At 39.7% G+C, this 72,089-nt stretch overlaps 2 protein-coding genes and 1 long non-coding RNA gene across 4 annotated transcripts in view; 2 read left to right on the top strand and 1 right to left on the bottom strand.

The window, feature by feature from the left end:
* Nucleotides 1-37,900: 37,900 nt before the first annotated feature.
* Nucleotides 37,901-60,687, bottom strand: LOC130429645 (uncharacterized). The gene is made up of 7 exons (XM_056758318.1): nucleotides 60,645-60,687; nucleotides 60,345-60,535; nucleotides 39,945-40,078; nucleotides 39,498-39,821; nucleotides 39,246-39,335; nucleotides 38,453-38,565; nucleotides 37,901-38,283 (listed from the first exon to the last, which is right to left on the bottom strand). Exons 3-7 carry the CDS (start codon nucleotides 39,967-39,969, stop codon nucleotides 38,176-38,178), a joined length of 660 nt encoding a protein of 219 aa, XP_056614296.1. The 5' UTR covers nucleotides 39,970-40,078; nucleotides 60,345-60,535; nucleotides 60,645-60,687; the 3' UTR covers nucleotides 37,901-38,175.
* LOC130429644 (matrix remodeling-associated protein 8-like) lies at nucleotides 46,175-53,444 on the top strand. Of its 2 annotated transcripts, XM_056758316.1 has the most exons (5): nucleotides 46,175-46,311; nucleotides 47,297-47,346; nucleotides 48,827-49,153; nucleotides 49,373-49,699; nucleotides 51,798-53,444. In XM_056758316.1, exons 1-5 carry the CDS (start codon nucleotides 46,301-46,303, stop codon nucleotides 52,004-52,006), a joined length of 924 nt encoding a protein of 307 aa, XP_056614294.1. In that variant the 5' UTR covers nucleotides 46,175-46,300; the 3' UTR covers nucleotides 52,007-53,444. The 2 variants fall into 2 exon arrangements, with proteins under 2 accessions (XP_056614294.1, XP_056614295.1); XM_056758317.1 differs by lacking the exons at nucleotides 46,175-46,311; nucleotides 47,297-47,346 and adding an exon at nucleotides 47,354-47,535.
* An 8,475-nt stretch (nucleotides 60,688-69,162) lies between the features above and the next one.
* The window catches only part of LOC130430562 (uncharacterized), a 5,335-nt gene continuing 2,408 nt past the window's right edge, over nucleotides 69,163-72,089 (top strand). The window contains exons 1-2 of the long non-coding RNA XR_008907857.1: nucleotides 69,163-69,296; nucleotides 69,661-69,731. This is a non-coding gene — a long non-coding RNA (uncharacterized LOC130430562). The remainder of the gene's footprint in view (nucleotides 69,297-69,660; nucleotides 69,732-72,089) is intronic.

Here is a 72,089-nt window from a genome sequence, read left to right as displayed (position 1 = left end):
GTCCTGTCATGACCGCATTCGGGAGAGAGAACCGCGTCGCGTGTTTACAAATCATACACACAGTTTTCTGAAGTGAAGATACCCAAGACAAACGCTTCGCTACTTCTCTAAGTCAAATTAACGTTAGACAGGACCATCCCAACGCATGTTTACAAGCCACAGACATTGCTTTCTAATAGTGAACAGACAAACGTGTTACAGTGACATTTTATCTACTTTTCAGTTGCCGCAGGGACTGGAGGGGATTCATAGCGCTTCTTTCAATGATTCCGACCATTTGGCTTATGCCAAATTCTCCACAGACTCCCCTCTTTCGTTTGATGATGTTGGAATGTAAATTTCAGCTGACGATGGATAGTTGGATCATGCTGGCAGGAGGACTTGTCATAGGGCATGACAAGGTTGGGGTCTCTTGGCTGGCTCTTACGCCTCTTACCTCAGGCTGTGGTAAGAGCCGTGTTCTGCTGGTGCTTGGCTACCCCCCTTTCGTTCTGGTCACGCTGTCAGTGTAGACCAGTGTTAAGGCAGTGTTTGACAAGTCCAGCTTTCAGATGGAAGTCCATTCAGCAAGGGTGAATCAGGTATGTGGTGAAGTGCAGGAGCCATTTGGTGTGGACATGGCACCTTCTTGAGCGCTCATTTACATGAGTAGGCAGTGTTCTGTATAGCCCGGGATGCAGCTATCTTAAGATGTAATGTTGTCACGGTTCTGCCTATCATGTTTGGCTAATTCTTGGTCTTGAGGCAGAACCAAAACAGAATTCCCTGTTTTATGTGGGGAGAAAAGTTTTTGCTTACCCCTGTTTCATGTTACCCTGAGTCCTAGTAAGTGTCAGTTTTGTGTTTATACCTAGTGTTTGTTTTATTAGTTTAGTCAGTCCGTGTTCTTGTTTTTGTTTTTAGTACCCTATCTTGTTTTCCCCATTGTGGGTTTTGTTTTGCCTTTTGTGTAGTCTTGTTATTATAGATATTGTTAATCCCTTCATCCACCGTCTCTGCCTGCAATTGGGTTCTCCTGCATTTTCTCCCTTGAATTTCATGACAAATGTCATGTTGTTCTGTGAGTGGGGCTCTGAAGAGCTCTGGGTTGTTTCTTCACAAGAACCCGGAAGTAGCAGGTTCAGCATTGGATATTCCATTACAAGTTCAAGAAAAAGGTGTCCTGGGCCATTGCCGTGGTTGACAGGCATGATTACAATGGAAACTGCGCGCACTTGACAGAAGAGGAAATGTCTGATGCTGGTGTTGTTGTGGAGAGCGTGTGAACAGTGTAAAGCTAATGTCTGAGATATCAGCCCATAGGTCCTGAATGGTGCCTGCTATCATCATGTCACTTGGAGATGTGCCTTTGGCATGTAATGGCAGGAAAAGTTTGGGTCGTTGGCTGGATCGACATTAAGACTGAGTTCTCGCGACCACCTGAGATGTCATGCTTCATTCGTGACCTGGCTATGCATTTCAGACGAGTTGGCTGACTGGAAAGCGGAAGCTCCCGCACTTGAGCCCAATTCCAATGTAATGCTTAAAGTCTCTTAGAGTGTCAAAAACAATAACGCAGTTCTTCGCTGGTGAAGAGAGGGCGTGTGTCCATCTGTGATATGTACATGGGGTGTACATGCTTGTGGAGCTGCTGGTCAGGTGTGTAGGAACTTTCAGTCATACCTCAGTTGATGCCTGCGAGTTTGTGTTTCGGATTGTTCTGGGCAGTCAGCCGTCTGCTGAGATGTGGTCTGGGTTCCATACTCATCTTTTGTTAGTATGACTGTCTCTGTGGTCGACAAGCATGTTGCAAAGATCTGGACGTTTTCTCAGTGGGAGGGCATTCAAGAGGGTTATTCGTTTCTCTTGCCACTCGTGGTCAAAAAGAGTCTGAATTGGATTTTTACATCTTCCTGTTGAGGTTTCTTGTGGAATCAGCTCCTTTGATGTCCTCAGGATGTGTGCTGGCTCGGACAAAGTTGCACTGTTTTGCTCTCTGGACAGGTGTCATCCATGCTGTTTAGATGAATTCCTCTGACTGTTCGGCCGGAACGTGTCAGTGGCTCCTATTTTGCCAACTGAGTTTCCACAGGGGCCGTCTTTGAGGTCTGCCAAGAGTGGTCACTTCACAATTTTATAAATCTATGTGTTGTATTCTTGTTTGTTTTTTGTTGTAGATTTATTCATGTAGTTTAAAGCTGTAGAGATCTTCGATCTACTAACAATTAAATGTACAAAAATAACTATGGCTGTAAAAAAATTGTATTAAGTTGTTATTCAGGAGAAAGATTAAAACTTCATGATGTTGATCTACTGTAGACTAAATATTTATATCAAAAACAACATGAAGAGTTGAACCAAGCACAGGTACATATGTCAAACTGTCATTAATGCATTAAGGAGTGTTTTGCCTTTTTTTGGATCATAATGTTACTGTAATGAGCTTGTATGCTTATATTGTTTCTTTTGTAAGTCTTTCAGTACACAGAGGTGAACTTTTCCATGCTGTGAGTGTGAAGTGTCAGCCAAAGTCAACTTCACTGCTGCTTTTCCACCTTCATCACTGAAATAGTTTAATAACGAGTAATTTTTGTCATTCCACATGTTTAAAAACATTTTATCATGAATAAACTTTGACATTTATAAAGTCTACCGTGACTTCCTGTGGCAAGCCTTTTATTTTTAACAACAGGAACATGAAGGTTAGACTCAAGACTTACCAGCTTTGTCGGTTTATACAAAGTCTAAATAAAGGTTGTAGTTGATATTTAACAGGGACTCCATTAATATATTTGTATGTTATATATTTGATATATTTGAATGACCATTATTTGGGTCTTATGATGTGTTTGAGCATCACTACTCTGTCTGTTTCAGTCTCTGATTGAAATCTTTGTGCTTTTGTGCGCTTTGGGGAAAGTATACCGTATGAAGAATTGTACCAATGTGTGTTGTTTCCTATGCTGAGTGTCTTCTAAACACCTATTTTACAATTATTGCTCCATAGTTCCCACTTTAAGACATCTGCCCTTTGCAGTAGGGTATAGGGATGTTCACTTCTGTTTGGAGATTTCACCATGTGTTGCTTGAAAACATGCAACGCTTGAGACTTTGGTTTCCTTTGCAGTATTTTCATTCACCATTACTCATACTAGTACGTCTATGTAAAAGTATTTAAGGTTATTCCATGTTACAAAAGTGTGATATCAAATGTGCATAACCTGTGAATTATAAAGCAAACATATAAACCCTAGTAACCATACTACAATATTTCTTTGTTTCCATTAGTGGTTAAGAAAACCATGAGCTGATACATTAAAGTTAATTGTTCTGAGAAAGGTGAGACTATATTAGTCATGGGCATAGTATTTTTATTCAAGAATTTACTAAAAAATAAAAATACACAACACATAATTTGACGTGATGTTAAAATAAAAATGCCAGGATAAACTATTGGATATATTTGGTATTTGAAACACTTTTGTTTATACATCAAGGTAAAACAAAGTTATTAACTAGTTGTTAAATAGTCAGTATTATCAACTAGTGATATTTAAACGTAGGCTGTTTCTTATTCAGAATTTGCATCTTTATGCAAATAGATACTGATTTAAACATTTTAAACAAACATTAGCCTACTACTTTCAACAAAATCTTTCAAAAGTTTTGCATATCAAAATTCTTAAATCAGAAAACATTGATAAGAAACTGTATTGTTACTAAGGCATTTTCATTATTTACAGGCATGTTACTATAAAAAAAATGTTATTTCAAATTGAATAATAAAAAAAACAAGTCAGATTATTAAGTCTTATACCATGAATTGAACAGTGTCCTGTATTGTACAAAATAAATACAGATTTACTTTGACAGCTTTTTTGCAACATACAGTAGGTGCTGTTGATCTGGCTGGTCTTAATATTTTAAACATCTCGGAAAACCACTGTCACATACTGAAAGATGAAAAGGAAATCATTATCAACTAATAAACTACAGTAATCTAGTTCTTGGTTTATTGTTTTCAGTGAATCATTAATGATATTAATAATCTTACCTGTAATTGATTTGTGTCTTGAGGCTCTTTTAAATGTTGCGTCTGCTGCAGTTCAGTGTTATAAAGTTGTGAACTGTTTCCAAATCTGTTCCAACATCCATTTTCAACAGTAACAACATTTAAGAATCCTAATGACAATGAATTTAGAGTCAATATTTGAGGTAATTAATCATTTTTCCCAGATCTTTTGTCTTTATTCTTTATTCTTATCTCACCTTTCTGTTGTAGAGCCACATTGTGAGAAGCATTATCTTAAAATCAAACTTACTGTTTAGCTGAAAGATCTCACCTGTAATGATCAGAACAGCATTCAGAAGACCTGATATGAGAGTAAAAGTCTTCAATTGTGTTGAGTTTTGCTCTGTTACATTTGTGTGATTCTTGCACTCAGTTGTATTGAACTCGCTCAGTTGAGTTGTTTCTGAAAATAAAGATGTGAATTGAATTCTGTTACAGTATTGACTGTCAGTCTTCTCAAACACATTAAGTCAATGTAAACAGACTTTTGTTATACTGAAAAATATTTCCCTTTGAATAGATCAACCAAGACTGTTGTGCCTGATGCCGATCCTTCCAAAAATTAAACGAAAGAACTTAAATCTCCCCGATGTAACCTGTGTTTTATTGTGTTATCCACCTTGAAAAGACTGGAGTTATGTTATGTTCGTCGGTTGTGCATTGAAAAAGATAATAATAACGCATTTCAGTGTCAAAATTACATTGTAAACTAAGTTAAGTCATTCAAATGTGTCTGCTCGGTGAATGCAACTATTGAAGATATTAGAAGAGATGATTTTGCAGTATTCAAAACGTATTTATGCCGATTTCATCAGGCTTCGAAAATTCTTCGAAAAAGAACACAAAGAATGGCCTTCTCAGCTGCCATATTTCAACTCTTGCTTCATCACAACAGTGTGTTAAACCGCACCACCGTTTCCGTTTAAAAAACACTTTGCAACGTTTTGTCAGGCTGAACGCAGCTCTGCTCACGGCAGCACATGTGTATTGTAAACCTGTTTCTTGTAAATCCGATTTTTCAAAATCGAAATTATACATGTATCTAACTTCTTTGTGTGCAAGATAAAAGGCTCGCAGTCCATACATGTCATAAATGCTGCGTCCATTAGAGTTATCCTCTGTGGATCATTAGGACTGATGCGCATTCTCTTCACGCTGTATTGCTTTGGAGCATCTTTTTATGCTGTTTTTTTCTCAATGGTATGTCTGATGTAAAACAGGAAGGGAAGATTAAAATCAAAAAGAACATTGTATTAAAATCAAAACGTCTTGGTTACGGATGTTACCTCAGTTCCCTGATGGAGGGAACGAGACGTTGTGTCGAACCGACAGATGGGGTTCGCCCTTGATAACCATTCAATTCGACTGTTTTTGAATCAGCCCAATGAAATTGGCGAAAGAAATGTGCATGCCGGACTCCGCCCCGGATACCCGGGTATAAAAGGGAGACAGCCTACTGCATTCATTCACGTTTTGTTCTGAGGAGCCTGAGAGCCTCTCACGACTGCTGCAGTGGTCGGCACGTGTTTGTGGCAAGAAGGACTCAGCGTTTCGTTCCCTCCATCAGGGAAGTGAGGTTACATCCGTAACCAAGACGTTCCCTTTCTGTCGGTCTCTCAACATTGTGTTGAACCGACAGATGGGGTTCCAATTAAAACTCGCCATAACGTTGTGCCATATTACAATCTCATCGTAATGACGGTGAAAAGCCTGGGCATGTCAGACGTGAGCACTTTCGTGAAATTTGTAACCTTCCAGTGGATAGGTGGGTAGAGGGTCCCAGAGCTTTTAGAAAAGGTGAGAAGCCTCTACCTTCGGTCCTCACGGTGCTGCAAGGCCACTGGGGAAGTGCACTCCTCAAATGGGCAACGCACTACAGAGACCACTTCCTACCATCTGGAGGAGTTGTAGTGGAGAAAGCCTCATGGTCTCACCATCGGGGGAGAGTACATGGGAAAAAATATGTGGACTGAGGTAGTTAGCCGCTAGGTGGAGGTCCACCTAAGGAGGTCATGGCTTTCCAAGGTGGAAACCAATCATGAGGATACATCATACGGAACTTTCCCCGAGTGGGGGAGTTACAACGTCTTGTAGCACTAGGTCCGGTTAGAGCGATTTGTGGCTAATTCAAATGGTACCCGGCCTAAGGGGAAGGGCTGCTCTGCCCAGTGCAGAGGGACTGACTGCACTGCTCTGCGTGTCCCTCACGTGTTTCGCCCCCTGGTGAAAGTGAAGATGACGAAATGAACACTACAGCTCGTAATGCAGTAAACGCTGCTTCTGCTAATCACAATGACAAAACAAAATTGCAGCACTTAAAAGTTGATCTTCCACCGTGTTATCATGTTGACGGTAAGGATTAAGACCGTTTTTCATTATGGAAAGCCCGATTAGAGCTGGCTGTTAAGGCTTTTACGGATGCACAAACACAAGATCTGGCTACCATTTTGCCTACGAGGTTGAGTGAATATGCTTTAGCTTACTGGCTCTCCAATTAGGAACTGCATTAAATTGTTACATATTTTTTTTTTTCATTTTCAGACGTTTGTGAACGCCAGACCACGCATGTCCAAAGAACCTTTGGAAGTATTTTGAACAAAGATAACAAGGCTTGTTTTTAAAGCATTTCCAAGTTATGGTGAGTCTGCCAATGCCATGGAAAGATTTCTATGGTTTGTAGCAGGTCTAGACCCTGTTCTTGAAGCAAAATGTCATGACTGTGGCGATGCCTGGAAGAAGCTTTAGCTGTTGCTTGTAAGTGGGAACGAGCACAGAAGGTTCTCAGGCTTGCATCTCTTCCCCCAGCCAAAAGACCATTCTGTCACTATCTCCAATTTACCCAGTGAATCATCTTCTGCTATTGTCTCCACAAAGACCACTTCACATGAGGATGTCTCTTCTGAACTCATGACTGCGGTAAAGCAACTAAGTGCTGATGTTAAGAGTCTTAGTCTAGAAGTAATTCACTTAAAAAGACAGCGGGAGCAGAGTTTTCAACATTCTTCCTCTATGAAAGACACCAACAATTACTAATAGATCTTGTGTTCAAAGTGATCAATGTAGAGAAAAGTAACAATCCAAGAGGATATGCTAAACAATGGGCAGAGCAAATGGCAGAAGCTTACCGAATTGCTTCAGAGAACAGTAAGAACTCGTGCCAGAGGAAAACTATATTATGAAAAGAAGTCCAGAGGTGTTGTTTTTCAGCCTGGTGACAGAGTACAAGTGAAAAACCTAAGTAAGAGAGGTGGACAAGGAAAATTTAGATCGTATTGGGAGCAAACCGTGTATGTTGTCATGAAGCGAATAAATTATGGACCAGTCTATCGCATGGAAGAAAAGCTCAATGTAAAGAATTCTACACAGGAATCTTCTGCATCAGGTTAATGACTTACCAATAGAGATGCCAGAGGGAGAATCTAAACAGAAGACAAAGAAAAACCATACAAGACCACCAGATGAGACAGGATCTCCCTGTAAGACCGACAGTTATGAGTAGGGGGATGGCGAGAATTACTATTGGCTAAGAGAACAAATCAAAGACTGATCCAATCCGCCAAGCCGACGATCCTATGAACAAAGGGAAAGACACAAGATAGAACAACCTACAGAAAATAAAAAACTTACCCTAAATGAGATGAAATTACCTGTGATTCTCCATAACAGCAACCCTTCTAACAACCTGGAAAAGAAAATCAAATGTCATGGACAGAGACACTGGCAGAGCAACCTGGGGCAAATGATGAAGAAAATGAAGCATTTGAGCATGAAAGTGTCGATGTACCTACTATGAATCCAGATAACAAGGACCAAAACACCGACCAGCAGCAAGGTTCACTTATGATAGATTAGGTCAGCCTACAAGTCGGTCACACCCAACAGTAAACAGCTTAGAGTGTTATGATACAAAACCGATGCCATATTGGAGGCTGTCACCCTACTACATTCAACCCTACATCAATACTCGGTAATATAACACACCTTACATTAATACATCGTATCCTATTTTAACATCAGTACCTACATTTCCACAATGGGTAACTACAATGACAATGGGGTATTAATATAAAGATATTTTTTTTCTTTATGTTGGCAGGAGCCATTTTTCTTTGATAGGGAGTGTGTGGGATACATACATGTATCCACATTCTACTGTGTATTTGTAAATATATATGTTGTATTAATGTGTTTTCTGAGCCTGTTTATCACTGTAGCACACTGAGTCTTAAAAAAGTGCAATGGCGATCTTTGCCAAAAGGGGGCTCCTAGGGGTTGTCATGGTGACATGCGTGTGTTAGTCTCAGACGCTGCCAGCCGCATCTGAGGAAAGCCAAGAACCGTTTCTTGTTTATATTTCTCCTGAAATTTCAGGTTTTTAATCTGTCTACGAGTTCCACAGACGGGACCCGTAACAAATACTTATTTAGCACGATCGATATGTCTCTTCAACTACGTTTCTTTGAGGCCCAGATTCCAAAAGTATAAAAAGGATGCTGGCCAGTTTTTTACCAAATCCCCATTTCTTCTGTTATTTTTTGTATTTCTGTTATTTATTGCGTTTTTTTCCTTTTATACAGTTTTTTTGCTGTTACTTATAGGCCATATATAAAAACATGCACACAAATATTCTATCCAGAATTTGTGACTTTTCATGATATTAAATACAAATAATTGCTGCTGACATCCGTGAGCTACCTGTAACTTCACAGGGTAATAGGTATGTTTCGGTTGAAATGGACTATTTTGCTAGTTTTGTAAATCTGTGCCCCCTGAAAGATCAGTGTAACACATGTTAAAACTGAGCCGATCAGAAAAAAATTATAAATGTAATTTGCAACAATTATATTTCTATGTAAAATATTAAAAGAAGTAATATAATGTGTTACCAAAGTGTCCTGCTATGCTAAGAATAAAAAAAGGTTAAAATAAATAAACACAACTTTTTATGATGATATATAGAGGTGAGACGAGATAATCGCATGGAGAGCATACGCTTTGAGATAATTCATACAGACAAAGGTAGACAGTTTGAGTCAGATTTAGTCAAATATACGTGCAGTCAACTTGGCATTGAAAAAACCTGCACCTCTCCCTAACATGCCTAAGGGGATGGTGTGGAACTGAACTTTGAATGACCAACTTTCTAAGTTCATTTGTGAAAGTGAAGGTGAATGAGACAAATACCTGCCTTCAGTGGAATTGACCTTTAACTTAAGCGTTCATTCCAGCACTGGATTTCTTCCTTTCTATCTTGCACATGGTAGAGAACCACGACTACCTGCTGATATTCTTTTGAACTGTAGTGCTGCTGTCACTTCCTTCACTCCTGGTAGCCCTGATTATGCTTGTGCTGTGACCTTACATTTGTCCATACAGTCCGTGTACCGCCTGTGGTGGGAAATGCTGCTACCCTTTACTCCGTTCCCCTCACTGCATTATCAGGAGCTTTTCCCTTCCGCCCTTCTACCTCACTGTATGTGCCTAACAAACATACAAAACAGCATGTTGGTGGGAAATGTTTTGTGTTTGTTGATCCTCTGTTTTTGACTGTATTGTACTTTATATGCACATAATAAGTTTACATATGATATTGTGTTATTGATTGTAATACAGCATATGCAAAATGTGTTCTAATGATGTTAGAATCGTCATGAGGTACAACACCTGATGATTTGCTTATTTTGTTTCAATACTGTGATGTTACTTTATGTAGTGTTGCCATTTTGTCGAGTATGTAATGTTGCTGATGATGTGAATGCTGTTTGTAGTCTATATGAATGGGTTGTGTACTTACTTGCACAGTATTATATTGAGGTAGAAACAAGGATGTTTCTTTGTTAAGCAGGGGAAGACTGTAACGTTAATTTTGTTAATTAACTATTTGATTGTATTTCTTTGTTTAGTTTAAAATATGAATGTATATTGAAATCTAGTTTAATATGTTTTAGTTAAAAAGCAAAAACTATTAAGCAGAAATGCAGAAAATATGGTAAATATGCAGAAAATGGGGAAATATTTAACCAGTATTTTTAAATCCTTGATGGGTCTGTAACACATACGGGATATGCCCCTGTTGAAAGCACATTGAACAGTTTTTGAATATCAGTAAAAGCCCAGTAAACACAGTTAAAGTGTGACTTACCTGAACTGGACCATATTCATTGCAACGACATACCAAATGACATTCCAGTGACGTAATCTTATGATTCCCATATTCAATGTGTTGAATGAATGAATGAATGAATGAAGCATTTATATAGCAGTTCATTGTGTTTTGCTGTACACCCAAAGCACTTTACAATCATAGAGAGATTAAGCCAATTCAGAGGATAGGTATTATTAGGCGGTATGATTGACAAGGTCCAGTGGAGGGAATCAGGCCAGGACACCAGGGTTACAGTGGAACAGCACTTTTTTACAGTATACTGTAGTGTCCCCAACACTCTGGCCGTTAGTACTCACAAGGACCACATGGTGAGCACCCCCTTCTGGTCTCACTAACACCTCTTCTAGCTGCAACCTAGCTTTGCCAGGAGGTCTCCCATCCAAGTACTGACCAGGTTCAGTCCTGCTTAGCTTCAGTGGGCAACCAGTCTTGGGCTAGAGGGTGATATGTCTGCTGGTGATGATGTAACATTGTACGTTGCTGGGACGTTGTGATTACCTACTGAAAACAAACATTGAACGTATCATATCATGGCCAAACAGTCAGGTTGTTACAATATATTTTTATTTAATTTAAACAATTATCATCCCTCACATGAAGGATTAAAAATATTTGTGATTTAATCTGTGCGCTAAAGAATCAATTTTATGCACAATTGGAGTAATTCTCTATTCAAATATGCACTGTATAAAGCACATTATAACGATTAATAAAACTCAACACAGCACTGAATATCACAATCAGATATTTTTTATACTGAAGTAAATGACATAAATAATCAAAGACTTCAACACAACATAGAGGATTTAAAACATACATTTATTGACAGAGATGAATAAACATTATCTTTAAGCTAAACATTTTTTATTTATCCATAGCGACAGAGAGTTCAGGGAGCAATAGAGCGATATGTCATACAGGAGCAATAATTCCATAGTTGCTAATACAAAGTTACTAGTTCCAACAAAAGCCAGAACAATATCTGTTTAGAAAAAGGGAGAGGGTTAGTGTTCTTTTCCCTCATTTGTCTGTCAAGTATTCACAGTAGAGGTGGGTTTTAAGTAGATTTTTCCTAGATAGCACAGGTACGTCTGAAAGATGTCTGGTAAAGATACGGAGATCTGGAAAACATCTGCTAAACATCTTAGAAAGAGCTGTTTTACGTCCATTCTTAATCATACACATCTTACAGCAGACGTCTCAGAGATGTAGAGCAGATGAGCAAACAGCATGTGCCAGATGTCTTGCAGATGAAAATGCAGACATCAAATAGATGTCTTCCAGATGTACGTGTGCTATCAGGTTTGAATTCCATATAGCACATCTACATCTGTAAGATGTCTGCTTAAGATATGGAGATCTGGAAAACATCTGCTGTGTAAAAACATCTGCTAAACATCTTAAAAAGAGCTGTTGTACATCCATTCTAAATAATACTGTAAGGCATACTGTAAAGTGCTTATAACTAAGGTTGTTTGTGATGCTGGGACACAAAATAATAAAACCCCGTTTGTTGCTAGATCCTGAGGAATAATATTCTGACCTCCCATCAGGGGTTGATGTCCATGAACTGAACCCCCCTTCTTATCACACATCTCCCCTCCCCTTCATCTCTTCAGGCCATGATCATTGGAAAAGTGCCTATATATTTCATGTGTTTATCATTTATTGTCATGTTATGAAGATTTGATCATCATGTTTGGTATTGTTTTAAAGGCCATGGTGCGATGGGTAAAAGGGTCTAGTTCCTTCAAACCTAATAAAGAGTGTATTAGAGCTTTTTAACTTTAGGACCTGTACTCCTCTAAGAGGATTGGCTTTATCAGGGAACCCTGTTTATAGATAGATTGAGATCCTATTTTCTGATCTCGCCTGCCACGAGAAAACAAACAAACTAAATTTAACTAAATTTAATTTTATTATTGATTTAATAAGGATCCTTCAGAGAGTGCTATTACCAGAGACTGAAAGGAGCCTGTTTGTTAACGCAAAACCAGTATGTCAGGATAGGATGGACTTGAGTTTTAACCCCTTATCCGCTGTCTGCATCTGGGTCCTCCGTATTTCATCCCCCGAGCTTCATGACATATAATAATGAAAGTGAAACATAAGTATATTAAATTCTAAGCACTGTTCAGGTTTCTTGGTCTAATATATATTCAGTAATTCTTAAGGATTAAGAACCGCTTCCCTAACTCACACCCTAACCTTACTCTAACCATCTACACTACCTAAAAAAACAGGTTGAGTGATGACATCAGACTCGAAACACCAAGGATTTAGTGAGAGCTGTAAAGACAAGCATGAGGAAGGAGGATTAAGATATGGAATGGAAAGTGATGGTAACATTCAAAAGAGAATGAGTACATTTTCGCCCGTTAAAGTTGACAAAAGCCATTGAAAAAGTATTTGCCAAATTACGTCGTAAAGGTATTCCCTTAATGTTTACATGAATTTATGTAACTGTAACTTTGTTATGTGGTATCACTTGAAAGCTTAACATTTTGGCATTTATCGTACATAAAATAACTTATTTAGGCTGAAATTCGTCATATCCCCATGTCATAGCCACTTTAAAACCATATATGTTTATGATAATGAAAATGTTTCATAACGCTCAAATATGTCTAACATGTTCAAGTTATATATCAAATGAAAGCTCTTATTCTACATAATATAGATCTCCAGTTGGATATATTGATATTTTATCACAGATTGAATGCAAGTCGCATTAATTATGACGTATAAAATTGATATTTGTCAGCAAACAACACATCCATTGAATATCTAAGCTAATAACTGCATCCCACCATTACACTTAGCCACAAATACTAGAAACTCTTTTTCGTTAGATTATGACTTCTAAAAAATGAGTCCATTCCTCTTTTTGTGGTTTAAAAAGTTAAATATGCGCTTTCAATGTCTCCCAACCACCGAGATTCGTGAGTGTGAATCAGATGGACACTTCTCTATACCACGATACCACGGGAGCTGAGCAACGGTCGAAATTCAAAAGTGAATCAAATAAATATAGGGGAAAATCTTAAGGCGGACGACCGTTTTTAATGTACTGTAAGTGCCAATGAATGAGTTTCTTGTGACTAAATTATGTTTTTAACAACCCTCACGTGTAGGTTGTTGATACGCTATAAGAGAGCATACGGGTCACATGACCAGAAAACATGGCGAACGCAGAATGCTTGTTTGACTTCATGTGGTGCCGCAACAATCTGCAGCCGTTCTGACAACAGCAACGCATTCTAGTTAGACAATTTTTCAGACTTTGATCGGCGCTGTAGCCACCTTATGAACACCTTATGTGCCATCAGACGCTGCAGTTGCTCAAAATCGGCTGCGAAAGCCTTGATGACGACACACTTTATTCTTATTGGGCAGAATGTTCATGTGTGTATGTGACGATTATTCTCACAAATTAGATTTTTGTATCATATTTTATGTTTATTGTACTGATCTTAACTCTATCACCGCCATTGACGAGTTATCTCGTCATTAAAAAAAAACGGTTCCCCGCCGAAGACGAGTTATTGCGGCAATCAGTGTTTGTACTGTTGTACAGCAGGTGGCGCTGTTACACCACTTTGGGAAAAAGTGCAGAATCCCAGAACCTAGAACGTGTATGTCCATATACTTTTTACAGAAAATTTAGTGTGAGCCATTAAAGTTTGTTGAAAATGTTAAAAAACGCTGGCGTAGGCTGCCAACTTGTTTTTAAAAGGCTGGCGGGGAATGAGTTAATGCATTAAGGAGTGTTGAACCTTGTTTGGTTCATCGGGACTTCCTGTGGCAAGCTTTTTATCTTAAACAACAGGAACATGAAGGTTAGACTCAAGACTAACCAGCTTTGTCGGTATAAAAGTCTAAATAAAGGTTGTAGTTGATATTTAACAGGACAAAAGTGTGATATTAAATGTGCATAACCTGTGAATTATAAAGCAAACATATAAACCCTAGTAACAATACTACAATGCTTCTCTGTTTCCATTTGTGGTTCAGAAAACCATGAGCTGATACATTAAAGTTAATTGTTCTGAGAAAAACACTGCAGTTGGTTCAAGGTTAAACCGCCGGTCTAGTCAAAGGTGAGACTATATTAGTCATGGGCTGCATGACCAAACCATTGGAAACTTTTTTTGACTTCATATTATTTTTATTCAAGTATTTGCTGAAAATCAAAATACATGACACATAATTTGACGTGATCATGTAATGTTAAAATAAAAATCCCAGTACAAACTATTGGATATATTTGGTTTTTGCAACACTTTTGTTTATACATCAAGGCAAAACAGAAAGTTGTTAACTAGTATTTAAATAGTCAGAATTTTCAACCACTGATATTCAAACTTATGCTGTTTTCTTCTACAGAATTTGCATGTTTATAGAAATAGATACTGATTTAAACATTTTAAACAAACATTAGCCTACTACTTTCAACAAAATCTTTCAAACGTGTGTATATCAAAATTCTGAAATCAGAAAACATTGAAAAGAAACTTTATTGTTTCTAAGGCATTTTCATTATTTACAGATAGGCATGGTACTATAAAAAAATGAATTTTAACATTTAAAATGTAATAAAAAAAAGTTAGGTTATTAATTCATAAACCATGAAGTAAACCGTGAATGGTCCTGTATATACATATATGTAATAAATACAGATTTACTTTGACAGCTTTTTAGCAACAAACAGTAGGTGCTGTTGATCTGGCTGCTCTTAATATTTTAACAGCTTGGAAAACCACTGTCACATACTGAAAGATGAAAAGGAAATCAGTATTAACAAATAAACGACAGTAATCCAGTTCTTGGTTTATTGTTTTCAGTGAATATCATTAATGATATAAATACCTGTAATTGATTTGGCTCTTGAGGCTCTTTTAAATGTTGCGTCTGCTGCAGTTCAGTGTTGTAAAGTTGTGAACTGTTTCCAGATCTGTTCCAACATCCATTTTCAACAGAAACAACATTTAAGAATCCTAATGACAATGAATTTAGAGTCAACATTTGTGGTAAATAATATTTTTTCCCAGATCTTTTGTCTTTTTTCTAATGCATCATTACACAATCACTCATCTTTCTGTTGTAGAGCCACATTGTGAGCAGCATTATCTTAAAATCACATTACTTTATAGCTGAAAGATCTCACTTGTTATGATCAGAACAGCATTCAGAAGACCTGATATGAGACTGAAAGTCTTCAATTGTGTTGAGTTTTGCTCTATTACATTTGTGTGATTCTTGCACTCAGTTGTATTGAACTCACTTAGTTGAGTTGGTTCTGAAAATAAAGATGTGCATTGAATTCTGTTACAGTAATGACTGTCAGTCTTCTCAAGCACTATAACTCAGTTTAAATAGATTCACGTAATACTGAGTTAAACATATTCCCTTTTGGATAGATCAATCAAAGAGAAGCTCAACTGATATTAATAATCACAGTAACGATAATGTTTTGGTCACTGATAGAGCTAAAGTACTCACCAATGATGTTCAGTCTTGTGCTGTGACTGAGTTTTGGAGGTGTATCTTTGTTCATACAGTAATAAACTCCTAACTCATCTACAGTGATGTTATATATGACCAGACGATGTTTAGATTGTACTGAATATTTGTTTTATTGAAGTTAAAAGCTAATGTTGGGTTTGAGAATGAGTGCACTATCACTGTAGGAGAATCTGATTGTTTCTGTAAAACCCAATAAACGTCCTCATCATCCAGATCACAGTTTATAGTCACATTCTGTCCCAAATCAGTCAGTTGATCTAAAGTCTCTGCAGCTTTAAACCACATTAAAATACCTTTAAAATAAAAACAAGGAAAGCACACATTAATAATGTCATATGGATTAATACAAATGCAACACTGAAAGTGGCAGGTATTATCAACCACCTTTAAAAAAACGAAAACATGTTCTAACAAAGAGCATCATAACACAAAATAAACTTACAGAGCTGAAGCTGAATAATCCTCATGTTCTTGCTGTGATCTGAACACGTTAATATAATAAAAACTGCTTCACACCACACACTGCATAAAGTGAACTCCACTGCAGAGCTCTATAAAAGGTCTCAATCATCAAATAGGAAGTCAAGTGTTTTCTATTTTAACACTAGAGGGAGACTTCCGTACTTCAGCTGGACAAGTATCCTCGAAAACAACCGGTTAAGTTATGTTATTATTATTTAATTAATAATGGAGGAATATACAGTTTTTTTTGCATTTGATTATTTAATAGTCACACAGTTCAGAGAAGTAAAATAGTTCAGTGATGGATAATAGTGTCTGACTAGAACTCTCAATCAAATCTTATTAAGTTTCTTGACATCTACACTCACGAGACAGAGAAACCAAGTGTGTATATTAAAGATCAACTGAGAGCGTATACTAGATGCCTGCATGTACTACAGAGGCAAACGTTAGCAAATGCATTTACTTGAACACAAACCTGACACATAACATGAGTCTCACTGTTCTTCTCCCTTTATACTAATGCACTTGTGATAACTTAAGAAAATAAGATGACAAACAGTTTTTTTTATGTTTAGTTTCTGGTCGATAGTTAACTGCTAGTTGTATAACTAACAACGTTTTCAAGCATACCCTATGTGTTCAAAAGTTAATGCTTATAAAATAATAATTCACCTTTTAATAAAAAAGTACTACAAGAAAATTAAAGAGAATACACGGTATTAACTGGAGGAAATCCTGTCAGTTTGTCCATCCATTGAGTGAACCCGTACGATTGTCCAGTTTCCTTGCATTAAAGTGAACTTTTTAAGAACAATCGCAGTCCTACACAGTGAGTGATTTTTCTACTCATCATCGAAATTCCAGCAAACAAAACATGTCATCTAGCGTTAGATATGTGTTCAGGGGGATCTTTCTGCCCCAACCTAAGCTCCGCCCACAAAAACGTGTCACAATGTTAATTTACAGAAAATGTGTCTATAGTCACTAATAGCATAATTCATATTAGCAGACATGTTTATCTATATGGCCAAATATAGAAATGTGACTATTATATTCAAAACAAAAAATAGAATCAAAATAAGATAAATAAATCAACAAAACACATGTTTTGGATCAGTGTGAATTAGACTTTAAATGACTGGATTAACAGCAATGAAAGGTCAGACTTTATGTATTTATTTCTTTGGCTCATGCCTGAGATTGACTATATAGATTAAAGTCAAACTGTATGAAGTATAAATATCTTTGTTACATATAGTAAGTTGGTTACTGAATATCAATATCTAGCACTGAACATTCTCTGATGAATTATACATTTTAACGCAGCAAAGTGCTACAGTTTCCATTTAAGGTTTGGAAGAAGACTTGTGAATGTGATAAACATGTAAATGGTCTGAGAAAAACATTGCATCTGGTTCAAGATTAAACCACAGGTCTAGTCAAAGGTGAGTGTATTAGTCATTGGTTGCAGAGAACATTGGAACACATTTCTTGGGTTCATTAAACAATTCAGTTGAGTGTAAAAAGACTGTAACAACCATACATTTTTTCTAACAAATACATAAACTGAATAATTACAGTATATTTTATTTGGTTTACAATAATTTTTTTAACACTTAAAGGCAGACCAGTATAGTTTGACAAAAAATCTGACCTACCAAACAAATGATGAATAATTTACAAAAAAATTATAAAAACAGAAATGCAAAACTTCACACTCTTTTTCTTCTTATTCCAAAACCACAGTGGATAAGCATAAGTCACACATTTTCGTTGTCATGATTATTAACTAAAACATAAAAAAAATTATCATTACATCAAAAACTTCACAGTCAATATCACTAATTTGGTAAGGTAACATAATTCATCATACATATTTCTGTACACTGTGAGATATATATGTCAGGATAGTTGTACAGATTGTGTTGGCAGCTTTGAAGCAGCACAGTTGCTATTGTTTCCTGGAACAAGACTTTATGAAGCTTTGAACATTTCACTTCTGCACACTGAAAGAGCGAATGAATACATGTATAAGCATGATGAAGGCAGTCGTTTAATATTATATTTATCTAAATGATGCTGAGTTACTGTACTGTATAACAACTCTGAAGCATTTCATAAAAAAATTGTGTGATTTAAGATCATTACCTTTAGCTGGTTTGAGATTAGAAAAGCTTCTGTAGGTCACCTCCTGTAGATAAGTGTTGGGGAGTTTTATAAAACCTTCTTCAATTGTTTTATTCCCATCAATAAAAGCCTTTAATAGTCCTTCAGAACAACACAATAGAATCAAAGACCTTATCAAAGACAATGTTTATATTGATGTTTAACTAAAGAATAATAACTCACCTATGACCAAAATGAATAAAACACCATTCAGCAGACCAAGTATAAGTGTAAGAGTCTGCCATAGTGTCTGATTCTTATGAATATATTTCACTTCTGTATGATTCTGATGTTTATATCTGATCTCTTCATTTGGACTTTCTGTTGGCTCTGCAAATAATGAGCTATCTTTACAATCTTTTACTGTAGCTATACAAATGTGTACTGTTAGTGAACTTCATTGCAGCATATTAAAGGCACAATTGTGTAGATAAGACTGAATATGAATACACTTGATTACAACATGAGCACTTACCATTTATCTGTAGTCTGATGCCACTGCTGAATTTTGGAGGTGTATCTGTCTTCATACAGTAATAAACTCCTAATTCATTAACAGTGATGTTATTTATAAACAGATGAGTTTTATTTTGTACTGAATATTTCTGTCTGAATGTTGTGTTGAAGAATAAAGATGTTGTTGATAAAGTGCGTAATATCATCACAGGAGGATCTGGTACTTTCAGTAATAACCAATAAATGTCTCCTTCATCCAGATCACAGTTTATAGTCACATTTTGTCTCAAATCAGTCAGTTGATCTAAAGTCTCTGCAGCTTGACACAATATGAAGAGATCTATAGAAATCATAATCATCATTTCACTATTAAATCCACTGTCAACAAATAAAAAAGAAAAGTAGAAACTTGCAGCAAATAAACTTTTAATCAATACATTTTAAATCAATATACTCACAGATATGAAGCTGTGTGATTCTCATGTTGTCTTTATTAAGATACAAATGAGCTCTGCTTCTTATTTTATACTTTACCCACACCAAACAGAGGAAGTCAAGTTTGCTCTGACCACACTGTAGTCAGTCATACCATCTTATTTTACACTCTCTCAGTTTCTCATGACCATCATTACTTCTGTAAGCAAGTCAGAATCATTTATTTTGTGCTATTATACATTTTATATATAATTTACCATAATGCATATTGCATTTCCATGTCAAATGTTTGTATTTTGTTTATAGGCTTTTGTTCTTCTGTTGTTTTGTTTGTTTGTTTGTGTGTGTGTATGTTTATATATGTATGCACATTTTTTATAGTTTATCTATTGAATTTCTATATATTGTTGCACACTACTGTAACACCCGCAGTATCAGCTCCGACCACGCCCCGTGCACCAGCACCTCTTCAAACACTTCCCCGCACTCTCTCCCTGGACTTTTCATTATGGACTCCACTTCCCAGAAATCTGTGCACTCACTCACCATCATTGTTTACAGTCACACCTGCACGCAATCATCCAGATCAAATAAAACAGCAATCTCCCATTCATCATGGTCAGGGGGTCTAGAAGTTTTAATGTTACTCAGATACTTACCGCTGACTCCCGTTGATGTATATTGTACCCGTGAATGTTCCTTGTTCACTGGTCCTGTGGATGTTTACCTGTTCCTTATTCCTGTGGATGATTCATGTCTCAAGTTTGCTGTGGATGTTCCTTTATTGCTATATAAAGTGGAATTAGTCACGTTGGTCTCCTTTGTGTTTGTATTTTGTGTGTCAATCATTTTATTTTTACTAAAATGATTTTTTATTATTTACCCTGCTCTACATAGGCAAATGACAATAAACTTTACTTTGACATTATACTAAAGGAGATATTTTGACTCGCTTTGACTGTTGACGACTATATAATGTCATTTCAAATCTGTATGGCTGCAAAACGCAGCAATACAAGAATTTGAAGAATTTTCGTAACTGAACAAACCAATGACTTCTCAATGATTTTATGTTCATACAATAGAAGTGAATTGGTACCAAAATTCTTTAAAATATCATATTTTGTGTTCTGCAGAAGAAAGAAATCCATTCTGGTTTAAAATGGCAATAAGGTGAATAAACGCCAGAATTTTCCTTTTTGGCTGAGCTATCTCTTTAAGGCCAAAGGCCATTAATATTGATTTCTATTAATGACCAACAGTTTGACAGGCATAACTTCAAGAGACAAGAGGCCATGGTGTCATCCCGTAGTGCTCTGAAGCAAACAAACTGAAGACTCACATGCAGAACTTTATTGGGTAAATCCAGAATTAGAAGCCATACAGAGACAAGACACAGGAAGGCAATCCACAGAACAGGCACCAGGGCCGAAACTCAGATAACAAGATCCAATATACAGGCACAAGGCCAAAGCCATAAAGCAGAAACCAAGAGGTTTCAGAATTACAGTGAGACACTAACACAACTTCACCCTAAATGACTTCAAATGGGCTGAGTTAACAAGAATAATTTAGATAATCAAGCATAATAGGCAAAGGATTATGGGAAGTGTAGTGCATGATAAAATGTCAATGGACAAGAAGGGAGCGCCCTCTGGTGGAGCACATGGCACTACAGCTGACAGATGTTGTGGATTTGGAAAGTGTAGTTCCCTTTCTGTCGGTTCTCTGACGTTGTGTTGAACCGACAGATGGGGCTGGCACTTGAGAACCTATCAACTTCGACTAGCTTAGAATAGGGCAATGAAATTGACGAATGAATTTGCATGCCGGATATCCGGGTATAAAAGGGAAACGGCATGCTGCATTCATTCACCTTTTGTTCTTCGGAGCCTTCACACATGATCGACTTCAAAACCTCAAACACTACACCGAATTACTGTTGTATTCTTACTACATGATGTAGCAGACCGTCCCTTCCAGCAGCAACTTCGCTTGGGCACCCACTAAGGTGGCTCCCCGGAAGAAGACGTGCATGGGGGAGACCACCACCCCGTCAGGACCGAAGGTATTCTTGATCTCACTGGTGTCTTCCCATGAAGGCCACTTCTGCTTCCGCAGCGGAAGAATACCTTCCTGACCCGTCCCAACAGCTCACTTCAAGGATTTTCCCCTCTCTCTGGGTGTTTGGCAACCAGACGTTGCGTCATGTCGAGACGCAGTGTGGTGTAAACTCATCAGCGTCACCACGGGACAAGGAGATCCTGAGTGGGCTACCCCCTGCGGTGGTTGAAACCATGACTCAAGCTAGGGCTCCGGCCACTAGGCGGCAAAACGCCTATATCACCACTCTTCTCGTCCTGGTGTTTTTTCCTATTTTTGAACCAGCCCGAGCAGGAACAAGCCTAATGCGTGTCTCACACCTTGGAAATTGTCTCGGTGCACTTTGGTCAGCTGTCTAAAACGTATCACTCAGTTAGAATTTTAAAAGATTATTGTTATGAAGACAATAAAGATGAGGATGAAGTTGAGGCTGTGGTTGAGAATGTAAAAGTTCCATCATTGAATGCTGCGATGAACTCAGCTTTGGAAAAAAAAGCAATACAAAGAGCCACCAGCAATAAAAGTGTACCTGTAAAGAGATTCAAAGTGACTGAGCTGGTCCAACATATTTGTCTACTTAAGGAACCATTTTTCCAAACAACTAATTTAATAATGTTCAATACAAATTTGTCCAAAAAAAGTCATTTTATTACTTGTGATAATAGTTCTGCCGTCTTGATTGATTGATCTGTCCAAATTGAGAAGCTATGATGGAAAGCCTGCAATCTTTAGCAAAAAAGGCATAATGACTTATGCTAGACCTGACGAGTTTTAGTGTTTGTGCCAAAAATTGGTTGTTTGAGTGCTGTTCAGATCTTCTGAAGTAAACATCTGAGAATAGTACAGAAAATGGAAACAAAGTGCAGAGCAGTAAGCAAGAGCATCCGAACGGAAGCAAATTTGCAGGAAACAGACAAATAAATAAGAATAGATGAATAAATAAACAACAAGCAAAGTTGATCCCATTTGTTGGATCAGTGTGAATTAGATTTTGAATGACTGGATTAACAGCAATGAAAGTTAATTCACAGTGTTCAAATGAGTTAACTTTTCTCTTTAGTGATAGACTGATGACATGATATGAATTAGTTGTGTAAGAGTGTATGTACACAAAAAAAAACATTAAGAGTGTCAGAAATGAGCAATAACTGAGATAACAACAGTTCTGAGATCAGTTTTGGGGTTGCATTAGTCAAGGTGTTTGGTTTATGTTTTTTAGGGTGGTGCAGGGTCCAGGGGGGACACTTATTTTGCCTTAAATCTGCCTCATGAAAAACCTCTCAAAGCACTTTATGGGAGTGAGTTCAACAGCGACCTCTTGGGCACAAGCATGATGGTGGTAGTCTTAGGGCATGTGGGAATGATGGCACTGCTCAAACAGGTGTTAGTCATGTTAGTGAGGACCTCTGTCAGCTGGTCTGCATATCCTCTAAGCACTTTGCCAGGAATGTTTGACTAGATTGTTACCATATACACTACAGGTGTACCATTTTGTCTGTTTACTCTGGCATTTTAATTTAATATCTAGGATGAAGTGTATGAATGAAGTGAATAAAGAATAAAGTGTTATAGCATCCGCAATTTAGATTTTACATTTATGCCTCTGACAGACATTTTTATCCAAAGCGACTTACATTGCATGATGCATGATGCTATACATATACTGCAATGCAATAACATGGTTAGTGTCTGTGTACAGTTTGTACAAGCATTTTATAACAGTTATGTGGAAAGCTGCTGACCAGAATCCATGCAAATATCTATGCAACATTGCCACAAAAAATGTGTTACAGAAGGTGTTTACCATACAGACAGCTTATATCAATATTTAGTTGTTTAAAAACCAATGCGAGGTCTTTTCAAGCGTTTTTTGGGGGGCAATTTCAGCTACAAAGTACATTAAATACTACTTATTGTTTATTAATAACCTTAATGAGATATAATTATATCTATAGAAAATAGACATGTTCATGTTAAAAGTCAAACCTCTCTCACAGCCGTTGTGATATAGTCATATAGAAATGTAGAATCTGTTGATTTATGTTTTGTCAGTCAGCACGACTTTCAGTATACATACAGAGTGTGTACATGCAGCATACATGCATATATTTATAACCCGATATCAGGTGAAGTTGGACATTTTACAAGGTTGCTAAAAGCTACCGAGCATCCCTTTCCCCTTGTATCAGCTGATCGACCTGAGATAACAGAACTACTTTTCATATTTAATAGGATCTATGCAAATAATATGAACACACATCAAACGCAGAAAAGAGCTGTTAATGTAAATCCAGACGGTTGTTATCACATTAAAGTAAATCCAGATGGAGTGATCGGTAAGGGTCTGTTTCACCCTTAAAGTGTTTATTTTGCAATCAGAATCAGGTATTGAAGAGCATTTTGCTGTTGGCTTTACAGTTCTCTACTGATATAACAAAAGAGATTCAGGGAAAGTAAAAAAACTCACTTTTTAATAATATCATAATTTACAAAATCATATGAATCTTAACTGTACAATACTATACAGTATTAGAGATTATATTGGTTGATATTGACTGTAAATTGTGTGCAGCTATGTCTATGAGAATTTGGTAGTCTTGAATTGTTTTGAAATATGTCTGAAATATGATTTTGTTGATACAAACGTTCAAATGAAATGAATGACTGCAGCACCTAACACAGGGAATATCTGCAGGACATCACATCATTAAAGCTTAAGGGTTCTATCATCATTTACTCATTTTATCCTAATTGAGTTTCAATCAGTATCACTTCTGCAGAATATAAATGACGATGTTTTGAAGAACGTCTATTTTAACAAAAAAAACTAAGATATTCTTATAATTTCTTTTATGGTAACTTTTGCAGCTTGAGGTATGTAAATATGTCACAGGTCGGGGCGGGCCAAGCCAGACTGCACCCACCCCTGAAAAACCCGGGAACCACCTCGAGGAACGTGTCAAGGACCAGACAGACAAGGGAATAAAATAATACAGTTTATTTATTAAATTAAAAGATTGGTGAATTGGATAAGTCCTAATTAAAATCTTCTTGCCGGCAGGCAAGTATGCAGATGCGGAGCCGAAGCGAGTCACTGGTGTTACTCCCGAGGGAGGTACTCGGATGTGGGGGCAAGCGAGCCACTAGAACGAGACAGCAAGGTTTAACTGTCCAACAGTATATGGAACATTCAACTGATATACCTCTCTCTTCTTCTGAACAGGGTAAAGGCTTCCAACAGGGACGTGTGGAGACCACCAGGCGGGAAGGACGCTTTGGACGGGACGCTCCACTTCAGCTGAGCACTGGAACAGTACAGCAAGGTCTCAACAGTATGTGAAGCTTTTCAACTGATATACCTTTTCTTCTGAACAGGGTAAAGGATTCCAATAGGGACGTGTGGCGACCACCAGGCGGGAAGGACACTTTGGACAGAACGCTCACTTCGGCTGAGCACTGGATCAGACACAGCTTCAACGGTTCAACAGTACATGAAGCTTTTCAACTGATATACCTTTTCTTCTGAACAGAGTAAAGGCTTCCAATAGGGGCGTGTGGAGACCACCGGGCGGGAAGGGCGCTTTGAGCGGGACGCTCACTTCGGCCGAGCACTGGAACAGACACAGCACAGTTTCAACAGTTCAATAATATATGAAGCACTCAGCATTAATGGGGCCAGGTCTTCTCAAAGCAGGAAGTTGGGCGTTTGCTTTATCAAAACCCTTCTTTAGAGACAGCAGGTAGAAGACTGTAGGAGGGGAGTGCACGGCAGACTTCTATTACTTCTCCACACACCAATTTCACTTCACAGCACAAACCGTGTGAATCGTCACTTCAGGCACTGCAATTCCACTCGCACACCGTGCATTCGGGCCAGCACTCACCCACTGGTCTTTTCTCCCACCAGATCGGATCTCGTCCTCGATCAGGGCTTGACTTCACTCCGGGAAAGTAGAAGAACGGTGCAGCGATCATCACATTCGGCAAGGAGAGGACAGAAGTTGGAGACAGATCATCAATTCACTCGGTGTAATAGTTCACTTGTGCCACAAATTTTCCAAACTCTCCACACCACTTCAGTGTTAGTGTATATAAACAACGGATCCAATACTCATCACTTGCGTCTTTCTCACTGCTGACGATATTCCTCAAGTCTTCGCTGACAAATCCTTCACTCCTTCCTTTCTCTTCCACAGCTTCAATCTTCACCACTCCATAGCCCAGCCTCAATAAAAAGAACAGCCCGCTGACAAACACAGCATCACACGGGAGGAGATCCACACCACAGTCTGTTTTCTCTCTGTTTTTAAAGCCCCATCTGAATGTGTGTCCCTCTCACAGCGTTCTCTGTAATTGCCCCACACCTGCTGTCACTCAGGCAATCAGCCCCGCTGCCATGGCAACAGATTCACAGTGCATAGAATGGATGTTCACTGGAAAATCCTGAATAACTGCATTCACCAGGATCTTAGTCCCGTTCTGGTTTTTGTCACCCCGTGACAAATACATGGATACAAAAATAGAAATTATACTATTTTAAACAAAGGTTTCCATACCAGAATGTGTGCTTACAATTCTTGCAATATATAGTCATTTTCACAGCATTGTGTCATAATGTGACTTGAGTCTTTGCATTTACACATGTTGGCCAGCAGATGTCCTCCACGTGCCGTTTTTTTGGCTTTATCAACAGTCATTCCAAAACAGAAAGTCACAGGTCAAGTAGAGTGAGAGGGACAAGGAATTAAATAACGACTTTCCTTTGTGTGATTCCAAAAGTGTCACAATAACGTACGCTTAGTGAACGGGAAACTCCATCATAATGAGAACACAAATACAATTCTGCATTGCATGCGGTTCAAGATTAATCCACAGGTCTGGTCACGAATGCCACCCTTGGCCTTTCGTCTGATTGCCACCAGAGGTCGCCCTTTCATTATATTGACTCTCACACCACACAGACTGTTACACATCACCCTGGACTACATTTCCCATGCTCCATCTCACTATCACAAGCTCACCTGAAACCAATCACACGCAGCTGCTACCAATCACACCCACTATTAGAATCAGACTCAAAAGACCATTCAAGGGCAGGGTATTGTTTAAGCGTTTATTCTGTTAATTGAAGCAGCTTTGCGGAGCCAGTTCCCTGTCGTTGTCAAAGTATTTCGTTCTAGTTTCCATAGTCCAGTCAAAGACTTGACTGTTTTCTCGTATTCTGATCTTCTGCCTGTGTATTGAATAACCCCTCTTATCGCCGTTGATCAACCCCCACCTGTTTCAAGATTATTCTTGTGTCCCGTCTGAAATCTACCTGTTTGCTGGTGTTCGGCATTGCCTGTGTTTTGACCATGTCTTTGAATAAAGCTATGTGTATGGATCCGCACGTCTCACGTCTCTGTCATTCCGTTACAAGTCTAGTCAAAGGTGAAAGTCCATTAGTCATTGGTTACAGAGTGACCATTGGACCACATTTCTGGGTCCGGGAGAAGCCGTTTGTTTAAGCAGAAGTCAACAGAAGCTTGTAAGTGTAATTGATTAACCTTGTCTTATTGTTTGTAAACGAAGTTTTGTTGCTTTGTATTCTACGGCCACGTTACGTGTTGAAGTCACATTTGTACTCGTGCTGGTTTTGCTTGTATATTGTGAGAAATTGTTAGGCGTGTCCTGCTGAATTCAATTGTGGGATTCAGACCGGTATATAATTGCCTAATCGTGTGAAGACCGAAGAGTGTAAAGACCATCGACTCTAACTGCACGAATCCATCGAGCAAGGAACCCGACAAGGCACTTGAGTATTGCACTTCAGTATTAACTTTGTGCAATTATATTTATTGTCTATTTTTATTCGTCTTGTACATTACTTATACTCCGATTTGACTATGTGTCTTCAAAACCTACTGTCATTACAACTCGTAAATCACCGGTATCATGTTGAAGGCCACGCAATGCTAATAATCTGTAAAATCGTTCAGTTTCCACAACTACCTCAATTACATTTCGCATTGGTTTATGGAACTGCCAATCTGCTGTAATCAAAGCAGATTTCATCACAGCTATTGCTATACATTCTGGTCTTTTTGCACTTACTGAAACCTGGCTCAAGGTAGAGCTCTGCCACAACAGCTGCTTTCTCAAATAAATACACTTTCTCCCACAGCCCACCATATCAAGGAGGGTTGGAGGAGGCAGTCCACTTATCCCTTAACGACTGGATATTCAAACAGCTGGCACCCTCATGTGACAACATCTCCTTCGAATTACATCTTGTTACTGTAATCTACTCTTAAAACTGTTGTCAGTTATCTATTGTCCCCCAGGTCAGCTTGGACATTTCTTGTAAGAGTTGGATACGCTTCTGTCATCCTTCCCCGAGGATGGTACTCCTATGATCGTACTTCGAGACTTCAATACATACCTTGAAAAACCACAGGCTGCCGAACTTCCACAACCTGACTGCGTCGTTTGACCTCAAGAGAGTTTCCACTTCAGCAACCCATAAATCTGGTAATCAACTATATCTTTATAACACACGATACTGCTCCATTCATCACTCCCTTGTCACCCCCCAGCACGCGTCGGATCATTTCCTCATCACTCTTGATCTCCAACTAACTTCTCCTGACACTACACATGCTTCCCCACTGGTCACTTTCCGCCGCAACCTAGGAACACTCTCTCCCTCCTGCTTATCCTCTGAGGTCTCTCCCTCTGAACAACTCTCACTTTAGTTACTTACAGCGCCAGTGACTCTCATTGCTCCACACAAACCTCCTGCTTAGACAGCTGATGCCCTCTTACATCTAGGCCATCTATTGCATCCCCATCTGCCCCCTGATTATCTGATGTTCTCCGTGAGCAGGTCTGCTGAGAGAAAGTGGCGCAGATCTTAAGAATCTACTGACCTCTGTCTCTATCAGTCTCTCCTCTATTCTTTCTCTGCTGATGTCTCCTCTGCGAAAACCCAGTACTACCGCTCTAAAATCCCCAACTCGCCTGACACTCGTACTCTCTTTAAAATCTTCTCTGCTCTTCTTTGCCCACCTGACCCCTCACCTCCATCGGACTTCACAACTGATGATTTTGCTTCTTTCTTCGTCAAGAAAACGGTCACCATCAGCAGTCAGTTCTCAGCCCCATTGCTTCTTGATGACTCCCAAACCCCGACACATGCTCGCTCCCCTCTTTCTCTCTCCTATCTTAAGATGACGTTTCCAAAGTCATGTCTTCTTACCTCCTAACTACCTGTCCACTAGATCCTATCCCCACTCATCTCCTCCAGGCCATCACTCCATGGGTTGTTCCCGCTCTGACCCACATTATCAACTCTTCTCTCACAACTGGTACATTTCACACATGCTTCAAAGAGGGTTACCCCTCTACTGAAAAAACCCACTCTTAATCCTGCACTGTTAGATAAATACAGACTGGTATCTCTTCTCCACTTCATTGCTTAAACTCTTGAACGTGTTTTATGTAACCAGCTCTCATCATTTCTCAACCAGAACAACATCCTGGACAGATCCAGCCTGGTTTAAAGGGGTCATACCCTGTTTATCACTCTTATCCTGAAGTTAATTGGCTTCCATTCCGTCATCTGATCCCATCCAAAAGCATGTGGAAGTCCTCCACAAAGCCCCGCCGCCGTTATATAAAGCATGGAAGCTGCGGCTCAACCGACCGGCACACCATGGCTCCCCTGAACCGGCACTCAAGCCGGTGCCTCGATGCTCCTGTGTCTTTAGTGTTTGTTTTGACAGCTGGCCAGGCTCTCCTGTCATTACTCTTAGCACCCTGTCCCTCATAATTATCCAACGTACCTGTTCCTTGTTTTGCCCCCCGTTAGAGCTTTTATTTATTCCTTGTGTTTTCCTCAGTTTAGGGAGGGTTTGTCAGGGAGTATAGCTTTTTGTAATGCTCCTGAGTGTCGAGTCACGTCGCCATTTCGGCGTATGGTCAAGAAAACTTGAAGTTTTTGTCCATGTCTTGTGGGTACGTCTGAATTGGAACCGTTTTTTTTTAGTTTTCTGTGCTGTGCTTTTTGTTTGTTCTCAATAAAATCCTTGTGCCTGCAACTTATTCCTCGACTCTTCCTTGACAATGACAATCATTACTTCTATAAAGAAGTAAAAATATTTTATTCTTGTGCTTTTAAACAATTTTTTATATAATTATGTTGAAATGAAAATGTTATTTAATTTATTTAGTATAACAAATCTGTTCCACAACTGCTTAAAATTTTGGAAACGACTGTTTATTGTAGAACGTTTAAAATTTTATAATAAAATGTCCATACTATATTACAAAACCACTGTTATAATGCTTACTGCATTTACTTTTTAATTGTTTCTATTTTTATATAGGCTACTGTTTTTTGTTTATCATTATGTTGTGTTTGTTAGTCTTTTTAGGTATGAACATTTTTCATAGTCTGTCTATACAATTGAATTTCTAATTATGTTTGTAAAGTGCGGCAATCCTGGAACATACTGCTGCTGTACCGCTAAACCCATCAGCCAATTTTGTCTTTTTTATCCTTTTTTAGTTGGTAGTTTTGTTTTCATTTTTTTCCTAATTTAATCTTACTTTAATAAATGTTATTTCTCTCATGATACATGTGGTGTCTCCTTCTTTGTCACGGCTTGTGAACTGACTGTGACCGTGAACCTGTGCCTGGGAAGAAGTGTTCACTGAGAGCTGACAAAGTTGACGCAGCCTGGTCAATGGCAATTCCAGTTCCCTGCCAAGCATGAGACTGGCAAGCTAAGCCCTTGTGGTGGCATGCTGGGTGGCAGGATAATGTCTGGGGTCTGGGAGAGAGCAGCCCTAATTAGGAAACCTTGGGGAAGGTGTGAATTTTTTTATCTTTCCTCACTACCTACGCTTGAGGATGGTAGATACCTTTGATCAAAAGGTAAGACATAAGCTCACTAGAAATGAACCGTGGTCCATTGTCTGTGGTTATGGCACTCCCGATGCACCAACCGGAAAAAAATTGTGCCAGGCAATGAACCATTGTGGAGGCTTTAACTAAGACTAGGTGCAACCACTGACCACACAATGAATAAGAATCGTTGAAGGTGGGGAGCAGAAGCAAGTTCCTCACAGATGTCCATCTGGAGATGCTCCTGTGTCTTGGTGGGCAAGTCAGCAGGCTGTAAGGGTGGCAGAGCTAGCGTTACTGTTTTGCCACTAAGCAGACATTGTTAGCGATCATGTACAAAAGCTTCAATCTCTCTATCAATCCATTTGCCATTGAAAGTACACACTCCCTGTCCCCATGTGATGGATGACTCGCCCCTACTTGTCAGTTCTGAGTCAACTCGTGAGTAGAGTATCAATTCAGAACTCACCTGAGCTTGCCATACCTTCTGAATGTAGGTGCTTAGGGTAATGAAGAGAGTGTTTGCTGCAGTATCCCACTGAAGTTCCTCAAGAGACACAGCAGCCTGCAGGGGATCATTCACTAAATGCACATTGTCACTCTCCATTTCTGACTGAGGCTGCTTGGCTGTAGTGGTTAATTCCACACCAGAACGTGACAGAAAATCTGCAACGAAGTTGTCTTTTCCAGGGGTGAACTGCAGGTGGTAGTTGTACTGATTCAACCTGTCGGCCAAGTGGTGAAGTCTGAGTGGTGCATGGCCAGTTCCTGCTGAGAACATGAGAGCAGTGAGCACCTGGTTTGTTCTGAGTGTAAAAGATTGTCCATATAAGTACATGGACAAGTGTTAATGTCACCAAATACACATGCGCCTCTCTCTCTACAGCTGAGTACTTCTGCTCAGCTGCACTTGTTAAGCAATAGGCTTTTCCATGCCGCCCTGCATTTGTGACAGGACTGCTCCAAGTACTACTGCTACTGCTTTCTGCATTCTGTGTCAGATTGTGTCTAGACAGAGTTGTGAACACCTGTCACAGGCATTCATCGTGAGTGGCCACATCCTTTCCATGCTCTACAATATTATCATCACGGCCATCTTGGCATCACGTTGCACGTCACTCCTGGATAATCGAAAATGGGCAAAGTGGCAGGACGTGGGTGGAGCTGATGTGCCTAGTTGCTGAACCACCAAGCCACGCTCGGTCAAGCTAGACGTATTGACGGTTGATATTTAAACATTTAATAATTTTACAGCATACTCTTTAGGTAAATTACCTGAAACTACAACATTTGTTATCATGTTACAGCTTAATGGACAACTGACCAAATGGCCTATGTAGACCAAAATATTTTTTTTGTACCAGGCTGCAATAATTCAACATATATTTTCCCTCTCATTTTAAATATCTCTCTTCCCAACTACGCCACCCTGGGAATCTCCCCCAAGGAATTAAGTAAACACCCAGAAATGCACGCACAGGAAACAGAACAGCAACGCTGCGACGAGAGCGCAAAGCACCCCCCTTCTGTTAGCATGCGGCCGCGGAACTCACGATACACCAATGAACAGATACTGCGCCACCCATAGAACGAATACTGAACGTGAAACAGATTACCACTGGAAATGTCGTCAATGGAGAACTGGGATCAAAGTCTACCATGTCCACATCTCCTTCCCCAACTAACAATACAGCAGTGACCGACAGGAGAAATAGTCAAACTAACTGCAGCCTCTTATGGCATCGGGCATCAACTCTCCACTCTGACACAAGCAGTAGCAACACTGATGAAGTGAGCTGCCATGAAAAATGACACACGCCACACAACTAACGTCCTCTGATACACCCAAGGGCTCAGCCAATATGCCAAGCCTCAAATTAAAAGCAGGTGGAGGGTGGTTGCCCATCCTGTCACACACGCTTTAACCTCGCTATGTTATAACTATTGTGGCGAGTCTGCCGTTCCCAATATGCGTCACCATGGAGACGGAGTCAATTATTATGGATACCTGCCAGTCGTCAGCACCTGTCGCTCGTTCCCAAAGAGGATAAAAGCGGGAGAGAGATCAGAGATGGTGAGCTACGACTCCATACTAACCTGTATCCGGATCCTGTTGCTTTCTCTCTTCTCTTTAAAGATATGAGCGCCTGACAACCGGCAGAAACACCAGACACGGATGGAAAAACCCTCACCACGAGGACAGAGAACCCGGAAGCACACGCCCAAGCTGGATTTCCCCACGTGACACATACTTTCTAGTTGTTTGCTTCACAAGATTGTGTGTTTAAATAATCCACCCTCCGGGTCCTTATACCTGCAAGTAATTTTTTTTGGTGTCTTGCTCACCACACTATGCATTCCTCTGCATGTATTTGCTCTTGCGACTCTGCTGTGTAAATAGTGAATCCGCCATGAAGCTATCTAATGTCCTGCGGGTCATTCAGGCTTTATTGGTGAGTGAGTTTTGTTCCTTAAGTGAAAAGTCATATGTGGAAGTAAGGGCATCCAAATCTGGCTTTTTTTATTACTCAGGTTCTAACTTCCAGCTGAATTGTCTAGAGAAGAGTTTAATTTGTTGTGTCTAGTGGCCTCAGGTTGATTATTTAAAGAGGAAAAGGACCGTATTGCACCTTGGGAGGACACTTCATCCTTGCACTATCACTCTTGACACTCTCAGTAATGATAGTTCAGACCTTCGCACTTAAAAACTCTGTCTTTAGTGCGAGTGCTCCTTTAACATACCGTACTCATGCCATTAAGTGAAAGATGTTTGTCTCATGGTGCACAGATTGTGAAGAATTGTAAGATGCTGGATGTTTGCCAGATGCTCTTAACTTTTGTGAAAGCCTTGACAGTCAAGATCCATTGGGACGTGTCAATCCTAGGGCCCTATGTTTTCTGTGCTGCGGACGGAATCATGGAATGCAGCCATCAAAACAGAGATTGCTGTTCTGGTAAATTTAGGGTATGTCTCAATCAGCTCCCTTGTTCATTAGTTAGGGCACTGATCAGCGAGTCCATTTCAAGGTCATTTTTTCCAGTGCACTGAAACGTTTGTTCTCTAAAAATTCCCACATTGCATGTAATAGCCAGTGAGCATCCATTCTTCCTATGTTCCATTACCGGAAATCATGTGAAATTTTTTGAAGTTGTTGAACCGAAAAGTCAACTCAATAAACTTCACAAAACTTGATATAACTTTTGAAAAGATAAACGGTTGTTTCATTTTATATATAAACGGAATGGCATGGAATGTGAGTAAAAAACAAAATAATTTATATTTATATATATTTATATACCATAGTTGTACTGTACATTATGACCTTTTATCTTAGTATCTTGGTATTTTATAATAGTTAATGAGTAAATACTGTGTACTTAAGTATTTTTTCAAGTGGGTTGTAATATTTTAAATTTTTTCTGTAATAAAAAAATGGAAGACACAGAATGCAGCACAATTGGAACAAAAAGGGAATTTGTGAAAAAAAATTACAGAATTTAGAAACAATTAAAACAGATATTTAATAGGCATTTTACTAGCCATAACGTCGACAAGAAGGGTCTGCAACATAAATGCTTTTGCAGTGACTTCACAGTGTCTGTCAGTGTTTGTTTATCTTCACTTTCAGTGGTCTAAACCTCAGAAGGAAAAAGAGTGGTACAGCATTGCAGTTTGCTTTTTGCAATGATGCTCTGTGTGTTTGTGCACGTGTGCACTTGTGTCTAGATTTAAAAATCTATTTTAATCACAGCACAGTCAAAAATACAAGCGCCACACCCTCAAACCTTTTTTAATTTGCAAAAAATTTGAAACCCTCTACTTTACAATGTCTGTAGCATAATCTACATACAAGTTTACTTTAAAAGTAGAGAGAAAATGCAGAGGTAGAGGGAACTTTTTTATTATGAAGAGGTTTTTATGCAAAGTAGTGGACATCACTTAAGTGTTTTTACTTTCAAGTACATTTTCAAACATCTGTATTTCAGTGTTATTAGTAATTACTTCAATACATTATAAAATCATATATCCTGCTTTTTACTCCACTACATTTTATCAATAAATATGGTATACTGCCGAATTGTTTTACAAAATGTTTATTTTTGCTTTGTTCAATGAAAACACACACATGTATATATATATATATTTAGGAAAAACACTCTCATAAAGTACAGATACTTTAAAAATGTACTTGAATAAATGTTAAAATACTTCACTTCTATCATTCTCTGCTTATATACATTCTACTTAATAAAGAATAAAAAACAACCAATCAATGGCCTGTATCTGTGGTTTCTCTTAAAAAAACAGTTAGAAGTATATTTAGAAAATGTCTTTGTGAAGGAAAGATGTTGTAGGCCCAAACATTTTTTTGAAGGGAAATCAGAAAGGTAGGAACAGACAATAACATCTTGCTGCTGATAGAGTCCATGTACTTTGCCGAAGGAACGCTCGATGGATGTGGAAAAAACTTTGCATTGTGGAAAAAAACAGAGCATGCACCATAGTGTAAAATGAGCCTATCGTGTTATGGGGCTACATTATATGTCCTTGAGGGTCTTGTGCTTTTGTTTACTGCAGAATAAAGGGTTTGCTTTAGTTTAGTGGGTAGACTGTATGGTTAAATCTACACACAAGGGCACATGTGCACAAGCACACTAAGCATCATCGCAAAGTGCAATGCCACCCTATTTCCATCTGAGGTTTAGACCACAGAAAAAAACCTAAGGTTTACAGGTATGAGAAACACATTGCTCTCGATTCACAGTTTAACCTCCCATCTAGTCAAATGTGAGATTTACAAGTAATTGGGTGACAAGTGACATAACCGGAATTATTTTCTGGTTTTAGTTTAAGTTAAAGCACAGAGTACACTTATCCCTTTCTTTCGTTCTTTCGTTCTTACCTTCTTTCTTTTTTTCTTATACTTAAACGTTTCTTTCTTACTTTCATGTTGACATGTACAACTGATTTTATTTATTTAACTAAAATGACAAGAGATCTTATGTTATGTTCCAGGAACATTACTGTCTAATGCAAAATACCTAAACCAATGGCTACCCTTCAATATGACTTGGAAGGCTATTACAATTATATTTTCAAAAACTGAATGAGATGAGAGATAAAACTGTACTTCAAAGCTTTCAACTTTTCATAAGAATATTTTTTGTCTCAACCTCAACCTGTCCTCCAACTCATACGATTAGTAAAAGTCATTGTTTCCTTTCCTCAAATACGTTGCACTGGATTGTTCACTGAATCAGCGCCTCTACCACCTACAGGAGAAGGTCCCGTCATAATTAAATTACATATTGCGTTAATATTTTGCAATAATTTTCAATTTAAACAGCCACGATTAACTGAATTTACAGTATACATTACACTAATACACTAAGAATACTTTATGCTTTTGATCAGTGTAGTAGAGTAGGCGGGGCGAGACCGTGGTTCGAGTCCGGTGAGTAATTGTGAATTAGCGCCAGCTGTGCGCACACCGGGCTCGAATCACGTAGGAGATGGGAGCATAAAAGGAACGAGCGACCGGACCGTCGAAGAGAGAGGACCGGGCCCGAACTTATGTTATGTTTGTATTTATATTATGTTTTGTTCGCCGGCGGTCGTCCGTGAGGGGCCGCCGGCTGTTATATTACTTTATTAAATGTTTAAATGTTTGCCGGTTCCCGCCTCCTTCCTTCCATTTTATTGAGATTTGTTACATTGGTGCCGAAACCCGGGAGGAAGGAGAGACATGCTGTCGGAGAGTCCTCGCCGCCGAGTGGCCTCAGGGTGCCGTAGAGTTCGGGCAGCGCGGACGAAGGGCGTCCGCCAGTGGCTGCCCGAAGCGGTGGCTCTGGGGAAACGGAAGTGCACAGTGCGGCCACCTTCAAAACTTCGGTGGAACGCCGACCTTTGCTGCCGCGCCCCTGGGTCGAGGTGGGGTGGCTTTCGTCCAAGTGGGAGCGGGGGGGTTGCCGCCGTCCGCCAGAGGCCGGAGCCTGTGTCCGTCCCCCGAGGGGGAGGAGCAGGGGGCGGAAGTGCCGGGTGAGCCACCGCCTGCCAGAGGCCGGAGCCTGCGTCCGTCCGCCCAAGGGGGAGGAACAGGGGACGGGGAACCCGCCCCGACTCCCGGATAAAGGAGGAGCCACCGCCGGCCGCCAGGGGGCGGACGGTCGAGCCGTCCACCGAAGCCCCAGGGCCACCGCAAGGCACCGCGAAGGAGAGTACTCCGGCTGGTTGAGGAACGAGCGGCAGCATGTCTGGGAACCGGATTTTTTTTTTTCCTCTCTCCCCTCTCTCTTTCCGGTCGCTCCGAGGGCTCCCGTCTCCGTTGTCTCGTCTCGTCGCTGCATACCCCCCACCCCCCCCGAGGGAGGGGGAGGGAGCTTGCACAGTCGCGGGGGTACCCCCCGGCCTGTGAGGGGTGATGGGGGTATGTAGTAGAGTAGGCGGGGCGAGACCGTGGTTCGAGTCCGGTGAGTAATTGTGAATTAGCGCCAGCTGTGCGCACACCGGGCTCGAATCACGTAGGAGATGGGAGCATAAAAGGAACGAGCGACCGGACCGTCGAAGAGAGAGGACCGGGCCCGAACTTATGTTATGTTTGTATTTATATTATGTTTTGTTCGCCGGCGGTCGTCCGTGAGGGGCCGCCGGCTGTTATATTACTTTATTAAATGTTTAAATGTTTGCCGGTTCCCGCCTCCTTCCTTCCATTTTATTGAGATTTGTTACAATCAGGTTAGTGAGTATAGAGTTTTATGAGCTTAAGAGAAGCACAGATGCTGTAGGCTTTGGTAGGCAGAAACTTTAAGTAGCATTAAGAAGTCCATTTCTGCATAATGAAAAAGAAAATAAGTACACACATGTATTAGCATTGTGAGAGTAAGTTTGCACTATCAGTCTACTGTGTGACTCTCCTTTTGTGGCCTTGATTAAAACACACAAATTCTACAAAAATTTAAACCACACCAAGCACACACAGACAAGTTAGCTCAGACAAAACTTCTCCATGACCCATATGTTAAATATGTCTTTGATAAATGTACCCCTTTAGGTTAGGGTTATGGATGAGTCAAATAAGACCTCATTATGTTATCATGAAGAAGAGACATTTTTTTCACCATGTTTTGAACCCAAATCACTTTTTTACTTTTGTAATTCTCTACCAGTTCCAATCTGTAGTGATCAGCCTCATGCCATATAATCCTTTCCAAGACATTTTCATTCTGTGTAATCCAAAAAACAACCGAAAACCTGTTCCAGATTCACTTGACTAACCCCTAACTGTACATTTTCCAGATAGCTTAACTTTTACGTTTTTATCCACATTTTCATGCGCCCATTAAAGCACGAGTTATGGGGCGACCTCTTAGTAAATCAATTTTGTATCCGGATGAAAATACTTGTTACTGCCCACCATTAATTTGAAAGATAATTGTATAAAATTCAAATAAACTTTACATATCTTTATTGGAAAGTGTTTGAACAATGTTTTAAATGCATGTGCAATGTAAAACAAAGTATTAATGTACTGTACATGCACCTTAGTAAATGCAAAAGCAACATCCATGTGTATATAGTTTGACATGCAAAAACACTTAACAAAATGCTTTAAAACAAACATATATGATCTAAAAAAGTTCACTATAGTTTTAAAAAGTTTATTTTCAGCAAAATCTGAGCAGTTTACGGTTCATTGTTACAAAATCCAGAATGGCAAATTAAATCATTGTACAGTTAACAAAGGCATTTTTATCATTGATAACTCACTTCACACATCAGTTATGCTGTCTAAATTAAGTCAACAGCAAAAAGGTAAAATACTTCAAACAATTTTATTCCAAAAAAAATCTAAATAACTTTATAAGGTTAAACAGTTCTGTAGCAGTTATAATTTTTTCCGTAAATATATATGATGTCATTTATAATCCTTGTGCTTTTTGCCTTGGCAGCTTTAAAGCAGTATATGTGCTGTTGTCTTTGCTGGGACGGACATTTTTATGCATTTTGGAAAAGTCCACCGCTGCATACTGAAATATCAACAGTAGAAACAGTATTAATATTTAAACTGCAGTTGTCCCTCAAACCAAATGGACATTTCATGACCAACCAATGGTCCACTCATCATGAGTAAAAGTTTAGCAGAAATTATCATTTTTTAATTTTATTGAATTTTAATAATGATATTAATGGTTTTACCTGTACTTGATTTGGATCTTGATGCTGTTCTGTAACTTGTGTCTGCTGTAGGTCAGTGCTATGACATTGTCCTGAGCTTTTTCCATTTTCAATAACATAGACATTTATTAGTCCTAGGAATAACACAGTGGATTCAAACTTGGGTCGTCTGAAGACCTGTTGCACTACAACATGGAGCACTGTCCACGTCGTCACAGGCTACAACATTCATAAACTTTTTTGAACACAAAGGATTTTATCTATGAATGTTATTAGTGCTGTAACTGGTGTACAGCTCAGGGGATTTATCAATGAAATAATTTCCCTTGACTAACTACAGTATTTTGAAACTATAAAACTTCTATGTAGGCTTTTATATGAGGCTATAAAAAACAGAAGCACAATAATTATATTTTTTGTTGAGATTTGTTTCAATGGTACTTTTCTTTTGCACTGCCGCCAATTAGCTTAACAGAAAATACAAATGCGTACAGATAGTAGTGACAAAAGTAAAAACATGAAGATCTGAGATATATAGACACATAAAATATGTGATATTAGAATACATAGTGTAATTGCATTTGTTCAATAATATAGACAAAGCGAATTGGTTTTATGTTTATCAGACTGTTCTATATTCATAGAACTACTAAACAAGTGTGTATTTATAATCTTTAAAAAAAGAATATTATGTCACAATACTATCTACTATATACTAAACAATAAATGTATTGTTTAACAATAAATGCAACCTCATCTATCTAGAGAACAGCATTAATATTTTTACAAATAGCACCACACTATATGTACTTACCCACAACTGTTATGATCAGAACCGCATTTAACAGACAAGATATGAGGCTGAAAGTCTTCCAATGTGTCCTGTTTTCCTTTTTCCTGATCTCTATAAAATCAGTGTGATTATTCAACCTACTGTAGATGAGTTGTTTCTAAAATGTGTTGTGTTACTGCAGTCTGCTTGACTTATGCACAATATCAAACTGAGTATTTACAACATATCTATTACATGGGTGAAGCAATCAAGGTACAATTAAAGATCACTTACCCATGATGTTCAGTCGTGTGCTGTTACTGACTTTTGGAGGTTTATCCATGTTCACACAGTAATAAACTCCTAACTCGTCATGAGTGACATTATATATGACCAGATGATGTTTAGATTGTACTGAATATTTCTTTTTCAATGTTTTATTGAAGTGAAAAGCTATCGGTGGGTTTAAGAATGACTGCAGTATCACTGTAGAATCAGATTGTTTCAATAAAATCCAATAAACCTCACTGGAATCCAGATCACAGTTTATAGTCACATTTTGTCCCAAAGAAGTCAGTTGATCTAAAGTCTCTGCAGCTTGACACCACATTAACACATCTATAACATGATATCATAAAAACCTTATTAGAAAATTCAGTTAGAAGTACACATAACATGGATATAAGTCTATAAACATATATAAATATATTATATTATATTCATAATATGTAATAAACTCACAAATCTGAATGTGAATAATCCTCATGTTGTTCACTTCACACAGTATATAAGACGAACTGTACTGCAGAGCGAAACTGTCCTCTTAAAGTGGAAGTCAAAGTCTGCTTTGCTCTGACCACATTGTCCTCTCCTTTCTTACACAGAAACACCATTATTAAAATCACAGATTATGTAAAGAATATTGTTTTCCTTTTGTATTCATTGTTTTACATGTGACTGTTTTTTTGATGTTGTTAATTAAACAGTAATAAATATTTAACAAGGTGGCTAATTTGTATGAATCTGTAGCATCTGAATCGTACCAAAGGGTATGATTATGCAATCTTAATTTAGTTGATTCACTATTTTACTTGATTCTTTGTTTTGTTTTGTTTTGTTTTCTATTTTATTTGAAAAAAGAAATGTATGATGAACTCTTGTTTAATATGTTTTAGTTAAAAAGCTATTTTGCGCATCTGCCCCTTTAAGGCAGCGAGTGCTCTTGGGAAAAAGAGAAAGAGAGAGAAGCAGCTAGTTTGAGTATGGATAGAATGCAAATCTACCCGGTGTGACCTGTGTTTTATTTGTGTTCTCCACGTTGAAGAAACTGAAGTGTTTACAGCACAAAATAAGGGTTACAGACTGGTTGCAGCAGTTTCTGGAATATTTGCGGCAGTGGAATTCAACTAAAGGTTGGGATATACTCGATGCACCCGCTAGTTTGCTTGGGTGTGTGCGCCAAATATGACGTCAAGGTGGTGTTCGCGAAGTTCGCTTTGGGAGAGCGCGAGCTTATTTCGCGTGGCGGTGTGCACAACATTTTTTGTGACTCGAACGAACCACAGTCAACATGAACAGCTTTGAAGAGATTTGCGTCCAATTCTAGAACTTCGCGGATTGAACCGCTACCTGAAGACACTCAAGTTCAAAATGTTGACAATCAAGATGATTGTGTCTCAAATTCAGTGTCACAACTGGTTCGTGACGATCGATCTCAAAGACACATACTTTCACATAGAGATCTTGCCACAACACAAAAGATTCCTGAGGTTCGCTTTCGGGGGCGAAGCTTACCAGTATCGGGTTCTTCCATTCGGCCTAACCTTGTCACCCCGCACGTACACAAGATGCATGGATGCAGCTCTGGCTCCTTTGCGACTCCGGGGCATCCGCATTTTGAATTACATAGACGACTGGCTGATTTAGCTCAGTCTCGAGAGCTAGCGCTTCGACATCGGGATGTCGTCCTAGCTCATCTCAAAGCTCTAGGGTTGAGACTCAACGTCAAAAAGAGTGTTCTTTCCCCTTCGCAAAATACAACGTATCTCGGGGTCATATGGGACTCGATCGAAATGCAGGCACAACTGTCTCCGGCACGTGTCGAGTCCGTACAAAACACCCTGAGGAGCATCAGGTTAGGCCAGAAAGTGACAAATCATTACTTTCAGAGAGTTCTAGGTCTCCTGCATATGAGACCGTTTCAGTTGTGGCTCAGAGCAAGGGGGTTTCATCCAAGGGCCAACCCCCAGAGGCATATAAGGGTGACGCGCCAGGGGCTTCGCACCCTTTCTATGTGGTTCAGACCTCGGTTTCTGACTTTAGGTCCCACTCTCGGTCCTTGTTGTCGTCGCAGGATGCTAACGACAGACGCATCCCTCACGGGTTGGGGTGCGGTCTTAAATGGCCGTCCAGCTCAAGGGATCTGGAGAGGTCATCTTCTCGATTGGCACATCAATTGCCTCGAAATGATGGCTGTACTTCGGGTCCAGACAAGCTCTGACAAACGGGGAATGGAAACTCCACCCCGAAGTAGTCAAACAAATCTGGGAAAGATTTTACGAAGCAGAGGTGGACCTCTTTCCTACACAGGAGACAGCACAATGTCCCCTCTACTTCTCTCTGACTCATCCAGCTCCCCTGGGTCTGGACGCGATGGCCCATACGTGGCCCAGACTGCGTCTTTACGCATTTCCTCCGACAGCTCTGCTCCCGGGAGTCCTGGCGAAGGTCCGTCAACAGGGGTCTCGCCTCATATCGATAGCTCCCCGTTGGCCAACCAGAATCTGGTTCTCGGACCTAGTATCCCTCCTAGACTGCTCTCCTTGGGCGATCCCAGTCAGGAGAGATCTTTTATCTCAGGCACAGGGGACAATGTTTCATCCTCGTCCCAAGCTCTGGAACCTCCATGTCTGGCCCCCGAAGGGCACCAGCTGAGAGGCACTCGGCTCCCGCCTGATGTTGTAGAGACTATTCTAAGTGCTAGGGCTCCCTCCACTAGAAGGTGCTACGCCCTTAGATGGAGCGTTTTTGAGAGATTGTGCCTTGCACACCATGCAGACCCAGTTCACTGTCAGATAGTTTCAGTGTTGGAATTTCCTGCAAGAGAAACTGTCCTCAGGGATAAGCCCTGCTTCTCTCAGGGTTTACGTGGCCGCCATTTCGGCCTGCCACGCACTGATTGAAGGGGTTACTGTGGGAAAGCACCCTCTAGTTGCCCGCTTTATTCGAGGAGAGACGCGAATGATGCCTCCTTCTAGAAGGACAGTCCCTCCATGGGACTTAGCGACGGTGCTCGAGGGTCTAGTTAGCACCCCCTTTGAACCTATGGAATCAGCGCCTGTCAGGCTTCTGACCTTTAAAATGTTTTTTCTAATGGCAATCACCTCTCTTAAGAGAATCTGAGATTTGCAGGCGCTCTCGACCTCGCCGTCCTGTTTAAATTTTGCCCCTGGGATGGTCAAAGCTATTCTGCATCCTCACCCGAGTTATCTTCCGAAAGTTCCGTTCTCCACCGTGTATCCGGTTATTCTTGAGGCCTTTTGCCCTCCGCCGTTCACGACGTCGGAGCAGTAACGATTACACCTACTGTGTCCAGTACGTGCTCTTCAGACTTACGTCCACCGCAATAGCCAGTGGCGTAAATCAGAGCAACTTTTTATATGCTATGGGGGTCGCAACAAAGGGGCTGCTGCAACCAAGCAAACAATATCACATTGGTTGAGGGATGCTATTGCTCTGGCCTATGAGGCGCGCATTCAAGCTTCACCTCTAGGAGTCAGAGCTCATTCCACAAGGGGGATTTCATCTTCTATGGCCCTAGCAAGAGGTGTCCCCTTGCAGCAAGTGTTTGATGCGGCGGGCTGGTCCTCTCCTCACACATTTGTTAGATTTTATTGTCTGGATGTCCATGCCACTCCCGTCTCACGTGTCCTGGAGTCTACATCCAAGAGTCGTATCTGAGGCCTCCTCTCGGATTGTGCACACACGTCACACAACCTGGGGGGTCCAGACACTTCCAGTGCGGCGGCGTTGGTATTCTCGTTCCCATAGCGTTTGAAACGCAGCATCGAATGTAGCTTTTTATAGGGAACGTCTCGGGTTACTTGGCTGTAACCCTGTTCCCTGAAAAAGCGGGAACGAGATGCTGCGCCTCAATGCCGCACTGTAGGCGTGCCCGGACGTCCTTTCAGACAAAGTCGGAACCTGATGACGCGTCCGCATTCACGCGTTTCTATAACCGGCAGGTGCGGGTGTAATTAGCCACGTCACCTGCCGAGGTTATTTAAAGCCAAAATAATTTTTGCCGTGTTTGACACACGTGCTTCACAACCGGTCAAACAAAGACCGTTCTCCCACAGCGTTTGAAACGCAGCATCTCGTTCCCGCTTTTTCAGGGAACAGGGTTACAGCCAAGTAACCCGAGACGTTTCCTTTAGCCATGACTGTATGTTAAATTACATTAGTTGTGGCAAAGAGTTGATGACTTCTAAATGGTAATTCATACATTTTGAAATTGTTTGGATCACTCTTAATAATTGGGATTGTTTTATTAATGTGTGAGCTACGTGGATCTGTAGTTTGATGTACTGTGATTTTTTAGGAATTAACATAATCACTTTCTGCTAAACCACTTTAACACACAAAGACATCAAGAATCTGCATATGAAACTCAACAATGACAATCAACAAAAGAAAGCTTCATACTGCAATGCATGCTGAGTAACAACATAGTACAAAACTCATTCATGACTCCCAGCATGCATTGCAGTTGATCCGTTTATCTGAATTATTATGACGATTGTCACCATTGATGAGGGTTGTATGATGAGTGTTGATGTCAGTGTGTGTGCCAGTGAAATCCGTAGTTTATTTTCTCTCAATACTTGTTCATTGGCTAGCCAGAGCACTCAGACCAGTCATCAATTGATCAATAATGATTAAAACTACTACATTTATTAAAGCCTGATCATTTCCATGAGAACAACACTAACTTTTGTAAAACCATCTTTGTCTTTCTCAGTTTTTATGGACTACTATGGACTCGGTCTTGACTTGCACTCAAACTACTCTGGACTTGGTCTTGACTCGGATTCGAATGAGCTGTCCGAAACATTTGTATGCAAAAAACAGTAGGCGAGAAATACCTGGATGGTCTACTACTTCCGCCGAGATTTGTAAGTGTGATTCGGATGGACACTTCTCCATCCCATGATTCCACGGGAGCTGAGCAATGGTCAAATTTAGAAAGTAAATCAAATAAATATAGGGGAAAACTTTAAGGCGGACTTCCGTTTTTTATGTGCTGTAAATGCAAATAAAAGAATTTCTCGGGACAAAATTATGTTTTTATCAACGCTCATGTAGATGGTAAAATCGAATTGTTGTCCTTATCTACAAATTATTTGTTAACTTTACTCAGTTGTCAAAATGTATACATTTTACTAGTTTTTATTAAGTTACCATTACTTGCAGGGGAAATAAAACAACTCACTTTTCCGCCTTTAGTTTATTTTACTTAAATCAAGCAAGTAGTGACAAGCGAAGCAATTACTTTACTACACCAGCGAAAGGCAGTAGAGAGCAGATCCTGCCTGTTTACGCCACACTGCATTAGGAGAGTACATTTTTTAAAATATGATTATTTTATATGATTTTAGTAATAAAGTTAAAGACTTGATAGTGTTTAATGTTCACTTCTCTTAGATATTTAGAAGAGTTTGACATATTTTTCAGTTCTATGGTTACCACTGTTTAGAAGATAGGTGCTTGTGATTAGGGTCTGCGAAGCTTGTGTGTTTTTTACCAATGAGCATAGACTGTGCATATAGTTCTGAGATCAGTCTCGTCTTGCTCATTTTGTGTTGCACAAATCAAGGTGTTTCTTTTATGCAATTTTAGAATAATATTTATGTGAAATAAATAACTTAATTTAGTGAACTTAAAACTCCAATGACGGATAAACTAAATATTTAAACTGTAGTAAAATTGAATTTAGATATACAGTAATAACAATTTAGTATTGCAAACTTGTCCGGGTTTACAGTGCAATAAATACAATGGAAATTCTTAAGTTGGTAATAATACTTAATTCTGAGTACTCCACACTAAGTCAAGAGTACATCTGAACTAATTTTTTAGTTACTTGAACTCAGCAATACCATTTCAATTTACTTAGTATTTTTAAGGCAATCGGTTTGCATGCTTTTTTTAAGTAAGATCAACTAATTAGATTTTACAGTGTACAGGTTCTTGATAGGTCAAAGAGCATACAGGTCACATTACCAAAAAACATGGCGAACACAGTAGACTTGTTCGACTTCATGCGGCGCCGCAAAATCTGCAGCCTTCTGACAACAGCAATGCATTCTGGTTAGACAATTTGTCCAACTTTGATCGGCGCTGCAGCCGCCTTAAGATCAAATGTGACATTAAAGTACTGCAAGAGCAAAACGAGACCATCCGCCGAGGTCAGACGCTACAGTTGCTCAAAATCGGCGTGAAAGCCTTGATGAGGACACACTTTATTGTTATTATGTGTGTTTATGTTATGTGTATTCTGACACACTTGGTTACGATTATTCTCACAAATTAAATTTTTGTGTAATATTTTGTTTTTATCGTACACATCTTAATGCAAATAATCAGGTATTCCTATCATATTCACTTAATCCGTGAAAAAGAAATGAATATCCCCTGGTCTGCTGTAGGTTCAGCTCCTACTGGAGAAGTGGCCGACCTGACGGCCATCTTACTCCTCCCCCGAATGCAGGCTGTATGGGTCAACTCGAACACGCCTATTATGTCCGAAATGCACTCCCACTCATTCTATATAGAACGTACTGTTTTGAACGCCGGAAGTTAAAGTCCTTATTCAAATTCAGTACATACTGTCACATGATGCGATTTTTTGCAGTTTGACTCACGTGACGCTCCGGCGTTTCAACTTCCGTAGAAACCGAAAGTAACCGGTTGGCGCTAGAAGGGATACATCCACAACAGTGGTCCGAAACCTCGCCATAAACATTTACATAATTAAATAAACATAAAAGTGAACATCATTAGGCCTTTTTTTTCATGGATTCATAATATTTCGCACCATGATCATCAGGTGAGAATATTTTTTTGTGATATGTATAACGGGATTGTAAACTAACTTAGTATTTAAGGGCTAATACGGTGCTAACATGCTAATACAAAGGTCATTAGTTTTCTGCGTTGTCTACTCGGTTGAGTCACTAATGTTCATTTTAATTGAGAGAAAGTAAATTGAGAGAGAGATGGTTGGTTTAGTTGGGGAAATTGGACCATATGATGAAAGTATTGAGCAATGGAGTTCGTACACAGAGCGGTTTGAATGTTTTCTCAAGGCTAACGGGATAAAAGATGAAGTTCTCTTGCCGACCTTTATGAGTGTAATGGGCAGCAAAATATATAATCTACTGCGTAGCTTGGTCCAGCCTAATAAACCTGGTGATTGCTCATTCATGGAAATTGTAATATTGCTCAAACTACATTATGCACCAAAAACGCAGTGAGACGATTCAAAAACGTATTTTATATGAAAGTAATCTGACACTGGAGAAATCACGATTGTAACCTAAATCAGCTTTAATATATACTTAATTTGTACAGTGAAGAGTATAAAGTGCATTTACATTATATTTGATTTCTTCATTGAGTTTCTGTTTCAAACCTTCATGAAACACCTGGCCCTGATTATTTCAGTTGTATGTTTGCTTTATTACATTTCTTTGTGCCAAGGACAGCAGAACGAATCCTTAGGTCTTTTCTCAAACAAAAGACAAGATACGATTTAATCAAATAAGTTTAAAAGGCCCAGAAGTGACCAAAAAACAAATCCAGACAATATGTTTAGAGCTTGCCAAAGCATACAGTAATTTAAGTTTATGTATACACAATAATGATTTAATTTAATTTGTAATCAATTTATTATGTATTAAACAAGTTTGAATGCCGTTTCAGTGTTTCCTTTTACTTGCCTCACCCCACGACTCTGGTGCGACCTGGTGCCACCAACTATTTAATCTCAAATGTTAGTCTAGAGCCCTGACTTTGGTTTTCTGTTTCTGCAGCTGCTGCTACATCTATGCACTGCTGGTAAACATCTGGACTACTGATAAAGGTGAGGATCAGCTGAGACTGTTTAATACTGATAACAGCAGTTCGACAGCACAAGTTTGTGCTTTGGAACTCCTTTCTTCGTCCCACTAATTCCAGCCCAGCGTAACAGTTAAAGAGCGGGTGGCAAGGCATTTATAAGTGTCTTGATATTGTATTGGGGTCCCCACCAACACGCTTATATGCATCCAAGGTAAAAAAAAAAACGCTGCCATTGTATCATAATATGCATTTAATATCATCCAATTTTTTTAGTCCCAGATGAAACCGGTTTAGTCACAGCCTGGAGCTGTGCTTTTTTTCCGATCACCAAAGTTACAGAGTGCGGTTGTAGCTGCTAGGAGGCTGCTTGGGTAGCAGCGGTATTAGAAATAGTCCGGTTTAGAGTTGTTCTACCACTGAAATAATTTTGGAGACATTTAGGGTCGAAAACTACATAGTGTTGCTTTAAATCAGTGGTTCTTAAACTGGGGGCCCCAAGATGGGTCGGGGGGGTCAGTTTTTGTGGCATTTTATGAAATATAAGAAAATGCAAAAAGGTGTGCAGATAATTTTTTTCTTAACTTAAGCAGGGGATAAAAATACAATACAAATGTGTCGGTACTTTTTAATTTCCTTTTTTATAAGAGAGAAAAGTCTCTGCTGCTTATGATATGGGTGTGCGGTGTGAATGTGTCGATTATGAATTTTATGAAATGTATCATACATATTTTTCCAATCAAACATAAAAAAATAAGACCACCAACCTAAAGAATTTATGTTCCAGCATTGTAGAATAATCGCATATGTCTTTGGTTTAATAAAAATTATACTAAGTTAAAGATCATAAGATAATCTTTATTTGGGGGGCCACAAAGCAAATTGGCCCACACAAGGGGGGCCCTAAAATGAAAAGGTATGAGATCCACTGCTTTAAATTAAGTGAATGTGACCTATTTGTCAGATATGGTGACCCATACCCGAAATGTGACCTCTGTATTTAACCCATACAGAGAGTAGTGAACACACGCACAGCACATCATGAACACACGTACACCCAGAGCAGTGGGCAGCTATCACTGCAGCGAGTAAGGGTATGTTGCCTTGCTCAAGGGCTGTGGAGAATACCCGCAGGCCCTGAGAATCGAACCAGCAACCTTCTGGTCACGAGTCCGACTCTTTAACCATTAAGCCATTATTGCATCTTGCACATCTGGAGAGTTGCAATATTATATAAGGAATAAATGTGGGCAGCCACAGCTTCATTTTCTTTCAAGTTGTATTTCCTTCTGTCTACACTGAATTTTCAAACTAAAATAGGTTCTGCAGTGTCTCCAATAGTATCAAGTTTTTAAGGGTCGACAACTCTGAAGTAGTGTGAATAGCATGCAAAATGAAAAGGCATTACTATTAACGTAGCATTAAACACAAACTAATGCTGAGAAATTCAAGTCATATGCTGAAATGCCAGAAAGTGTTTGTACTAAATGATTATCTCATTTCAGTATATTCACAGGTGACAATTGATGGGGTTATCGGAGGTTCTGTTCTCTTGCCATGTGCTTCAAATAAACATGAGCACAACCTTCAAGACATCAATGTGCTTTGGAGACGCAATGCCAGTATGAACGTGTTTACTATACTTAAAGGTAAAGGTTCAGTAGAGTATCAGGAACCAAAGTACAAGAACAAAACAGAAATTTTTCCTGATGAGTTTTGGAAAGGAATCTTCTCCATCCAACTCAACAATCTTGTCCACACTGATGCCGGAGAATATGAATGTTACATTGTACATTCAGAAGAACATGTGAAAGTCAGGCTGTTTATTAATGGTAGGTAGCCTGAGTACACTTTTTTACACGTTATTATGACTGTTTGATGGTCAAAAACTGTAGTATTGTAAAGGCTGGCATAACTATAGCACTGGTTAGTGCTTTAAAACAACCTATTGTAAACAAAGCATTATACACAAACTAATGCTGAAAGATAATGGTATTCCAAATGCTGAAATGCCAGAATGTGTTCGCATTTAATTTTTTCTCTCATTTTAGTGTATTCACAGGTGACAGTTGACGGGGTTATTGGAAGTTCTGTTTTCTTGCCTTGTTCTTCAAAAATAAATGAGTACAAACTTCAAGACGTTAATGTTCATTGGAGATACAATGCCAGTATGCATGTCTATGATATACTTAAAGGTAAAGGTTCAGTGGAGCTTCAAGAACCAAGGTTCAAGAACAAAACAGAAATTTTTCCTGGTGGGTTCATAAGAGGAAACTTCTCCATCCAACTCAACAAACTTGAACACACTGATGCCGGAGAATATGAATGTTACATTGTACATTCAGGAGAACACGTGAATGTCCAGCTGCTTATTAATGGTGAGTAAAAACTAGGACTGGGACGATACACTTATCTACAGACTCAATACTATCCCGATACTTGTGTGGCGATTCAATATATATTGCGATAATGATAATTGCGTTTATATAACTATTGCGATTCGATAGTACAATTTATTATAATTTTTGATTTCCACACTTGGGATTTAAACAGGGCTCTAGACTAACATTTGAGATGGATGGCACTGATGGCATCAGCCCTTAACTTTATAGCACATTTTTAACAAATTAAATAATTGAATGCTACTTTTTTCTTTATCTGTTGTAAACAACAAAAGAGCACAATTCCTCTGAGCTGAAAAGACTTTTTGTAGCCAGGACCTGTAATTTGGTTTATCTTGGCCCCTTGAACCTATTCTAATGAGATCGTCTAACGTGTCTAGTTTGAGATAAGTCCTCACATCACACACAGGGCTCAACAATAGAGATTCTTTTCTAATGTTATAAAGCAAATATACAATAATAATCAGTGCTTCTCAGGTGTCTCAGGTTGGTCTAACAGCAGTTATCAGGTACAGAAATTAGATAAAGTAATCAAATGTAAAATAACACTTTATACTCTTCACTTTACAAATAAAACATAGATTAAACCTTATTAAATTTAGAGAGGTTAATCAGTCAGAAGTGAGTATTTTTTATGAACATTAAAAACAGAGATGTTTATTAAGCTGCTGCTTGTCCCTTTAAGAGCTAGCGCACTGATGTACAGTAATATACTGTAATGTGAATTTTGTTTTCCAACTGTACGTTAACATAACACACTACTTTCACAAGGATACTTTTTACATCATTTTGTGTAGATATGTCTGTAGTAAGTAAGACATGAAAAAGAACTCGGTACAGTATTTTGCCTTGTCTGAGATGCATTGCCTGCGCAATATAACATTTCTGCGCATTAAAGTTTAAATATACTGTATATTCGTCAGTCTTGAAGTCGCACTGTAGCGATCCTTTAGAAAAAAGGTCGTCCGGGGAGGAAAAATGGTTGCAGTCTAGATCTGGATTTAAAACATAAAGGTATGGAAAGATGGGGTAAACCTCTGTTTCCACCATTGTTTTGCTTTCTCGTGCCAGCTTGACACAGATACAACGTCATCTAATACATTACGCCCTCTGCTGGAATATTGAGTAATTTTGCTCTGTGCAGGTAAATAATCAAAAACAAACAGATTCTGTGATAAAACAATCGATTCTAAAATCTTTTAAAAATAATCATGATAGTTAGGTCCCTCAACCCCCACCCCTAGTAAAAATGGTTTAATTCTTTCATATGTGCTTTTATAAAGTCTTTGATTTGTTTTTTGGGTTTACTAGAATTTGTTCTTATCCTTATTTGTTTCGTAAAGCTGCAGTCCTTAACTATCATGACATGTTTACATGACATTCTCCGGATGATCGCTTTTTAACCCAGCAAACTAGATGATGATTAAAATTTCAAGCGACTTTTATAAGAATGAACAACACTCTGTCAACCGTAGCAGTGCGAGATAATCGTTTTGAACACTGATATGAGATTTACTCAACAATTGATTTCTATTTATTTTTTCTCCAAAATTATCACAGATTGCCACTTTAAAAATTGGTGTCAGTTTTGTCTCATCAGAAAATCCAAATGTAGAAAAACAAGCAGATTATCCAGAACCACATTTTCAAGAGCAAAAGACAACAACTAGTGTGTAAAAGCTGTGCAGTGTATAAACTTCACTACTTGTCTAGTGTTTGACTCCCATGTTGGACTGATCACTGGAATGATTTTAGTTTTCAAAGGCACAACTTGAAAATGGATTTATTAACACAATATGTCAGTATATTACACACAAAAAAGCTGTCGGACTGGATAATAATGTCCAGGAAAGGAATTTTAGGGCATGTGGGGATTGCTACAGACCTTAACACACTGTTACTGTCACTGTTTTCTGTTTAAGACAGCAAAACTAAATAAAGCTTAAAATGTGATGAAGCAAAATAAGACCTCTTTTAAAATCTAAATACAGTAAATGATTCTCTGAATGTTTTAATGTCACTGATTATTTGCTTTAATCACACTACAGTGATGTTTTTGTTTACTTTTTTGCAGAATCAACTAAAGCAAAAGAGGCAGGAGAAGGAAATAAATCAGAAGAAACAAAAATAGTGCTTATATCAATTACTGTGCCTTGCGTATCTGTGGTGGTGTTGAGTATTTCTCTCTTTGTGTACAAACGGTTTTATAAAACATCTAGATCACATGAGTCTTATCCTGCTCCTGAAGAGCTTGAACATGTGAATCAAAATCATTACGATTAGAGTCTGTTCACACTATGGATGAGATCTAAAACTATACAGCTTAGCAGTGACGGGGAATCCACTATGGTTGCTCATGCACCTGATTTGGTTGAAGTCAAACATTAGCAATTTTTTCTGGTATCCCTCTTCTGCCCCAATTTACTACTGATATAATAAGATTGGGCAATCAGGCGGCTATTTTTCTGGATTTCTGTTATATGAAAACTCCGGGCAGATGGGCACTTGACCATACAAGAATGTTTTTTATAAAATACCTTAAACAGTGTGTCATCTCTTTCTGACATCATGTAAACATCATGTCACAACATGTACAGAAATTGTAATTGTTCGCATGAGAGATTCAATATTTTTGGTGATTCATTTCAATACTAATAGTTTGCTACAAACAACATAATTTTTTTTTTTTTATTTCCTGTACTTTTGTTTAAAGTTTTTAAAGGATTAACATTTCAAAGTTTGCTTAATGCAAATGTTTCGTTTGGGTTTTGTAAAACTGATGTAAGTGCATTCCTCCAAGCTAATCCACTGGTACAACAGGGAAAAAGCGTTGCTGTGGTTGTTTTTGTATTTATTTTGTTTTCTACTTGAATGCTTGAAAAAAGACTGCCTGACCTTGTTATATTGCAGTGGTTCCATAACTTTTTTACATAATTTATTTGGAATTTACTAGTCTCTTAATCACAGTATTTCTGAACATTCTTTTTTTTCAGTCAGTTGGTTTACAATGTATTTTGTAACTATTTGTGACCCTAGACATCAAAAACAGTCTTATGGGTCAATTTTTCGAAATTTAGATTTTTACATAATCTGAAAGCTTTAAATGCGGTCTTAGAATTGGACAATATCTGGCTGAGATACAACGTTTAAAACTCCGGATTCTGAGAGTGCAGAAAAATCTAAATATTGAGAAAATTGCCTTTGAGGTTGTTAATCAGGGGCACTGTGGCAGGCCATCCATTTACAAAAATAGTTTTCACATATTTAAGGTAGAAAAGTTACAAAATATCTTCATGGAACATGATATTTACTTAATATCCTAATGATTTTGGGCAATAAAGAAAAATCAATAATTTTGACCAATACAATGTGTTTTTGTCATTTACTAAAAATCTTCCTGTGCTACTTAAGACTGGTTTTGTGATCCAGGGTCACATTTGGTTATATTTTTGTCTGCCTTAATGTTCAGACCTGCTTTTTTAAGGGAACAGTTAGATTTTATGAGGCACAAAACAGTGACACCAAAGATCATTATTTTTGTAAACCTGTTCTGTACGTCTTTAATGTGTAAATGTATGGTACAGTAACTATTACATAAATGTGTACTAAGCTTTTTTCACTAGCTTAACTTTTTCATAATAAAATCTGTGACCTTTGCTATACCAGTTTGTTTTGTTTTAGTCCCGTCTGTGGTCAATAGGAAAACACAATATTCAATAGTAATGCAGGATTGGTCTCTCATATGTCACTCTGTATTTAGGGGCCCAAAAAACCCTGGCAATTTGTCTTTCTGATTTATTTTTAGATTTTCAATTCTGATTGATTCATAAATTAATGAAATTAAAAAGTCTAATAATATAAGTGTAGGACATTTCTTAAAAAGTAATATGTTTGATCAAATCATTATTACAGTATTATTAGCATTATTATAGTTATAAAAGGTAAATTAGCAATATTTCTATGTGTTTGAATGTGTAGTTTCATTTGCAAGAATAAGGTTGATATTACCTGATGGTGAAAAAGAACCGTTTTTTTATTTAAAAAAAAAATGTATTTATTTAAAGAACTGATTTACCCTTCTGGAAAAGAACTTTAACAGCTACCACTGGCCACAGATTAACTTTATTTCTTTGAGAGCAACCTTTAAGTAAGTCACAAGTTAACAAGGGCAAATTCTCTTTAAGCTGCAATCTACAACTTGTTTGGTTCAAAGCAGTGCTGAAGCACAACCTACGTAAGGAGTTGGTAAATGAACAAATATAGGAACCTTTCGTAGTTAGTTTAAATGAGTGTAATGTAGTGACTGGATCATTGAGAGAAAGCCTCACTCCCGTTTGTCCTTGTTACCATCATCAAAAGACCATAGCAAACCTGGCTCCATGGGGTCTGGTTTTAGGTTTTAAACTCTCACCTAGAGTGTGATAATCCTTTCGGTTTCTTTGTAGGATATTTACGACTCTAAAGCTTCAAAGCATTGGTGAGAAGTGTCTGTGTCATCTCTAACTGAACATCTTAGGCTAACCAGAGAAACTTCTCTGACAAATAGGAACTTATGTGATTTAAAATATCCTTTTCTATAAATGAATCTAAATGTCTAGGTTGTGTGTTGGCACTCGTGCCATTTTAAATAGTCTGTAACTGTTAGATATACAAGTTTAGATTTAGGGTTAATTTGATGTATTCATACGTTCATTCAGGATTCACAGTTCAATGCCTTGCATGTTTCATATTTTACTACTCCTCTGAGAATTCCCTATATGATGAGCTATGTTATAAAAACATAGCATGCATCATACTATGTCCATAACTAAGTTTGACCATCCTGTCAGAGCTATGCAAATGAGGCGCCATGAGAAACAAAGGAACTAACTGACCAACTCAGTTAAGCATTCAGAACATAGCCCACATATTTAGCTCAGTAGATCTGTACGGACTTGCATCTTGCTGTTTGTGCCTTTCTCTCACCCATGTTTTTCAATATTTCCAGACCATCCAATCCTGTCACCTGCCAGTCCAGCTAGAGACCAGGCAAAGCGCTGCAATGGACTCCTGCCTGGGACCAACATCGGCACACGGCAACTGCGCTGAGAGCAGTTGGTCGGACGACCTAATCCGGCGAATGGACCACGATCTGAACCAGAGCTACAACTACAGAGAGCCAAAACTCATCTGAAGTGCTCAGACAGGATCATTGGTGACCACGCCCATGACCAGATCATCCTACTAGAGCCAGAACGAAGGAAGCCGGTAGGAGCCAGAAGCACGTGCAGAACCGCCTAGACCAGCTAGACCTGCAAACGACAGTGGATGAAGAGGACCAGGAGTTACAGGACGAGATGAAAAGCTACAAGGTTCCTTTGCAACACAGACTGAGTGAAGAGAGCAATTGGAGCAGACACCAGAGAGGAGCTGGTAGGAAAACTCCAAGATGCAGAAGCTCTCTATAATGGCCCGGCAGACAGCAACACAATGCAAGCAGTCCATGCTGAAGTCCAAGCCATGGAATCGAAATGAACTGAACTTAGCTTGCAGACTACAATGTGAACAGACAGAAGAATGCAACAGAATCTCTCCTATCCAGTCCCCCAGACCCCAGCAAGCTGGCCAGAAACATGACAGCTGTCACAACTAAATGCTGTCACCCTGAACACTACAGAGAACATAGCACTGCCTCCATAAAGACTGTGTAAATCCTGCCTATCTCTGCACATCACGAAGAACTGACTATGGAGGGGGCACCACAGTAGCAGATCTTCAGCAGAGACTCAGCAGATGTTATAGCCTGCCGAGAACAGCCAAGCACCAGGCAGGATGCCCTGAGACAACACAGTGTGACCATTTTCGTCGGACTCGAAAGAAGGCGCCCCGTGGAACCCAGCTGGAAACTTAGGAGCCACTGACCTGTTCCGGCCCAACAGTCATCGAGGAATTCATCTCGACACCATGGATGACACCCATCCAGAGAGCAAAAGAACAGTGCAACTACGTCTGAGAGAGCAGAGATCCTGGGGACATCAAAGGAGCTGATTCCACAAGAAACCTCAACAGGAGGATTTAAAATCCAAATCAGACTCTTTTTGACCACGAGTGGCATGTGAAACAAACAACCCTATTGAATCCCCTCCTCCTGAGAAAAATGTGCAGATCTCTGTAACCTGCTGGTCGACCACAGAGACAGTCATCCTACCACAAGATGAGCATGGAACCCTGGTACAGGAACCATGGGCAGATATCTCAGACATCAGCTTTACACTGTTCACACTCTCTCTCTCCAACAACACCAGCTTAAGACATTTCCTGTTCTGTCAAGTGCGCGCAGTTTCCATTGGACTCATGCCTGTCAACCACAGCAACGGCCCAGGACACCTGTGCCTTGAACTTGAAAGGGAATAACCAATGCTGAACCTGCTACTTCCTGGTTCTCACGAATCTCATAGCCCATGGGGGGCCCTCTCAACTGCGAGAACGTTCTACAACCTACTAGAACAGCCCAGAGCTTTGCACTCTGGTGAATAAAGGAGACTGTTCCACCGGCATTCACCAAAAGGGTTCACTGTTCAGCTCAACACACAGTGTGACCAAGCCGACAACCACACACATTCTATGGAATACGTAGAGCATGGTCCACTCTGGAAGCCACACCCCCTTTTACTGAATAAGTCATCTTTTGCGCCGTGCATAATGTTCAAGTGAGTACATTTACCAAAAGATTTTGAAAAATGTCTTTATGAAGAGAAAAACAGCGGATTACCACTCCAAGAAGATGGACCATGCCCGGCACCTGCCATCAACTGCCAGTGCTAGAGCTTCTCAACACAAAAGACAATGATGCAGAACTAATGTCAACTATGTGGCCCCACTCACAGAACCACATGACATTACATCCCAAGCTAGCAGCATGGGCTTCACAGAACAACACATACAAGGTTCGTGAAATGTTAAAAAGAACTGCCCACTCATGCAAAGGAGCGCTCAAGACGGTGCCATGTACACACCAAATGGCACCTGCGATTCACCACATGCCTGATTTACCCTTGCTGAACGGAGTTCTATCTGAAAGCTGGACTTGCCAAACGCTGCTTTAACACTGGTCTGACAGCGTGACCAGAACGAAAGGGGGGTAGCTAAGCACCAGCAGAACATGCCTCAGAATTAGGTAAAACGGCACCACCACAACATCGCCAGTACCAGCCATGAGACCCCAACCTTGTCACGCCTTACACCGCTCACCAGTAGTTCAATGAAAGACACTGGAGTGTGACACCTGCCTTTGCCCAGCAATCACTGCAGAAAATGCGAAGGCCAGAGAGCATGCTTCACCCGGCAAGATTCACAAGAGGAACGTGATGTGAGTGACAAGATTTGGTATCAAAACTTTGCCCAGCTACGTGGGATGTGGAGGGGTAGCTTGACAACACCCCTCCCCATGACACAGCACTACAGGCATTTGCATGGAAGCCAATCATGCCATCCCACCTGCTGTTTCATCCAGGACAGCTGCTGTGCATCTACGTGGAGACAGGAAACACCCTAACCAACTTGTTGCAAGAACCAGCAAACAGGTGCAGGGGTACTCTCCCTTGATGTTTAAGGAGGATGGAAAAGATGAAAGGTACCCAAGTAAAGACAATGCCAGACCACTCTGGAGCATTCTCTGCCTGTATGTCGAGATCCTGTGGACCAATAGGAACCTCCAGTCATCCCGCCATCATGATCCAACTATCCATTGTCAGCTGAAGTTTACATTCGCACTTCCTCTTCCGTAAGGGGGGATATTTAGTTACTGGATCATTGAGAGAAAAGCCTCACTCCCTTGTGTCCTGGTTTCAAGATACCATCATCAAAAGACCATAGCAAACAAAAATGAGGCGCCATGAGAAACAAAGGAACTTTCTCTGGCAAACTTATCACTTTCATGGCATTTGCCCGCAGACCATCTGGGGGCAGGGCAGGTGTGCATTTAAAACACCATCACCAATCCACTTCAGATGCCCCCTTTTTGGAATTAGGAATTGGAAGGGAAAAAGAGAGAGGACGCCTAGGACACTCCAACGGACATCGCCGCTTGGTTAAGAACGTGCCTCTTTGTTAAAAATGATTTTATTGGTTTTCAGACATGTTTTACCGGCAATGCCCTCTCACTCTCCCTCTCTCTCTGCGCTTCCTAGCGCGTTTGTGTTTCATGTATTTGTTTGTCGTCATTATGTTTACCATGTAGAGTAGAGTTAAATAAAAAACCATAAAGGCATTTGTGATGGGTTCTCTGTGTTCACGCTCACAAACGGGTCACTTAAACTGTGTTTCGATCTATGCTACCTCTGCTCTTAATTGTGTTTGGTAAAGTCACGTTACTTATGGTCATGAGATAACGTTAGTGTATAAATCATCAATGCATTTGCTGGACAAATACATATAGGATTTTTATCACTATACTGCTAATCAGAATTGTAAAATATGTATGTGTAATGACGATTATTATACGTATTTTCCTTTGAGCTAAACTAATTCCTTGACTGGAATTGACATTTTAAATAACTAATTTCATGTAAGTGATCTTGATAGATCTGGTCGAGAATCATTTGGTGAGTTAAACTCATCCTTATTTTAACATGCAGCTAAAATCACTAAAGTAATATTCAACATACCTGTAACAGGAGTATTACACACTGCGGGTGGCAAATATAAGGAATGAAGAACAGAACAGGTCTTTACCCTCAAACATAGCTTACTTGCTGTCTTTGTGTCTCAAGTGTCCAAAGTGTGGAAAGACACACAGGATGTGCTTACTTGGCACACGGAACTTTACTACCATGTGACACAAGTATATTTGTTCTTGTCATATTTGCTCATCTTGTATACTTAAACTTCACACTATTGGCTCATGTTTCTCTCGCCTTGCATATCTCACACACATTTACTACACATTTAATTTAGATTATTTTCATCTAGATTTTTATTTGTAGATTCTTCTTGTACCTATTAATATTTCTGATTTGTAGGACCTACTCTGTAAAAACAAATCTACATTTTCTACAGTTTGCATTTAAGTAGATTTCTGAGTAGACTACTGATGGGTTGTATTCACCACTCATTTATGCTATGACATGGACATATATTGGTAACTGTGGTGGTCAGGAAACTTTCTTTAAAAGTGCAGAAAACATGTAAACAATTTTATTTATAACTTATTTTGGGTTGTGCTTTGGCATTGCTTTTGTGCATGAATCTGATCCTACTATATGGGTTGTGTGTCCGCTCCATCAGAGTTCAATGTGTGAATCTGTATGCCCTCATATCACATCTTGATGATCGTTGAGTATCAGATACAGACAGTTTCATACCAACAGAGCCAGATAAGAAGTACCTGATAGCACCCACACGCCACCGGGCCTCATGACCGAAAGTAAAACTACAATGAAAAATCGTGGTGACTTAAAGCTTATAAGTGACGACCATAATGGAACTGAATTCGTTGAGTTTCATGTTCCTTGCTGTCATCTATATCATCCTTTTCTCTTTACTCTTCTATTCACTTCCAAGTTGCACTCTAAACAATTTTCAAAGATGAAGAAGTGAATAATTTTCCTATTTTATATACAGTATCTCCATGAATGGAGTTAGAAAATGTGTCTGAGATTGAATGTTATATGCATGACAATCAATGATGTATGCGTGTATAGACAGACGTACTGTTGAACATTTTGCAGATATAGGCTGCAGTGGCATTCATGATGTAATCAGATGCATTTTTTGTTGTACGTGGTGTCTCGTGTTTTGAATAATTCAATGTTGCCGCACCTTGTTTTACTTAACCATAGCCTCCTGCTTCCACGTCATGTTTTGGAGAACTCCTTCAGAAATCTTAACTTTGGTGACATTATTTATTTATTTTAACTACTTAACCGCAATGGGATTGTCAGTTTAGTCAAAGCAACTACAGGTGTTGATTTGGTGTGTTGAAGCTCTTTTTCTGTATTCCACAAATTGTTTAAAAAAGGAAATATACAGAACAATCCAATAAATTAAACATTATGTTCACAGATAAAGGTTCTGAAAGATACTCCTTAATACAATATACAACTTTTTTATAGTGTTCTAAGCCTTCTCCTGTCACATTGCATTTTTAACTTTTTTCCCTGAACACCAGATCAGTTTGTTATGGGTAGATTCGTCTTTAACATAAAAAAGAGTATCGACAGATCCTTAAAGTCTTGAATTCTGTCGTGTAAAAAGGCCTGAATTAGAATCAAAATATAATAATGCAACTAAACAGATGAAGACGTTATTTTAATTATTTAAAAAAAATTGTATATTTGTCACATAGATCACTGTGTCACCAACAACTGTGACAAGCATTGTGTGTGACATTATATTATTATATTGCATTTTATATTATTCTCCTTTATTATTTAACTTTTCCATGTAATGAAAAACATGTCATCATCATAATTAAAACATGTCTGGTTTATTATACCTTTTTATGATTTTTTTATTTTGTTATGAAGCTACAATGAAAAATGAAACATTGAAAAAGCATGCTATATATATATTAATTTGAATATATTTGAATTTGATTATATTAAACTGGAGACTTTGAGACAATTAATGATTTAGCTCTTACCGTTTAATAAAGGACCATTTCTTTTCCTCGCAAAAATAAAATACCTTCCTCTTCATTCTTTAGACAAAATGTTACTCTCAAAAATTGCAAACCTTTTAGTAAATCCTTTAGTTGTGTTTTTCCTCCTTTGAAAAATAATGAAGTGAAAATGAAAAAACAACAAAAACTTGTGTTCTTATTGGCTCTGAGTCCTGAGGCAGCAAAATAAAAATAAATGGTCATTTCATTGATGTTCCTTGACAAAACAAAACATTCATCAGATAAAAATGTAAAACCTATCATTTTTTTTGAGTAAATTACCTTGTCTTTGTCACATTCCAGATAATCTGTCTCAGTCTCTAACAGGTCTCTGATCTTGTGTTCAGAAAATCGTAAAGCATATCCCATAAAAGGAGGAGCCTATTGTTGCATAATGTGTATTAAAAGTGTTACAGATACCTGAATAGAGAAGGAGTGTGTTATTCAAACATCAGCGTAAATGTATTTCTTATGAAAATGCTTGCTTTACAAAGCTTTGTTTGAGTTGTTTTAACACAGCTGCAGTAGTAAAGTATTTTTCACATTCTTGCTTTCGTTCTTACAATGATGGTCTGTCAGATTTCGTAATGACACAGCAAAATGCAGATCTTCTACAGATTTAAAATTGGAAAAACAGCCTTTTCTGCATAAATTTACATGATGATTATATGTTAGTTTTTGTTGATCTGTTACAGGTTCACAAATGAGGAAAGGTAGTTAAGTAAAAAGAAAGGTCTTAAGGGGTCAGACAGGCTCCTGTTTGAGTAGAGTAACCTTCAGCCCAGACTTAGATGTTATTCTATTTTATAGGAAAATGATGTCATTGTTTACTTCATGTGGTCTCATACATGTCAGCATGATTCTGTTTTTTTCATCAGGTGATCAATTGAGTCACATGTTTTTGAGCTTGTCTAATCATTTTATCAAACCACACTATATGCTTGGCTGACCGTAATTGTTTTTTCCAGACTGATGAGTAGAGCATTTCCATCATTGGTTCCTCATAAGGGTTTTCTTTCATTTACTTTGTTACCTATCATATTTAAATTATAAAAATTACACTTATACACTTATTACACTAAACATTAGGCTCCAATAACAATAGAAAAGGCTTTATGGTAGGCCTAAAGGCTAACATTTTCTTATTTTTAACAAAAGACAAGGATAACCCAGCGGCAACAAGCATTTCTTTTTAAAAGCTATGTCCTTTATATATTAAAGGCCTTATTTTTGGAGAAAGACTCTAAACGTTAGTAACCGACCCTTATCTTCTAGGTCTCTGCAATAGCGTGTCGAAAGGTTTTCCATGTGTCCAAGGTGCTCTTTCTTTCCAACTTAGTTGACCAATCAGCGTTAACCACACACATACATAATTTCATAACGGTAAGATCGCAATAAGGGTTGTAATGCAAAGGTTTCAAATTATAAATTTTTGATCATAAGCCCTCAAAAACAAATTAAAATTGTATCATACGAATCTGTGTCTTTGATAAATTGCTTAATAAAAAATTACAGATTGTAGGTTGTTACATATATTTAATCATACTAAATAAGTTGTACTAAAACTGTCGAAATGCCTTTTACAGTATGACATGTTGTTATTCTATCAGGACACCACGGAAAGTAAATTATTTTGAATTAATAAACGCCAGTGCAGTTGTAAATGTAATTTTTTTAGAGACATTTTACCACCCTTTAAATAATAATTGTAATTCACATTTGATTGTGAAACTCATCAACTGTTCTTTAAATCTAATTTTTTTCTAAATAGTTCAAATCCGATATGCCCGGCCGCCCAGCCGCCGGCACCAAGCCCGGCCGCCCAGCCGCCGGCACCAAGCCCGGCCGCCCAGCCGCCGGCACCAAGCCCGGCCGCCCAGCCGCCGGCACCAAGCCCGGCCGCCCAGCCGCCGGCACCAAGCCCGGCCGCCCAGCCGCCGGCACCAAGCCCGGCAGTCCTGCAGGGGACAAGAGCAGTTCCCCCCAGGACTTCCCATGTCAAGTCCCCTGGGGCTCCGCGCTCTGGCGCGTCCCCAAGGGCTGGAACTTCCCCACCCAGCCCTGCCCCTTCTGGACTTCCCATGTTTCCTCGTTTGCCCCCGCCCCCCCTCCCTTGTTTGTTGTTTTTGTTGTCTCACCCCAACCCATTTGTTATTATATCTTGTATGCCCCTTGTCATGTTCTCCTTGTCTGTCTGGTTTTTGTCTGTTTCCCAGTCGGTCTTGTCCTGTTAGTTACCCCTTGGTGAACGCCTGGAGGCGTTCATTTAAGGGGGGGCTTATGCAGGGCCGCATTAAGAGCTCACTGGGCCCCGGGGCTATGAGTTACTGCAGGCCCCCCCCACCACTTTAGGTCACCAACTACAGAGAAAGAGAAAAAAAACCCTGCTTTTTTCTAAAACACTGCTGAAGTTGTTTTACATAAATATAATCTCAGTTCATTATTATTTGCATCAACTTCAACCGAAACGTTATCTCCTAGCTCAGTCTCATTATCTCCAGCAGCAGATGTCGATGTTTCATGTTTCTGGTGATCTGGTTAGGATAATCATGAAACACATTTTTACACATGCTGTTAGATTAACACTAACCTGTCAACATGTCTTCTTGCTAATAGAGAATATATAGGGGTGAGCGATGAGCTAAATGTTAGCCTATATCATCATACGGAGTCATTTTATCGAACAATATACTTCACAGTCAAGTTATATTAATTTTAATATTTTTATCATATCAAAAGTTAATGGCACTAAAATTTCATAATTATTGTGTTAATTTTCAATATTACAAAAAATAATAGTAGCTTAAGAAATGGATATCAAGCTTACTGATGACAAGAATCACAAATAATAATAGAACAAAGGCACATAAGAAATCGACCTACTTGAAAAACCTTAAGCACTGAATAATATTGTATAAAGTAATCAAATATTCAATACATAGCTTTCAATATAAATTCAACATCCATTCTTATGTATTTTACTAAAGTGATTCAGTCAAGGACAGTAAATTACGTTCGGTTGTTTGATTAACATTATTGACACAATGGCGACAGCAGCTTTATTAGCAGCTTCTGTCACTTTAAGACCAAGTGCGCTGTGCAAAACCGTCTCAAGTTCACCATGGTATCAAAACGAGCATTTACAAAATGAATCCTCTCCTGCTGCTTATTGTGCCTGAGCAGTTTAAAATAATTTGTATCTATACCACAATGCTTAAATTAAAAACTTACATCATGATGATGGCGCAGCACAATTGACATATTTCTACCGGACACATTAGCACTATCGCCACTGCCAGTACTTTAGGCGAATAGTTTGATCAAACACAAAAGCAATATCATACATCCATCAAGTTAATAATCAAACTTAACAGTTAACGTTACCTGAAATATGTGGGGTCGATGATGACGCTGTGTCTTTATCATCAGCTCCAACATCCACCACTCCGTGATCATCAGCTTTAGTAAAATAACCCGATAGTTTTGGGATTTTACTGAGTAGCTCATGTTTCCTCTGCTGTTTAGCTTTTTTGGAGCCCCACTCGCACATTTTTTTTTTTTAAGATGACATTTTTAGCTGTCGAAGACTGTTTTTTGCGTGGCAATTTTAAGAATAGTCAAGAATGAAGTGAAGAGTGGAGGCGATTGATTGGTTGATGCGTAGGCTATATTCTAATAAGGCGCAGGCAGCCATCGCCTGATAGGCCTAAGCTGAATTGTTGTATATAAAATAAATGCATTTGATTTGGTATATCAAATTCAAACGTGATGTTTCAATTCACCGTGCCCTGCTGCCCACGGGGGTTTGATTGACATGCGACCTGACCAATCATAACGCGAATGCATGGAATATACGGCAAAGTGCTAGTAAATAACAGGGCTAATTTGTGGGGGGGCGTGGTAAGGCTTTGGCAATCAGATGGCTAGTAGTAATCAATCTGCTCCACAGCCAATCACGGGCCCCCTCCTTGCTCGGGCCCCGGGGCTTTAGCCCCGCCTAGCCCTATTGTTAATGCGGCCATGGGCTTATGTCATGGTTCCACTACCATGTCATGTTTTATTCCTGTCTCAAGTGGAGCCATGGCATTGCCTGATGGTTTTATGTGGGAAAGACCTAGTTCTTTCTCGTGTCTTGTCATTGTTCCCTACATCTCGTTCCTCGTCAGCCTCTCCTTAGTGCTAATCCCCAGCACCTGTTGCTCGTTACCATCCTCTGTTTGTTTCTCCTATAAAGAGTCCTCATGTTTCTTTGTCTCGTTGCTCGTGCATTGTATGCAGTACCTGTTCATGTTCCTGTTTCCAGTCGTCTTACCTTGTTCCTGTTTCCCGTGTCTAAGTGAGTTTAGTCTAGTGTTTGTTACCAGTGTTTGTCTTATAGTTTAGTCAGTCAGTGTTCTTGTTTAAGTTATATATATTCCTGTCCTGTTTTCCCCCTCGTGGGTTTTTGTTTTGCCTGTCTTGTTTTGTTGTGTTTATTTGTTAATAAACATCCCTGTCACATCTACCGTCCGTGTCTGCCTGCAATTGGGTTCTCACGCCATGTCTCACATTGAGAATCATGACATATGTGCATCCCCTGTACCTTCATTTTACATTTACAATAAAACAAAATATGACATTAACACCCGCTTTTCGTTTTCATTTTACACATGGTTGAGGTAATGTGATTGTTTTTATTTTTAAACAAATACAAAACCCATTTTATTGTTAAGTGTAAGAAGTACTTTGCACAATAGGGAAAAACAATTAGGTCAAAAGTACCCAGGCAGTGCCCCAAGACTACGTTTAACTAATAAATACATGCAGCCAGGCTGTGTATAGTTATGAAACTCTGACTGACCTCTGTCAACAAGATTATTCTCGAAACTAATAGATTCATCAGACCAAAACTAGGCTAATAATCCTTTATCCACTCAAGTGATATTAGAGGCAGCGGCCAATGTGATGTGTATTTGCTGCCATCAAGCTGTTCTTGGCGGCGCTAACAGCCCGGTGATCACAGAGAATTCACACATTAGATTTGCGTCGAGGCCAATTTAAAAATAGACACTAGTATCTATATAATTCAACAGCAGATTATCGGTTTCATATTTAAAATCATCCGTAGAAAAACAACACTGTGAAAAAGGGAGGCTATATAGCGCACTGTACTTACCAGAAGAGGGAAGAAGGCGCTTTCGCAGGCGTACACCCAGGCCAGATGCCTGTCCAACATGGTAGGGTGTAAGACACTGGTTCCACTCGGAGGTTGTAAAACCTTGCAAAGGAACTGGGCGTAGCCCAATCCGCAGCTTTACATATGTCTGCCAGAGAGGCGCCTTGGGCCAGTGCCCAAGAGGAGGCCCTACTCCGGTGGAGTGGGCTCTCACTGCGAGTGGGCACGGGCGATCCTGGGTTTGGAAAGGCCGTAACAAGGTACCATTTCTGGTCCCAAGTGTGTACGGAGTGCGGCCGAAGTCGCACTCCAGAGAAACCTGGTGACCAGATTATGTCAACCAAGAACCTTTCCCTCCAGGCGATCGTGATGAGCGGGAATAGCGGCTACATACACTCTCAACGTGGATGGGGAGAGATTACTCTCTAAGTTCTGTAAAAGGTCAACACTGACCCGATCAAGCAACTCCGTGGGTTCTCCCCCTGGGAAGAACAGCCGGACGAGAAGAGGCGCCACTTATGAGCGTGCACACGCCTAGTGGTGGGGGCTCTGGCCTGCAAGACGGTCTGACCGCCGGCGGCAAGCCACTCAGGTCTCCTCGTCCCATCCGGGAGTTATGCATAGGGAATTCCAGAGGCCTGGGCTGGGGTGCAAACCGTGCCCTTCCCCGGTGAGTCGGCCAGAGGGGGCTGTCGTCAGAACCGAGAGGTCGAAGAGTCAAGTCTGGTTGGGCCAGTAAGTCACAACAAGCAGTACCTGAAGCCGCTCTTCTCTGACTTTGCACAGGCCCTTTGCAAGGAGGCTCACTGGGGGGAAGTTCTACTTCCACTTGTCCCGCGGGCAGCTGTGCGCTTAAGCACCCGTGCCGTGGGGACCCTCAATAAGGGGCTACCAAAGCGGGCAAAGGGGAGTTCTGGGAGGCAACCGAATCTGTTCCTGGCCGCAGCGGTCCCCTAAGAGCTGGACTGCGCAAGGATGGAGGCGCCGCTCCCCGTGGGGCGTTCACTGACGAGAGAGCGCAACGGCTGTCTGTTTCAGGTTGCCAGGGATAAACGTGGCCTCCATGGACTTGTGGCATCTGCCGTGAGCGTATACCCTGATGATAGATGTACGCCACGGCAGTCATGCTGCCCGACCGAAACTAGCATGGGTGTGCCACCGTCAAAGAAACCCGACTCTGAGGCCAGTGCTGAAGTAGCTGCATGTGCATAAACCCGAAAGGGATTACCTCTGTCGAGAACACCACGTGCCCCAGGAGCCTCGGAAGCGTTTCAGCGGGACCTTGCCTGGCGAAACTGGATCGCATAACTGACATGAATCGTCCTCTAGCTTGCGTAACGGGCTGGTGCGCTCTTGAGCCCCCAAGAACTGTGGTTGCAGAACTGGAGGGATGATCTGCTTCACCATGGGAGGCTGGTTCAGTGGCTGACAGAGCGGTCTCCTTGCACAGGGTGGGACCCTGGAGAGGTTAACTGCTCTGCCTACTTACCTGCTTGGTGATACCGCCGGCCCACGCAACTTCACATGGAGATTGCGAAAGGCAGAAAGAATCACCTGGGGGACACCTGGAGAGAGAGTGTACTCTACATCTCCATGGCGCATCCTGTCAGGGCCGCTCTAAGGTGGGTTCCCAATGGGGTAGAGGCACACTCCAGGGAGGCTCTGCATCTCCTTGGAGGGCCCAGAATCAGAGTTGGCAACGTGGGGGGGCAGGGCTGCTGGAGGGCAGGCTGTGATGAGGACCTCAGCAACCAATGTGTGGCTGGGTCACGGCGGAACAGTCTGCATCTTCACCACAAAGAAACTCCACGGTGTCACCATACAACCCTGCTTGCGAGATGGCCTAGAAAGCGGAACTTCTGAGCTTCATCACGCAAGATTGAGCCACAGATCCTTGGACCACTATCATGGACATCGTCCCAGGGCACTCGCCATGACCTTCTTCACCCGAGGCGCGAGGCCTGTGGTGGTGCGTAACCGGGTCGACCTTCCCATCAACCAGATCCAAACAATTTGGCATATGACCCAATGTGTCGCCATAGCACTTTGGACCTGATTGACCGCCATAGCGTAGAGGGCGAAAGCAGCTTAACCCACAGCATCATAAGTCCTCGACACGAGTGTCAAAGACCTTACATACCAGTGAAGGGAGACTTGGTCGACCCCTCCAAGTGGCGGCATCCACTGTGCACCATGGCTGCTAGTCCACCTGGGTGGTCGACCGTCCGAAGGGAGAAGTCCACTGCTCTGTGTCTCAAGTCCAGCAGGAGAGAATCTCGCAGAGATGAACTCGACACCATACGCCGAGAAGGTTCCAAAGAACAAAGGATGAGTGATTGACCGCCTCCATCTTTCTTTTATACCCGTAAGTACGGTGCGGAGACTGTCGTGGGCGGGCCGTTCGCCAAAGCCCATTGCCGTTTTAAATTAATCTCGGAGACGATAGGTTCTCAAGATCAAACCCTAGTCTGTCTCTTAACACAACGTGACTGACTGAAGGGGAAAGACTTTTCAGCACTCCCCTACCTTTCGGCGCGCCCAGTTCTCCGACCTGCAGATACCCCTTGTCTCCTTAATTTAGCCATCTGATCGCTATGTGGCAATAGTGAAAAACATATAACTCTAGAAAGTATTAAGTCTATTAATGATGCTTTCACTCAGAATTACACAGGCGGATCCAAAAACCCTGAAACAGAGCAAACGAGTTCGTCATTTATGTACCAGAAAGTAAAAACGGGTGGAAAGCCAGATTAACAGATGCAGCATCAGTATGAGCAACAGAATTTGTAGCCATTCAGATGGCTTTTGAATGGGTGGAGGAGATGATGCCAAATTCTGAAGGTAAAGTTTTAATTTGTTCAGATTCATTGGTATCTCTGATAAGCCTACAAACCTTTCAAACCTTGTAGAAGTGATCTATTTCTAGAAATATTAATTATATAATTCAGATTAAGACAGCTGGGATTTTAATGCAGATTATAATGGTGACAGCATATGTAGGGATACCTGGGAGTGAAACGGCGGATAAAATGGCCAAAGCACTTGAAGCAGAAAATGTTAACATTGTAATCACCCTCAGCAGGTCAAACGGGAAATCACTAATCGGACAAGCATGTGGAAGTATATGGCAGAAATACTGGGAGTCTTGTAAGGAAGGAAGACATTTCTACAGAAATCAAAGTAATATAAAATGTAGGAAAAGGAATCAACATTTCAATAGGAAAGATTTTTCCCTAATCACCAGACTAAGAATGGGTCACACTAATCTCAATGCTAAATTACATAGTATAGGTAAACACATCTCTGGTTTATGTAGTATATGTCAGGAAAGACAAACGCTAGAGCATGTTCTGAATAACTGTGAGAAATAAGATCAGGACAGAATTGGTCTTATAGAAGATTTGCAAGCTATTGGTATCATATATATTATATAAATACCTTAAGGAAAAGACTAGAGTCGAGCAGAGTAGTCTCAGCAATAATAACATTTCTGACGATTAGTGGTCACAGAATGTAGGAAGTCTCTGTATTTTATCTGCGTCACACTCCAGCACAGCAGGTGGCGGAATGCACCTTTACAGTTAGTTTGCAACCCGCCTATAAAACCACACAAGATAGTGAAACCAAAAGAACCTGTTTGTGTCACTTGACTGAAATGTTTCTCATAATCTTACCGACCTTATTTTTGGCGAAAACATTAGTGACGCCATATTCGAGCTTTTTGTGTTTAATAAACGTTAAACGGCAGGAATTTGCGGGGAGTTAGCACAAATAAAACGGTATGAAAATAGTGGTATAAGTGAATAATCTTAGCAGCAGATCACATTTAGCTGTTAGAATTGTAGTGAATTTAAAAGTTTTATAATAGCTGCTGAATGACTAACAGTTACAAGACATGCCCTGTCATTACATTATATTTTCATTAACTTGGCAGACGCTTTTATCCAAAGCACATTTAACGTTAACATTTTGTCATCACCCTTAAACTATAGTTTAGGCTACTGCTAGCCTTTACCAGGGCATGTTACTAGGATGATTAAAGCTGAAGCAAGGGAGAGAATGAACAACATTTAATATTGTGTTTATTTTATAGACATATGAAAACATACAGTTATTGATTAGGATGTTTCGAGTTGTTTTTAGAAAGTTGTGATGGATCCTGCAGCTCGGTGGAGACCTGCGATACAACCAGCCGTCTCCATTCTTCTAATGTTGTAAGGATCAAGAATGTTTGCTTCTTTTTTTACTGGTATTCATAAGAACACATCTGGTATTAAACACGAGTTTGTGGTCTGTCATGTACGAATTTCGACTGAGTTCCCCACCGTGCATGTAATGTTACAAGTAAGTCTGTGCTTTCATGGTTGCGCGACGAAGCCCGTCAACTCCGATAGAAAATACGAAGTAAATGAATAAATCCTCCTCCACTTCATCCTCCCACTGTGTAATACATTGCGTTTGTGAAAAATATTTATCACCATTTGCACACTTACATTGGTTCTTCAACTTCTCTTAGATAATGGCGGATTGCAAACAACTTTTAGTCGCATAGCGCCACCTACTGTACAAGAGGGTGTGACGTCATGTCATTTTAAGATTTAAGAATCTGCACTTTCATTCCCCTTCACTCACTCGTGTCCTGACACCCAACAAAACTGAACATCTATACCAGCCGTGTGTAATCTTAACAAACTGTGTTAAGAGTTATATCAGTAAATCTTCTCTGACAGATGTCATTGACTGAATGATTTATTTGACAGCTAAGGAGTCTGTGCATAATATCCCCTTATCAGGTCTGATCTCTTCAACCCACTGTAAGACAATGATGACTGCCACAATTTCTGCTGTATACACATATAACTGATCAGATAATCTTTTGGAAATATTGATTTTAAATGCTGGGATATATATTCCAATTTCCACACATTCCTGTTTGTTTTTGGATCCATCTGTATACATGTTGAGATGAGCATTTATTTAAGAAACAATTATTAAAATTGTTTTAATTACAATTATTAGACTTATCAGATTAATAACTTTTTTGCGTTTAGTTTCTAAGTGCTTTATGTGTGTTTTACGTGTATATTTACTATCAAACCATAATCCCAGGTACTTAAATTCATTTACTTTCTCCACTGGCTGCTGACATGATGTTACCTGTTCAACATGACAGTTGCGCTTTTTTTGGAAACAGGATTTGCTTGTTGATATCTTTAACCCCCACTCATATGACCCTTTTTCTACTTTCCCTATCACCTTCCTTATATTCTCTGTCACGTAAGTCACATTCCTTCCTCTCATCCATATGGCCCTATATCAACATATAACGCTGATTTGACGTGTTCTCCTAAATCTGAAAACATGTAATTTATCATATGTTAAATAATATCGGCCTGATTACGCTCCCTTGAGGAATACCATCACATAATTGATCTTGACCAGCACCAGTATATCCAGTGCTTAGTGGAGCTGTTGAGTTCAGACATTGTAAAATCCACATGTTGAAATATCATCCTCCCTCTTCTGCTTCACATCCTTATTCTTTCTGAGTGCAATATCTATTAGTTGCTTATACATATCCAAACTGATATAAATGTCTTACCCAACACCTCTGCCTTTTCTTTGTCAGACACAATCACCTTTTACCCATCTATCAAAGCTGGAATATTACAGTTTTCTCAAATGCTAAAATACATTTCACAAACGTTTCCTCCATGTTCCCAAATGTCTAAACACAACACCCTTTTCTAAAGCTACATAAACACAACCACATCTTCTCTCTTCAAAACTCAAACTTTCACACCAAAAGAGCAGCTCGAAGCTTTCAAAAATGTAAACACTATACACATCATTACACACAACGGCAAAACAATTGAAAACACAATGCTCAATTTCTGAGAAGGTTCTTTGTTTAATAACTGCCAATGCATATTTTTAGAAACTTTAGAGTAATGGATCTTCTTAGATCTCTGCAGAGGATTAGGCATTTAGATTTGTGAGTTTCATATGAAGAGTACAGATCTATAGTAAATTCTGCATGTACACTACTGTAACACAACTCAATGCAAAAACAGAATCTATTGCACACAACAGTGCTCTTGAAAACATGATCAGGGTGTGAAGTTTTTTATTTACTTTATTCACACCACACACACACCACAATCACTGTGCGGTATCATGTCGCTGAGCTGCATCGGGCCACATCACCTCATCCACATCGCAGGCTATACTGTCTCTTGCCAGGCACCGCAGGAAAAACGCCTTGGAATGGTTAATCCTTCCTTGGAAGGCCTCCACTGGGATGTCAACACAGGCCAGCTCCATTGCCCTTAGGTGGTTCTCTCTAGTGTATGGTTGTCTGTCATAAACCTTCCATCTCCACGATGAGAAGAATTCCTCTATAGGGTTCAGGAAAGGGGAGTAGGGTGACAGACATACGTTTAAAAAGTGGTTACTGTTGGTGGTGAACCACTCTCTGATTTGGTTTGTTCTGTGGAAGCGTACATTGTACATAAATGTGATGTGCGGGCCAAGGATGGTGTTGTTGGCTGTCCAGGAGGATGTCTTTTAGC

The sequence above is a fragment of the Triplophysa dalaica genome, chromosome 10 (assembly GCF_015846415.1).
Source record: "Triplophysa dalaica isolate WHDGS20190420 chromosome 10, ASM1584641v1, whole genome shotgun sequence".
NCBI classification, from domain to species: Eukaryota; Metazoa; Chordata; class Actinopteri; order Cypriniformes; family Nemacheilidae; genus Triplophysa; species Triplophysa dalaica.
The sequence above is the reverse complement of the archived record's forward strand: the minus strand, read 5'-3'. Positions and strand labels throughout refer to the sequence as shown.

Coding starts and splice junctions, on each gene's coding strand:
- LOC130429644 (XM_056758316.1), top strand. Junction 47,347..48,826: donor CATCTGGACTACTGATAAAG/GTGAGGATCAGC, acceptor ATCTCATTTCAG/TATATTCACAGGTGACAATT. Junction 49,700..51,797: donor TGTCCAGCTGCTTATTAATG/GTGAGTAAAAAC, acceptor ACTTTTTTGCAG/AATCAACTAAAGCAAAAGAG.
- LOC130429645 (XM_056758318.1), bottom strand. CDS start 39,969: ATGAGGATTATTCACATTCAGATTT. Junction 39,336..39,497: donor CACACGACTGAACATCATGG/GTAAGTGATCTT, acceptor CTGATTTTATAG/AGATCAGGAAAAAGGAAAAC. Junction 38,566..39,245: donor TCTGATCATAACAGTTGTGG/GTAAGTACATAT, acceptor TGTTATTCCTAG/GACTAATAAATGTCTATGTT.